At 37.0% G+C, this 62,416-nt stretch overlaps 2 protein-coding genes across 3 annotated transcripts; both read right to left on the bottom strand.

The window, feature by feature from the left end:
* Positions 1-2,645: 2,645 nt before the first annotated feature.
* On the bottom strand, positions 2,646-8,275 carry mle (dosage compensation regulator mle; the record flags this gene model as incomplete). The annotated part of the gene is made up of 4 exons (XM_028316017.1): positions 8,077-8,275; positions 7,496-7,758; positions 5,700-5,947; positions 2,646-2,819 (listed from the first exon to the last, which is right to left on the bottom strand). Coding segments are annotated over exons 1-4 (761 nt in total), but the record flags the coding sequence as incomplete, so codon positions are not given.
* A 3,295-nt stretch (positions 8,276-11,570) lies between these two features.
* LOC114361098 (vesicular integral-membrane protein VIP36) lies at positions 11,571-24,114 on the bottom strand. 2 transcript variants are annotated; one of them, XM_028316038.1, is made up of 6 exons: positions 23,921-24,114; positions 23,714-23,829; positions 21,488-21,685; positions 18,807-18,969; positions 16,522-16,688; positions 11,571-13,829 (listed from the first exon to the last, which is right to left on the bottom strand). In XM_028316038.1, exons 1-6 carry the CDS (start codon positions 24,045-24,047, stop codon positions 13,617-13,619), a joined length of 984 nt encoding a protein of 327 aa, XP_028171839.1. In that variant the 5' UTR covers positions 24,048-24,114; the 3' UTR covers positions 11,571-13,616. The 2 variants fall into 2 exon arrangements, with proteins under 2 accessions (XP_028171839.1, XP_028171830.1); XM_028316029.1 differs by lacking the exon at positions 11,571-13,829 and adding an exon at positions 15,362-15,758.
* Positions 24,115-62,416: the final 38,302 nt, after the last annotated feature.

Below are 62,416 nucleotides of genomic sequence, written 5' to 3'. Positions count from 1 at the left end.
CGATGTAAACTCGCGGAGATGAACAGGCCTGATAGAACTGTTAGTGGATATTGAAACGAGAGAAAAGACATCTGCCGTGCTAGAGATATCAGCAGTAACTCTATTTTGCTGTTATAAAAAGTCCTCTCAGCTCATCTGAAATAGAGCTCATTATAGTTTTGCCAAAAAGGAGTTACTGCTGTCGTTAGCACGGCAGAAATGTAAACGAAGAGTATGTTAAATATTGATAAAACCTTCGCCAAATGCATAATATTTTTATTTATTTCGTTTACGATGGATGTGGCATTAAGAGATGTGGCTCATACAAGCTGACATGAAGGCCACGCAAAAATATCATTGTGGAATTATATCGATTTTAGACATCACATCGTCTAAATTCGGTATAACTTATGTTAAGATTACGTCATGACTGTCAATCATGGAAGTAGAGCATGCTTGCGATCTCCGTTGTTAATGAGACACAATTGAAAAGATAACTAGTAAACTGAATGAAAATCTAAATATATAAAAGGAGAAACTGACTGACTGACTGACAGATCAACGCACAGCCTAAACGGCTAAACGTAGGCACTTGAAATTTGGAAGGGACGTAGCTTAGGTACCGTAGAGGTGCACTAAGAAAGGAATTTCCGAAATTCCCACGGGAACGGGAATTAGCGGGAAAAACGGGATTCACGCGTACGAAGTCGCGGGCGGCCGCTAGTAATACATAGAAATACAGTCTTTTTTTTAATGAATAACAAGGCAGGTATTTGACCACAATCGCACCTGGTGTTAAGTGGGATGCGGTCTAGGATGGTACATATCTGCCCTGTAAGTGCCTATTCACTCTCGACTTGAAAAGGCCCGGATTATAGTTTTCGGGAAAGACAGCAGCAGTTATGCCTCTGATGTCTGATATCTAATGTGTGTGATGTGTGTATGTATACTTACTACCCCCTTATTAATAAAAGTTACACCCTAGTTAAACTCTGGCTTAAATTGACATTCAGTATGGAAATGTCATTTTAATCCAGGGTTCATCCTAAGTGTAACTTTTTATTAATAAGGGGGTTAAGGTCATAGCAAACATATCTACTCGAAAAGGGATCAACACCGTATCGCCTTTTGTGAGGCGAGGCGTTTACGTTACCGTGCAGAATGTACGTTGAAGTATGGAGTTTCATATAAAGAATACTGACTACTTCGATTAATTTGATACGGTTACGATCCCTATTCGGGTTGATAAATGTGCTACGGCCTTTATATTACACATGCACATAGGTTTTGTATGTAACTTACCATTATGTAACACTACGGTACTAAATACCGGAGACATTCTGGAGATGTGGCCAAGTGACACCTCGGCACCTGCGTTCAGAACAAATTCCAAGACTGATCAATATGAACAAGTCATCCATAAAGCCATATTTCTCTGTTCATCATTTTGGATTATTTAAAGCAGTTTCTTTGACAGTACCTTCGAGACTTTAACTCATTTATTTGTATGTTTATTAATTTTTAAAACCACCACCAATTTCTGCAGTTCCTATTTTTCAATGGTTATTTGGGTATTTCCTTGGACCTTGGGTAGTTCCTTTCCCTTTTATAAACATTTTCAAGAAATTAGTATTTCAAAGGTATTGTCAAAGGTGATTAATCCACGGTTTAGCTAGTGAACATGCTCATGTACATAAGAACATTTTCTCTAGCAATAATGAAATGAATGAAACCATTTTAGCAAAGTCTTTACGAGGTAGCATTTTGTAAAGATATCTTTTAGCGCTCCTACACACGACGCGTATGAACAGTGCAAAGGCGCGGCGACGGCGCGGCGGCANGTGCCGCTAAAAGCTTCGATAACCCCAAGATGGTACAGCTGCCTAACCAACGACAAGGCACAAAATCCAGCGCTTATCAGTGAACTCTTTTGTGCTATAGCATTTGCTGCTTTACCAATGTCTTAGATTGTTTCATCCATGAAGACGCGCCCCACGAATTTTTGGTCGAGGGAAGCGCGGGGTGCGGGGAGTTAGATCCGAGCAATCCGAGCGGCATTATTGTAGTGTGCGTGTGCACTCATGGATGATTTAGCGTGTATACTCAAACATTAGAAGAAGAATGGATGGGCGGTCTTCGTGGATGAAACGATCTATATGTTACGGTTAATGTGATAAATTGAAAATTATTAATAATCGCCGGTTATTATGAATAATTACCGACAGTCGCGGTAAAAGTGATAAATTAATCACATTTAACAGTGATTATTTAATAATTCAACCTTAGTACTAACAAATTTCATAAAAGAGAACAACATCTTGTGTACGTGCTCGTGTACAGCCCAACTTTTAAACGTTTTGATATCATATATTAATATAATTTGGCATAATGAGTTTGGAATGTTTCTTGCTTAATATTACTTTTCCATGATGCCTATAACATAATGTTTTGATTTAAAGTGAAAAATAGGTTAAGGTGCGGCGGGGGTGGCCCTTGGGCCACCCCTAAGCCGCCTATTTAGTTTTATACACACATAAATGACCTCATATTAATCACATTAACCAAATCATGCGGTAATTATTCATAATAACCGGCGATTATTCATAATTTTCACATTTATCACTTTGACCGTAATATATACACAAGGTTATTCTTTCAACAATTACCTGTCTTTCTTCAAAGTGCCGCTGAAAGCTTCGATAACCCCAAGATGGTACAGCTGCCTAACCAACGACAATGCACAGGACTTGCTAGCCGTCTGCTTGTTCGAAGCCGTCTCGCGCCCTGTCACGTTGCGCCCGAGTTGGCGGACGTATATGGTCATCTCACAGCAGAAACTTCTGTAGACATAGAACTGTTAGTGGATATTGAAACGAGCAGCGAAGTATGAAAAGAAAGTGTATATTATAGTTGCGACAAACAATGGTGCTACAAACGTAGCGAACGTAACGGAAGAACACATTAGCTCGACGAACGTTAGCGCGACAAACGAAAGCACGACAGGACTTTGGAGCGACTAACCCTAGCGCGACATTACTTAGGCTCGACACACGATCGACAGAACCTCTGATCGACAAACTATACTGTGACACAATTTTTACTGAACGACCTAAAATAAAGCCCGACAAACATAGTAATGTATTCTACTCTGCCGCCTGCCGGATGAGACTTATAGTCCAGCAGTGGACTGTAAAGGGCTGTTGATGATGATGATAAATAAATAAATATCCTTGGACATTAGTAGTACTGTCGCCACTACGTTTGTAGCACCTTTGTTTGTCGCAACTATGATATACACTCGAAAAGAAATGTGTTTGAAGAGTATGTTAAATATTGATAAAACCTTCGCCAAATGCATTTTTTATTTATTTATTTTGTTTACGATGGATGTGGCATGATGTCACATCTTTTAATGCCACATCCATCGTAAACAAAATAAATAAAAAATGCATTTGGCGAAGGTTTTATCAATATTTAACATACTCTTCAAACACATTTGTGGCTCATACAAACTGACATGAAGGCCACGCAAAAATCTCATCGTGGAATTATATCGATTTTAGACATCACATCGTCTAAATTCGGTATAACTTATGTTAAGATTACGTCATGACTGTCAATCATGGAAGTGGAGCATGCTTGCGATCTCCGTTGTTAATGAGACTCAATTGAAAAGATAACTAGTAAACTGAATGAAAATCTAAATATATAAAAGGAGAAACTGACTGACTGACTGACAGATCAACGCACAGCCTAAACGGCTAAACGTAGGCACTTGAAATTTGGACGTGACGGGACGTGGCTTAGGTACCGTAGAGGTGCACTAAGAAAGGAATTTCCGAAATTCCCACGGGAACGGGAATTAACGGGAAAAACGGGATTCACGCGTACGAAGTCGCGGGCGGCCGCTAGTAATACATAGAAATACAGTCTTTTTTTTTAATGCATAACAAGGCAGGTATTTGACCACAATCGCACCTGATGTTAAGTGGGATGCGGTCTAGGATGGTACATATCTGCCCTGTAAGTGCATATTCACTCTCGACTTGAAAAGGCCCGGATTATAGTTTTCGGGAAAGACAGCAGCAGTTATGCCTCTGATGTCTGATATCTAATTTGTGTGATGTGTGTATGTATACTTACTACCCCCTTATTAATAAAAGTTACACCCTAGTTAAACTCTGGCTTAAATTGACATTCAGTATGAAAATGTCATTTTAATCCAGGATTCATCCTAGGTGTAACTTTTAGTATCACTTGGTGTAATAAGGGGGTTAAGGTCATAGCAAACATATCTACTCGGAAAGGAATTAACACCGTATCGCCTTTTGCGAGCAGTCATCGCCTTTCGCACGCTATCAATAACGAGGCGAGGCGTTTACGTTACCGTGCAGAGTGTACGTTGAAGTATGGAGTTTCATATAAAGAATACTGACCGCCTCGATTTGATACGGTTACGATTCCTATCCGGGTTGATAAATGTGCTACGGCCTTTATATGACACATGCACATAGGTTTTGTATGTAACTTACCATTATGTAACACTACGGTACTAAATACCGGAGACATTCTGGAGATGTGGCCAAGTGACACCTCGGCACCTGCGTTCAGAACAAATTCCAAGACTGATCAATATGAACAAGTCATCCATAAAGCCATATTTCTCTGTTCATCATTTTGGATTATTTAAAGCAGTTCCTTTGACAGTACCTTCGAGACTTTAAGTAGCTCATTTATTTGTCTGTTTATTAATTTTTTGATTGAGTTACCAAGAAGTTATTAGTATTGTCACTTTCTGCAATTCCTATTGTTCAAGGTTATTTGGGTATTTCCCTGGACTATATTACCCTATACTCTATTAAGAAATTAGTATTTCAAAGGTATTGTCAAAGGTGATTAATCCACTGTTTGGCTAGTGAACATGCTCATGAACATTAGAACATGTTCTCTAGCAATAATGAAAAGAATGAAATCATTTTAGCAAAGTCTTTACCAGGTAGCATTGTATAGTATCTTTTAGGCATTAGGTGAATGCTATATCTTGGTGTGGACTTCCCTAATATTATTCTCTACTCCAGTTTTAATTTGAGCCTTTTAAATATTTTTCTTTGAGACCTATAGTAGGATGGTCATTTAGTATGATTCCTATTGGTTACTTTACGTACACAAATTAAAAACTGGAGTATTAATTTATGATATTTTTAATGTTGGAATTATGGCAATCGGAGTACTTGACTAAAACAGTATTTTGTCTTGGAATTTGTTCTGCTACCATCATAATTATTATTGGAATTACTGACCTAATAACATTATGTAGTGACTACTTTACTAAGTCAAGCAGCTTCATACATAAGTAATACATAATTTTCTTGGGTCTGATGTAGAATGTGCACTTTTTATACTAATATAAATCTCTACGCCTTCATTATGCGAATCACACATTCTCCGTCAAACACTTTTTTTATACTTGGCCACACCTCCAGAAGAAATTATGATAATGCAGCTACGGATTTTTCAGTTACTATGAATAATCTGTAGCTTGTCTAAAAGCATGGATAAAAACTTAAATTCATCAGTGATGGCAAAAGATATTTCTTATTAATATCTTAGGCCATCCAGTGATTTCTAGTTCAAGAAATATAATAAATAATTTATGACCTAAGAAAATATTTTAAGATAAAAAATAGTAAACAAAAGATTTAGGTCTTTGTTTTACAAACCGTGTGTGATCTGGCCCTACGGCCTTATAGACATATTCAGCGTTGATTTTGTTGACTTGCATGAACTGATGGAGCTTAGACTTAGCATTTTCCATCGTCCAGTTTCCATGCAAGCTTGCATTCACATCCAAGTCTTCTGCTTCCTCAACATTCTTTTGCTGTTGAAGACGATCCATGTACGTAAAGTTTTGATTTTGACCACCATACGCATGGTACGCTTGACCCATGCTGTCTGGACCCATACCCTCCTAAAACGTCAAAGATAATTAAATGAATACCATGCTAAGGTAAAAATGTTACAATGCTTCATGACATAAGGCAGATAATAATGAAAATAATAAATGTAAGAGCTAAGGATCTCAATTTCTAAATAATTTCCAGCTCTAGCTAAGCTTTTGGTAAAACCTTATTGAATAGATCACCTTCAAAAGAGATTTTATTTATTTTTACCTGAAAAACTGGTCTCCTCTGTGGTTCATTATGCATGTCTGGCCCAGGACCAGGGCCCATTTGCGGCCCCTCATTTTCTTGTTTCACTCGGACCTCTTCAGGTAGATCATTGCCGTCAACTTGGCCAGTCCGCTGCAGGTAGTTAACGAAGTCCCTAGCAGCGTTGAATTGAGCCTCTTTCTTGGTTGTAGAGTTACCAGCACCGACATAGGTTATACCGTCCACTCGCACCTCGCAGAGGAAACGTTGACGGTGCTTTGGACCTAAAATCAACAAATTTTCTTGTTGTAGGCTATTACACCCTTCATGATGATCATATACAGTTAAGATTAGTTATGATCTCGAAAAGAATAAAGCATTTAATAGCATCTAAGAATCTATTCCAAATGTGGGCTTTGTTACTGTCGAAGAAAATCGTATATTCATTTGGTTTTTTGAGCTAGTTTGAGGTTATTTTTATGCCTAACCTAAAATAATACAAAATAAACAAAGCTAATTAAGTGGCTTAGCGACATTAATTATTCTATTTACACAGGAATAAGAAGTTTAGATCAATACATTTGAAATTCACATACCAGTAGCACGAACATCAAAAACAGGGTTCAAGCTTTTCTTGGCACACCAAGAATGCAGATACGATTTAACATCCATTCTGGTATTAAATTAGTTAATCATAGGTTTTATTAATTAATTCTGAACCGGAATTACTTCAAAGAACTATGAATAAAATAAAAATCGAAAAATTATCCACAATCGCGAAGACAACAAGACGCCGACACTTTTTACAATAATAGTGATGTGAAAATCAGGTGAAAATTGAGAAATTGTAACACCACATTTGGTAGTAATTCGAGAGAATCGATAATCGAAAATTATATCTGTACGTTAACTTTATATACCCGATGNCGCGCGGCTTTCTTTAAGACGCTGGGGGTCATGACCTTATGACGTCGCTACGCGTGCCGGCGCATCTCTACCCCTCCCGCGTACCCTCTACACTGCCGTTCGGATTGCCATGTAAGCATTTTTATTTTTGGAAATTTTGTATTTATTTTTCATGGGGTATTTTTTTAATAATATTTTATGAAAATTATTACACAAATGGAATCTTAACTCGATACCTATTAACACCTTAATGGATCGGACGGTGTTTCCGTTACATATTGTATATCCTCGAACCCTGGTAAAAATGTTACAATGCTTCATGAAATAAGGCAGATAATAATGAAAATAATAAATGTAAGAGCTAAGGATCTCAATTTCTAAATAATTTCCAGCTCTAGCTAAGCTTTTGGTAAAACCTTATTGAATAGATCACCTTCAAAAGAGATTTTATTTATTTTTACCTGAAAAACTGGTCTCCTCTGTGGTTCATTATGCATGTCTGGCCCAGGACCAGGGCCCATTTGCGGCCCCTCATTTTCTTGTTTCACTCGGACTTCTTCCGGTAGATCATTGCCGTCAACTTGCCCAGTCCGCTGCAGGTAGTTAACGAAGTCCCTAGCAGCGTTGAACTGAGCCTCTTTCTTGGTTGTAGAGTTACCAGCACCGACATAGGTTATACCGTCCACTCGCACCTCGCAGAGGAAACGTTGACGGTGCTTTGGACCTAAAATCAACAAATTTTCTTGTTGTACTCTATTACACCCTTCATGATGATCATATTATACAGTTAAGATTAGTTATGATCTCGAAAAGAATAAAGCATTTAATAGCATCTAAGAATCTATTCCAAATGTGGGCTTTGTTACTGTCGAAGAAAATCGTATATTCATTTGGTTTTTTGAGCTAGTTTGAGGTTATTTTTATGCCTAACCTAAAATAATACAAAATAAACAAAGCTAATTAAGTGGCTTAGCGACATTAATTATTCTATTTACACAGGAATAAGAAGTTGTTTAGATCAATACATTTGAAATTCACATACCAGTAGCACGAACATCAAAAACAGGGTTCAAGCTTTTCTTGGCACACCAAGAATGCAGATACGATTTAACATCCATTCTGGTATAAAATTAGTTAATCATAGGTTTTATTAATTAATTCTGAACCGGAATTACTTCAAAGAACTGAATAAAATAAAAATCGGAAAATTATCCACAATCGCGAAGACAACAAGACGCCGATACTTTTTTCAATAATAGTGATGTGAAAATTGTGAAATAGTAACCTAACCACAAATACAATCCACATTCACTGTCATTCGAGAAAAGCGATAATCGATAATTATATCGATACGTGATTGCAAATAGATTTATTACCTTCCTCTCTACAAAGATAATCAGGGAAAGGAACAGCAGATAAGCTTAAAACGTTATAGTTGTAAGGGCATGTTTTTTAGTATCTTATTGTGTGTTTGTTTTTTAACATAACAATCTAGCGATAGAACTATGGTGGAAGATAGAGACACTAAAAAACGTGTAACTCCTGTATGTAAACACATAAAAATGATTTGATTATAAGCAAAATAGAAAGACACGGGTTTTAACCCGACGTGTTTATTAATGAGTTACATTGTGTAAGTACTCACGCACGGCACGAAACTTCCGTGTTCCACACGGAAGTTTAAAATCTTATATGATTTGATTTTATTGTGAATAAATATTAATTCATCCAAAAATATAGCTTTGAACTATTAAATAGAATCAAAAAGAAAAGCAAATTGAGTAAAAATATCGAGTTACAGTTTATGAATAATCGATTTATGTATTAATGGTACCTCACCATTTCAATTTGGGTAGACGTTTGCATAATTTTTTTATGGCCGTTTTTTTATAAAGCGTTTTACGGCCCTGAGCCCCATAGAGTTATTAACCTTATGCTGGGCCCCGATTACGGTAACTTTTAACGTCTACAATCCAGACACGCTTCTCGATTCTGCGATACGATTGGTCGTTCAATCAACAGCGTACGTCAGCTGTTTTGTTGACCAATCGTATCGCAGAATCGATGAAGCGTGTCTGGATTGTAGACGTTAAAAGTTACCGTAATCGGGGCTCTGGTTTAAGTCCTTTCAGCCATTAACTTTAGCAGGATCATTGCTTTGAGCTTAGGCTTTCGAGTTTGAAGCTTATTTTGAGGCATACATGACATGAGGATTCTGCTTTAGTATTGGACATCTTCATAGAGCCTGTTTTAAACCAATAGATATGTAACAAAACGTGAAAGTTGTAATTTCGAAATACGATACCTTTGCTCTAATGTTTCTTTTAGCAGTATCATTGCATAAGGATGGCTTGAGGTGAGGTATACTTTCACGCCCCTCGACTGTGCACTAATAGGCGGGCTCCAAGTTTTAAAGTAGGCTCATCCTAAATGTTTGCGATTAGTGTTGCTGTTTTAAAGCTAATGATTGATTGGGACAAAATAAAAACCCATTGAAAAGTTTATAAATTTTATTAAATTAAAAACACACATTAAACAACACTCGTACATAAATCAATAAACGCAAGGCATGGATATAACCTACTTATCACTTCAAAGTTTGTTGGTAGAGTATGATACAAAGTTTCTATCATTTGTATACAAACTTAAACAAAAAGGTAAAAGTACCTCAGTAGGTCTATAAACAGAGCAACTNATTAATGTGTACCTACAATATCGATACGTGATTGCAAATAGATTTATTACCTTCCTCTCTACATAGAGAATCAGGAAAAGGAACAGCATATAAGCTTAAAATGTTATAGTTGTAAGGGCATGTATTTTTAGTATCTTTAAATAAAAATAACAAAGTTTATGAATTCCAGTTTAACCCCCTTACTAATAAAACTTACACACTCGTTGAACAGTGTTTTAAAGTGACGTTTAGTATGGAAATGTCATTTAAAACAGTGTTCAACAACTGTGTTACTTTTTATTAGTAAGGGGGTTAGAGTGCACTTAATGATTTGATTTTAACTAAAATAGAAAGACACGGGTCTTAACGCGACGTGTTTATTATTGACAGTGGCGGATTAACGTATAAGCACTACAAGCACGTGCTTGGGGCCCCTGTTCTCCAGGGGCCTCCATCGTCCAAACGCCTCCAATTCCATCGTCTGCTGGCGCGCCAGCAGACTATGGAATTGGAGGCGTTTCATTTCATACTTACATTTTATCGAGATTTAGCCTATGTTACTCGTGAGTAATGTACCTAGCTTTCAAATGGTGAAAGAATTTTTAAAAACGGTCCATTAGTTTTTGAGCCTATTCATTACAACCAAACAAAGTTTTCCTCTTTATAATATTAGTACCTATAGATAAAGTAAAGTGCGTTTTCCCAAATATAAGTGGCGTTTAAAGAAAGAAAGAAAAATTTATTACGATGAACATCACTTATGTCATGACAGAGAATGTACACAGAAAAAAAGACAGAAATGGCACATAAATATTACAAGGAAATAAAAAGTGAACTGAGCAGTGAGCGAGCAGTGCTATCCTGTATATAACAATAATAATAATGTGCAAACATTTGTTGAATAAACATAATTATTGTAAATTAAAGATGCTACATAATAAAATAATACCCGTATTAAAATAATAATAATTGTGTATATGTGTAATATTTGTAAATGTATATAGGGTGTCCCGTAATGCAACGTCAAGCCGGAACTGGGTGTTGAGGCAAGTTATGCTGGTTATCAAAAAAATAAAAAATAAATCTATGTGTCATATTGTCAAAATAATAGGCATTTAAAAAAAACAAAAAAATCTACTCCCGGTGACGGTCTTTTTACTCGTGTTGCCACAAATCTTAACTTTTTCCATTTTTTTTTATTATGTAACCCTGAATAATGCTTCTCTTAATTGTTATCAAAATTACAAAACCAGCTGCTCCAGCTTGGATGAAAAAAAAAACATTATTCCCAAAAAAACTTTCAAAATAAAAATTTTGCCTAGTTTAAACTAACTGTACTGAAAATTGTACTACGCGAGTATGGCAAGTGACGTCATAATTTGGCGCATTTAGTAAGGATTCCNTAACAAATACCTCACTTAATTTTACTTCTATGCATTAAGTTCAAAAAGACAAAAGAAGACTATAGCCATGCCCTACCAGTGTTTATTGCAACAATAAATAATTATGCAATGTCATTACTACACTTAAAATAAAAAGAAAAGAATGCCGATTCGCAGCAGGAACATAAAAATATTTCACATACATATTAACAATGTCTAACTGTTGTAAATTGATTTAATAAATTCACTCTTTTCAACTGTGAAAAAATACCTCTTATTGTATTGCATAATATGAATTATATNTGATGGGTCGTAAAGGCACTTTTTTTGGGAATTTCGACAAACTAAATATACAGATCGATAGAGAATTAAATTCTGAGTAAAACTGTATAAATAACTCATTTTCGGTATTTTGTCCTTTACGACCTTTGAGCCCAGAGGTATCGATATTAGTTTGCATTGTTTGGCTAAATATTTGACCTAAAAACGGCGACAAAAAGCGTAGCTGCAGTAGACATAAGAGGTGTATTATATCTATGTGATTAAAACTCGTTGGTTTTGCTTCGATTTATGCATGTGCGAGTTTTTTCTTTCTACTTTAAGTGAAATTTTCTATCGATAAATTAGATTATCGATAGACACACAACACTAATCTCTAGTGTTACACTGATGTCGCATAAACCGAAGTTACACCTTTAGAGTAAATAAAGAGAGGCATTATGGGCAAATCAAATAACAAACCTAATGACTAATGGTTTTACAAACTAAAACTCATACAGAAATACATTCCACCGTAAAAAATAAGATCTTTGATTTAACATCTAACTACAGTTTATAGAAATATATTTTTCGGATAATCTAGCGTTTTTATAATAAAAGAAGCATACTTTGGGAAGGAAACAGAAAGGAATAATTAATTATTGGCATTTTCTAGTCAATATAGCATCATCTTACAAGCATCAACGTACAGTTAACGTCAAATAGTACGTGACACCCAAAGTGGCCAAAAAGCTGACAATACATTATTCCAATTTGAAAAAAAAAAAAAAAAAAAAAAAGTTGCGAACTTATTAGCTATTTTGGGTGTCACGAATTATTTGACTCTGATTGTACTAAAAACTCTGATTAAATATTTTTTATCGATAAAAATAATGATATGAAGATTATTGTCTATATTTTTATCTGATGATAAGAAAATTAGTGAAGATCGAAATCAAAATCTAGAATTCTAAGTTTTTTTTTATGTAATCGTGCACAGTAGTAAGCTATCTAAAAGTGTAGTTTTTAAAAGTTCATAGTATAGTAGAAATACAGGGAGTGCATGTGCATAAATATTGATTTTATAAGCTAGCTGATTTGTGGAGAAATTGTATGGCAATTTATTACGTAATAATATTATACAGTAAAGGGATTTTTATTTTTAATAAAATGGATGACTTAAATTCAAGATTAACAAAACTTCACGTCAGATTGACAACTTGTGACGTAATATGATGACGTTTCTCGAGTCTCTTATTTATAGTGCATTTTTTACTGCTCGCAAAAATCTAACACTAATTTAGAGTAAGGCCGGGTTTCCACCAAAGCTGAGCGGAGAGAAGTGTTTGTATAAGGAATCAGGATGCTAAACCAAAATGGAGCGGAGAGGTGACGTGAAAATAACGAAATTTGATTGATTATTCAAAGACATCTCCTCTCCTTTGATGGAAAACGGGCCTAAGGCGTGTAAATTGCTGTATATCTACTATCTAAGTATTATTTAGAATTAATTGTTTATATTGTTTTATCAAAATTTGGGCAGTATTATTTTTAACTATGTCTAATTTGTTGACACCAAAGGACCATCTACATTTTTATCTAATAAATAAATTATTTAAAACCTCCCATATTGTTGTAATTAAATGCAATCAATGACTATTTCAAACTTTTCAAAGAGATTTCTATTGTTTAATATTTAATTAAATTTTAGTAACATTCTGACACCAGCCAGCTAAATTGTTTGTAGCGTGAAAAATATATTCAACATTGCTTTTATACTTTTTTCAATATTGCCATTGTTAGATTTGTAATTAATTTTGTTTTACGTTAATTAGGAATGTTTTGACTTTGATGTCGTTCATGACGTAATTTTAAAATTAAATTACAATTTCATAAAATAAATACGCATACTTATTACGTTGATTTTATCACACTCGTTAATTTAGTTCGTAACATAATCTTTAGTGGTCAATTAGGTAGGGTGACCAGATTGTTTGAAAGCCTCCAGAAAAAATAAAAGTAACAACTATCTAGCCCACCACAAAAAAGGGATTCCTACCAAACCTATATTACGACTGTATTGGTGCATGTACACTATGCGACAAATTATCCAAGACGAAGGGAAGTATGGGCGACGCACGGCGAAACTAACCGAAATGCGTGTTTACACTACATCTCAATCAATTTCCCGCATAGTGTATTTGCGCCATATAGTTTGGTCACCCTACCACTGCCAATACGTACCATATTGTTTATGTACCATAGCCATCAGTACAATCTTTTCCTGGACTGTTCCTGTCTCTTCTGATACCACATAATGCCCAGTACAACTATGACGCACACTACTATTGCTATCGCCATCATGTATAGGAAGGTTTTGACTCCAGACATAGCGGGTTTGGCGTCTTCCACTCTCTCCCTTGGCGCTTCGAAGGACGCTGCTGATGGGATTATCTGCGATCTGTCTTCATCTTTGTTTTGCTGGAAGAGACAGAATAGGTTTAAGTAAGTAGATATTGAGTCGTGTCTGTTTGTGTATCAAATATTCACGGAAACGGACGTCATTTGGGACGAGCGATTTTGAATTGAGTAAGAAAAATCCCAAGAATCCCAATTGGCAAGACGAACCGTATGGCTCGTAGCTACTGTGAAAAAGTTATCAGATCTCTTGATCATGTAGACTTGTAGAGCCAAGCTTCTAATTCTAGACCTTACTGTATGTATAGCCAAAGTATAATGTAGCATGGCATTGAAATGACTTAAGATCACAGTTCAACAAACTAATAACGTAACGAAAAATTGTTAATCGCTGCCTGCATCCAGGTGCTTTTCGCAAACTTCACTAGATCATCGGTCCATCTAGTCGGGGGCCTGCAACAGCCTTCCAGCCCGTGGTCGCCACTCGAGAACTTTCTTCGACGAGCTGTGTGCCCCGCCCACTGCCACTTAAGTTTGGTTGGTGGTAGGGCTTGTTCTAAGTCCACCTGGCTAGCTACCACCATCTTACCTAAGTCTGTCGCCATAACAACAATGTTAACAGCATTGTTGTGTTCCGGCAGTTAGAGGTAAGATAGCCAGTTCCTCCGTGGTTGAGGATTCCGGGTGAAGTTCGCTTCCACCTTCGGCCTGATCGTCACTTACCATCAGGTGAGATACAGGCCAAGAGCTTCCTCGTTGTGGATAAAAAAAAATAAAAAACAAAATTCTATTTATAAACAAGGGACAATTCTTACCGTTTCCAACAGATCCAGTTCATACATCTTGACGGAGATGATGTCATGGTTGTCGCTCAGGTCCCCAGTGGTAGCTGACGCCCCGAAGAAGTAGCCCGTGGGCAGTAACACGTTCTCAACCCTGAGGCATTCCTTCCACGCGTTCTTGCCTTCGAGGTCCGTTGATACTGGGGATGGAAAAATTTGAGTTATATTTTATCTTGATAAGACTACAGACATTTACGTCCGTATTCACAAACATTACTATGAGGTCTCACAGTGCGGGTGGACGCACAGGATCACACACGAACCAATCAGACAGACCTCTATTAAACGCTGCTTCATTTAAGCAAGCTTCGTTTGTAACATAATTACGCGCGAGCGATAATGATGGGTAGCTTGGGGTCATTGGACGAAATTCTTCGTGATAGGCGACCGGACTTTAAGAGAGCCCTTGGTCATCGCTGAGATGTACAGGTGATGGTGCTACGGGAAACTAGGATAAGTTACTCACCAACAGAACTGAGGTCCGGTTTCCACCAAGACGGAGCAGAGCGGAGCGGAGAAGTATTTAGAATAACTAATCAGATTTCATTATTTCTAAATCTCCATTCCGCTCCGCTTAGGTGAACATGGATCGAGCGGAGATGAGAGAAGTGTCGGGCGGACTAATTTTTCTATAGAATTTGACAGCGGCGGCGGCTTCATAGACAGCATAGACTGACAGCTACGCACAGCTCAACATCTTNAGCCCACCACAAAAAAGGGATTCCTACCAAACCTATATTACGACTGTATTGGTGCATGTACACTATGCGACAAATTATTATCCAAGACGAAGGGAAGTATGGGCGACGCACGGCGAAACTAACCGAAGTGCGTGTTTACACTACATCTCAATCAATTTCCCGCATAGTGTACTTGCGCCATATAGTTTGGTCACCCTACCACCAATACGTACCATATTTTTTATGTACCATAGCCATCAGTACAATCGTTTTCTGGACTGTTCCTGTCTCTTCTGATACCACATAATGCCCAGTACAACTATAACGCATACTACTATTGCTATCGCCATCATGTATAGGAAGGTTTTGACTCCAGACATAGCGGGTTTGGCGTCTTCCACTCTCTCCCGTGGCGCTTCGAAGGACGCTGCTGATGGGATTATCTGAGATCTGTCTTCATCTTTGTTTTGCTGGAAGAGAGAGAATAGGTTTAAGTCAGTAGATAGTTCGTATGTTTGGTATGTATCAAATAATACACGGAAACGGACGTCATTTGGGACGAGATTTTGAATTGAGTAAGAAAAATCCCACAAAAAAATTTACATGTAAAATGTTGGCAAGACGAACCGTATGGCTCGTACCTACTGTGAAAAAGTTATCAGAACTCATGTTCACGTAGACTTGTAGAGCGAAGCTTCTAATTCTACACCTTACTGTATGTATAGCCAAAGTATAATGTAGCATGCCATTGAAATGACTTAAGATCAAAGTTCAACAAGCTAAAAACGTAACGAAAAATTGTTAATCGCTGCCTGCATCCAGGTGCTTTCCGCAAACTTCACTAGATCATCGGTGCACCTAGTCGGAGGCCCGCATCCGCTGCCTTCCAGCCCGTGGTCGCCACTCGATAACTTTCTTCGACGAGTGTGTGCCCCGCCCACTGCCACTTAAGTTTGGTTGGTGGTAGGGCTTGTTCTAAGTCCGCCTGGCTTGCTACCACCATCTTACCTAAGTCTGTCGCCATAACAACAATGTTAACAGCATTGTTGTGTTCCGGCAGTTAGAGGTAAGATAGCCAGTTCCTCCGTGGTTGAGGATTCCGGGTGAAGTTCGCTTCCACCTTCGGCCTGATCGTCACTTACCATCAGGTGAGATACAGGCCAAGAGCTTCCTCGTTGTGGATAAAAAAAATAAAAAACAAAATTCTATTTATAAACAAGTGACAATTCTTACCGTTTCCAACAGATCCAGTTCGTACATCTTAACCGAGATGATGTCATGGTTGTCGCTCAGGTCCCCAGTGGTGGCTGACGCCCCGAAGAAGTAGCCGGTGGGCAGTAACACGTTCTCAACCCTGAGGCATTCCTTCCACGCGTTCTTGCCTTCGAGGTCCGTTGATACTGGGGATAGAAAGAATTGGTGTTATATTTTTATTTAGACAGCTGTGGGAGAATTGTTCTCCGAAGATGCAGGGAATAATGAGGGCCATAGTTTTTATACTAAGGCACCATCTTACTAACTTTAACAAACTTCAAAAGTCGGTCAAACTCCATACAAGAACTGATAAAGTAAGATGGTGCAACTGAGCCTTACAGTTACAGCCTATTCTACAGTGGCGCCATTCTGGTGAGTGCAAATGCGGTAGTCCTACCGCTTCAGCGTTCACCAGTTAGCGCCACTGTCACTCGCCATTAGCAAGTGACATTGACATTACACTAGGAAGTGGCACCAACACCAACTGGTGAGAGAGTCAGTTTTTTTTTGGTCAGATCGTTTGATTTCGCTCCTCCAACAAAGCAACTCTGTGGGCATCTGCTCACCCTGGGTACGCCCATGACGGGAGGGGTCACATTGACATAATTATGACGTGACAGAGCATATATAGTTCCAAAATACTGGACTGTCCTGTCGATGACATTGACAGTGGGGCGCCACCGTCAATACCGGATCGCTGGTTCAGATTTTTGCCATGTTGGAAACCATATAGTTGAACGATGGTAGCGCCCCCCTGTCATTGAGTTTGGTGGGACAGTTCAGCGTGGGTCATCTATAAACTTGAAGCACATCTCAAGTCTCGCTGACGTTGACGTCACAAAAACCCCCTCCTTTACCTCAGATACTGACTCAGTCAAGCGCTAGAGCTATGTGAATCTCCCGGCACTCACCGACGAGCGTGTCGTCCTTGTAGACGATGGACAGATGCGTGTCGTGGTTGAAGTTGCGGAACTTGGCCTCGCAGCCGGCGAGCTGCGTGTGCGTGCCGTCGCGGTCGTGGTCGTAGTGCAAGGAGCCGTTGTTGATCGTCAAGTTTCCACCAAGGCGGAGCAGAGCGGAGCGGAGAAGTGTTTTGAATAACCAATCAGATTTCATTATTTCCACATCTCCATTCCGCTCTGCTTAGGTAGAAATGGATCGAGCGGAGAAGAGAGGAGAAGTGTCAGGCAGACTAATTTTTCTATAAGTCAGATCGTCGATCGACTTAGCTCCTTTAAAGCGATTCTGTGTGATTTCCAGAGGGAGACAGCTGCCCCCGTTTTGCCCGCCCCTGGGTACGCTCATGAAGGGCGGGGTGACATTGACATATTATGACGTAACAGAGCATACAAATCTGAAGTCTCGCTGACGTTTGACTTCTCAAAAACACCTCGCTCCCCTATCTCAGATACTTACGCGCTAAATCTACATATAGAGCGAATCTCCCGTCACTCACCAAAAACCGCATGTTTTCATGCTATGTCTCCTCTCGTCTCCGCTCCGCAATGATGGAAGCCGGGCCTACAATGGATCTCCGCCACTCACCGACGAGCGTGTCGTCCTTGTAGACGATGGACAGATGCGTGTCGTGGTTGAAGTTGCGGAACTTGGCCTCGCAGCCGGCGAGCTGCGTGTGCGTGCCGTCGCGGTCGTGGTCGTAGTGCAAGGAGCCGTTGTTGATCGTCAAGTATCCACCAAGGCGGAGCAGAGCGGAGCGGAGAAGTGTTTTGAATAACCAATCAGATTTCATTATTTCCACATCTCCATTCCGCTCTGCTTAGGTAGAAATGGATCGAGCGGAGAAGAGAGGAGAAGTGTCAGGCAGACAAATTTTTCTATAAGTCAGATCGTCGATCGCCTTAGCTCCTTTAAAGCGATTCTGTGTGATTTCCAGAGGGAGACAGCTGCCCCCGTTTTGCCCGCCCCTGGGTACGCCCATGAAGGGCAGGGTGACATTGACATATTATGACGTAACAGAGCATACAAATCTGAAGTCTCGCTGACGTTTGACTTTTCAAAAACGCTCTCCCCTATCTCAGACACTAAAACGCGCTAGAGCTATAGAGCGAATCTCCCGCCACTCACCAAAAACAGCATTCTATGTTTGCCGCATGTTTTCATGCTACGTCTCCTCTCGTCTCCGCTCCGCAATGATGGAAGCCGGGCCTACAATGGATCTCCGCCACTCACCGACGAGCGTGTCGTCCTTGTAGACGATGGACAGATGCGTGTCGTGGTTGAAGTTGCGGAACTTGGCCACTCACCGACGAGCGTGTCGTCCTTGTAGACGATGGACAGATGCGTGTCGTGGTTGAAGTTGCGGAACTTGGCCTCGCAGCCGGCGAGTTGTGTGTGCGTGCCGTCGCGGTCGTGGTCGTAGTGCATGGACCCGTTGTTGATCATCGCTGAGATATATGGGTGTTGATGCTGGAAGGTATAATGGCGGTCATCATCATCATCATGATGCAATAAACATTTATGACTATCAGTATCATCATTAGGAGCATGGTCTTTAATAAGGTATTTGCCACCACCAATTAATGATATACTTTTTAGGGTTCCGTAGCCAAAATGGCAAAAACGGAACCCTTATAGTTTCGTCATGTCCGTCTGTCCGTCTGTCCGTCTGTCCGTCTGTCCGTCTGTCACAGCCGATTTACTCGGAAACTATAAGTACTACAGTGATGAAATTTGATGGGAATATGTGTTGTATGAACCGCTACAAAATTATGACACTAAATAGTAAAAAAAAGAATTGGGGGTGGGGCCCCCCATACATGTAACTGAGGGATGAAAATTTTTTTTCGATGTACATACCCGTGTGGGGTATCAATGGAAAGGTCTTTTAAAATGATATAAAGTTTTCTAAAAAACATTTTTCTTAAAGTGAACGGTTTTTGAGATATCAGCTCTCAAAGTCGTAAAAAGTATGTCCCCCCCCCTCTATTTTTATAACTACGGGGTATAAAATTCTAAAAAAAATAGAGGTGATGCATGCTAATTAACTCTTTCAACGATTTTTGGTTTGATCAAAGTATCTCTTATAGTTTTTGAGATAGGTTGATTTAACTGTAATTTTGGTTATATTTGCTGCTACGGAACCCTTTGTGCGCGAGCCCGACTCGCACTTGGCCGGTTTTTTAAAATTGACAAAACGACACTCTCCCATAGATTTTGTATGGCAATACTAGCTAGTGACGTCATTATTCTGGAACGCGGGTTTGTCGAATGAACCTCGATGCCCGCGCCGCTCGACTATTGTGGTGAGCCCACTTATAACAAAAACATATTTAGCTTAGAATGAGGGGTTAACTGGGGGAGGCTTTTACCCAAGTGGGGCAACAAACTAAGGAAATAAGAATTAATGAAATAAAACTGTGATGTGGAATGTAAAGCTATAATAATAATGAGGGGTTAACGGGACTTATTAATTTGTGCAATACAAATTGTATGTAATTTTTTCAATTAGTTTTTAGGACGAGACAAGCGACAGATTTGTGATTAACGGAATTGATCGTATCTGCTGGAAGAAGAAACTTGCAAAACAGTTTGTAAAGTTCTTAATCAATCTGTATATCTAGTAAAATCTACTTACATTGTGAGCACCGTTATGGTTGCTGTAAGTGTCCAGTATGATAGCCAGTCCATAGAAGTAATCCTTGCTACCAAACACAGGCCCTTGCTGCATTCGGTCCCGCACGTACCACAGCGCGAACCCATCTCCGTAAAGATCCTTGCCGCGACCGTGGACTTTGAACTGCACTTGAAGCTCCCAGTTGCGAGTGAAGCAAGGCTGGAAGGTAATGGGATGATGGTGAATATCCTGACATTTTACTCAGTGATGTCTAGTGAACTAATTTATTGTATGTGTGGTACACCACCTTGGCGGGCGATGGAGCGGGCTATGCTCGGAGTTTCCCTGCGTGATCGAATCAGAAATGAGGAGATCCGCAGAGAACCAAAGTGACTGACGTAGCCCACAGAATCGCCAAAATCAAGTGGCAGTGAGCGGGGGACATAGCTCGTAGAGCTGATGGCTGCTGAGACAGAAAAGTTCTCGAGTGGCAACTACAAGCCGGAAGGCCTGCCCATTCGGTGGACCGACGATCTGGTGAAGGTCGCGGGAGGTGCCTGGATGCGGGCGGCGCAGGACCGGTCTTTGTGGAAAACCTTGGGGGAGGCCTTTGTCCAGCAGTGGATATCTTTCAGCTGAATCGAACGAACGAAATATTTTGACATTATACATTGATGTCTAGTGAACTTTGTATAAGCATTGGGTCTTGCTTGACTCATTAGGGCACTATGGAGGCGCCACATCCGTATATACCGGGGGGCCGGATTCAACGGTCTGGTGAAATGGGGACATAGGTTTAAGCTTCAAATATTGTATTGTATTTGAGGAAATTATTTATGAGATTTGAGGACATATAAATCTATTTGAAGGTAAAAACATTTCTTTTTATTTTATTAACAAAATTTTACCTTTTTGGAACATTCAAAGGATCATAAAGCCAGAATTACTTTGCTATTAACATCAACCACGTATTTTGAATTTCATGGTAAAGATTTAATAGACCATGAATTCATAGTGATAACAAAAACATGGCTGCGTGCAATAGTAGACCTTAGTCGCATGTTTTTAAGTACTACTTTGACATTGCTCTCATTTTTACAANAAAAAAAACTAATATTCCCATTAATTCCTCATGCTAAACTTAGTAATTTGTGCAATAAAAATCACCATGAATGTAATTCTTTCATTTAGTTTGGGTATATGATAAGACAAGTGATAGATTATTATTTGTGACTAACTGAATTGCTCGAATCTGCTAGAAGAAACTTGTAAAACAAGCAATTTGTAAAGTTCTTAACAGGTCTGTATATCGGTCTATTCCACTTTGATCACCTGGGTGATCAAATCCTTAAGTAAATAAAATCTGCTTACATTGTGAGCACCGTTATGGTTGCTGTAAGTGTCCAATATAATAGCCAGTCCGTAGAAGTAATCCTTGCTACCGAACACAGGCCCTTGCTGCATTCGGTCCCGCACGTACCACAGCGCGAACCCATCGCCGTAAAGATCCTTGCCGCGACCGTGGACTTTGAACTGAACTTGAAGCTCCCAGTTGCGAGTGAAGCAAGGCTGGAAAGTAATGGGATGATGGTGAATATCCTGACATTTTACTCAGTGATGTCTAGTGAACTAATTTATTGTATAAGTGTGGTACACCACCTTGGCGGGCGATGGAGCGGGCTATGCTCGGAGTTTCCCTGCGTGATGGAATCAGAAATGAAGAACGCAGAGAACCAAAGTGACTGACATAGCTCGCAGAATCGCTAAAATCAAGTGGCAGTGGGCGGGGCACATAGCTCGTAGAGCTGATGGCCGCTGAGACAGAAAAGTTCTCGAGTGGCAACTACAAGCCGGAAGGCCTGCCCATTCGGTGGACCGACGATCTGGTGAAGGTCGCGGGAGATGCCTGAATGCGGGCGGCGCAGGACCGGTCTTTGTGGAAAACCTTGGGGGAGGCCTTTGTCCAGCAGTGGACATCTTTCGGCTGAATCGAACGAACGAAACATTTTGACATTATACAGTGATGTCTAGTGAATTTTGTAAAAGCATTGAGTAAGAGCCCTGACTCATTAGGGCACTATGGCGGCGCCACATCCGTATGTACCGGGGGGCCTGGTGGGAACGGTCTGGTGAAATAGGGGCATAGGTTAAGCTTAAACATTGTATTGTATTTGAGGAAATTATTTGTGAGATTTGAGAAATATAAATCTATTTGAAGGAAAAAACATATTAACAAAATTTTACCTTTTTGGAACATTTTTAAAGATCGTAAAGCCCTATTTACTTTGCTATTAACATCAACCACGTAATTTGAATTTCATGGTGAAGATTTAATGGACCATGAATTCATAGTGATAACAAAAACATGGCTGCGTGCAATAGTAGACCTTAGTTACATGTTTTTAAGTACTGTTTTGACATTGCTCTCATTTTTACAACCTTGAGCTGTTCTGGTTAGTTACACATACCAAGTTTAATTGCTAAACTGTAAGTAGGTACTATCACAAGCTACATAACAATTTTTGCATGTAATTACAAATAAATATGTTAAATGATCAGTAACATGCATACATATGTCATGCTATACATATGTATAGGATATAATAATAGGAAACATTTGCCAGAAAACATTTGATCAAATAAAATGTAATATGCCATTTTGAAAAATCATACAAATGTGTTTTTTCATGATTACAGTGATGCAGATGTGGTAAGTAAAGGTGAATACAGACTAGAGCATTTACTTGTAACAGAACAACGAGCCGCTCTATGAAATGTCTAGTGTTTCACCCTGTCACTAACTAAACGTCATACATTTTACCTGCATTGTACTATTCGCAAGAACGTTACATTACATAGAAATTTTCTAGTCTATCTATGCTCACCTTATTAGATAGCTTTTATAAATTCACAGCTTTTTAAAATTATGTTAAAACTACAAATATTGGAATAAGTTTTTATGAAGAAAATAATGATTCAGTCACGATACAGTCATAATAATGAAACTTCATGGTTTAGTAATAAAATCTATGTTCAAAAACTTTTCAAAAAGTTGACATGCATGAGTTATTTAAAATGCAGATACCACTGAACTGATTAATTATTTAGTTTTGTAAAAAAAATGCACTAACACGGATGAATAAATTCAGTATCTTACAATCTATGATTCATCATTCAAATCTAACTGGGTAACAATATTAGTTAATTTATTGATACTGCTGTTTAATTGATTATGACCAGAATAATGAGCACATAATCACCCATTAACACAAATTACAAAGCAAACTAGGTTATGTACGTACAACAAAGTTGGTATATGAGATTGTCAATTCAATACTCAAGACGAGCATTTGCATACAATTAATTGAGCATATTGTAAGATGTCATTTAGGTATGACGCCAAAACTATTATTGTACATTAGTATCTATTTGTGGAACAATTTATCAATAAAGCAAGCAATTTGTAGGACATTCTTGAAGATTGATAAGAAATATTGGTCAAAAATGACTTGTGTGATTAGTCAAGTTCGCCGATTTATTGCTTGATAACGCATGCTCTAGGTAAATATTTAATTATTGACTCTCTTGAGTACTCACGGCGGTGTTCCAAAGAGCGCCCGACTTCGATTGCAGGTCGGGAGTCAACCGAACGTAATTAGAAGTAACTATTGTGCTACCTAAAAAGTCCCAGTAAGGAACCGACATTCCACTCCCTGCAAATAAACCACAATTGTTTTAATCAAATAGGTAATTTCTGCACAATTGCTACGAAGATCAAAGTCAACCATGTCACAGGTCACTCACCCTGGTACGGCTTTGTAAGGGAATGCTCCCGTCGCACATAGTCCCGTGTATTCCATTCCGCGAAAATGGGACTACAGAACGAGAATAAAATTAGGATTCGTGTCAGCAAATTGCCTTTTCGGTACATTTTTGCAATTTTCACCGATTCTAGCTGCAAAACTGACAAGCACACCGATTGACAGCGTAAACGCCAAATCATGGCAGATTTTTGACATTACTTTTTTCTTTTTATTGGCCTTGGATAGAAAGTATTTTGGTTGGTAGTTTTCGTGAATCTTTGAAACTTTTGAAAAGTAATCAAGATATTTTTGATTAATCTTTAATTCATTGTTTTAAAACCAATCACATTTCATATTTGTTTTAGTTGATTAAGGATCAATAACAATCAAAGAAACAAAAGTTTAGAAACCACTAGTAGAATTAATTATTGTTATGTGGCAACATCAAAAGTCGATAAAGCAGCACAAAAGTGTTAAGCGCCATCTATTGAGGAATTATGATGTATATGTATTATGAGTAAGCTTCATGAAGCAATTTAGTTTTTAAGAGAACTAATAGATGGCGCTATTTTCAAATTACAAATAATTGAATATGATGAATACTGATTTTAGAAGACTATATTATTATTCTTAATTTTAACTTATTTGTGTAAAAGAATATAAAATAATGTAAAAATTATAAATTACATATTTTTTTCCCCATGGTCACATAATATTTTTTCGTTTAAGTTTGTTTTTGCAATGTACGTATAGCCTGACCAGGAACATAAAAACCCTGGCATAGAGGCGCGTCAATCGCATTTGATAGTGCAACACTGAGTACAGTCGTACCTGTGTTAAATTAATAGGCTAACTTTATGTATCAGGATTCAGGATTACGGGCTAATTTGATATTTTCATAAATTAACGAAAAAATATTATTAAAGGTAACCTGATTTAAATAAATTAAATGAAACCATCAATCGAGCTAGTAGAATTTATTTTATTATTCATCAATAATCAAATTCAGAACTTGAATATTCAACTGCAATGTCTGCTCATGAACGCTTCAAACTCGGTTCTTCTTTCCCAATCCCATAAAATTCAACACTTAGAAAGTGACAAAATTTTAAAATAGGTAGTTGAAACAAACCACAGCTAATTTTCATAGTGGACTGTACTATACGATAAACATGTCAGTCAATTTGACAACCTTTGTCGGAAACATTATTCAATGAAAATATTGTCCGAACCCTTAGTATTTCTCTTCGACAAATACTTTAACACATTGTGAACCACTTTTCTTTCACGACTATAAAAATATTTTAGCAATTTAATTCATAAAACCAATTGCGCACATTTAAAATAAAGTTTGTTTACACTTTGACAGCAATAGACTGACATGCAAGGTGACATGTCAATGAAGTTTTCAGTTACTGTTGCCATTAAAAGAAATTAGTACCATTAGTTTTCCGCAACATGGCGAGGGTTTTTATGTTCCTGGTCAGGCTATACCTACCTACTTACGTATCATCCTATAGGCACTGGCTGGCTGAAACTTACTATTTTTATTAATTAAATACGTACATAATATTATGACTGTACTTTTCTTGAGGATTTAAATATTATTTGCGTAGAAAAACTTGTTATTGTCTTGGGCAATTGGGCATTCCTTAGGTATTGAACTAATCTATCTACTATCTATGTATATAAATAAAAATGAATTGATGTTCGTTAGTCTGATTAAAACTCGAGAACGGCTGGGCCGATTGAGTTGATTTTGGTTTTAAAATGTTTGTCGTAGTCCAGTCCAGGGTATTAGGTCTAAACGGTGAGCAAATACGCGCGCGATATTGTTTTTCTGTGACAGACAAAATCCCACGCGGGCGAAGCCGCGGGCGGAAAGCTAGTAATAAATAAGACGATAAAGTACCTACCTTAGAATACCTTTATGAAGTTTTTATTCAGCACAAGGATTTAAAAATAACTAATCAAAAACGCCAGCAAAAATAAACCTAGCAATAAAGTTACAGAAAAACATGAAGTTTCATTAAATGTATCTTAAGTAGGTAGGTATGATAAGGTTTTAAAATTGTACCTATACCTACCTGCTTACATAAAGTTACCTAGGCATACTTAAAGATCAGAGAAAGAACTTAAAACATCAGAAATCGCAATTAACTTTTCCCTAGCCTATTTTGATAAGAATTTCAGTATTTTATACGATACCAAATTTGGATAACTAGGTTTATTTGAACTACGCTTAAAACATATTAAGCTATCACCATTAAAAGTCTACAGACATGTTAAACGAACCCATGCTTCTAAGTAAACTTTTCTACCCATAAAACTTTCGACTTGCATTTCGTTAACGAATTTCGTGAGCAGGCGCAGACTGGTAAAAGTTGCGATTCGAAATGTCATTGACCTTCCGGACAAGTGGCTATGACCTTACAGAGGTCTATATATGTATATATGTAGCAAACAGTGGCGATGGCGAAAGTAGTGTGGTGCATCCATCACGGGAGAAAGTGAGGCACACCCTTCTTGGCTCAGACGGTCAAGCGCTCATTTTGAATTTCCACGTGGTCAAGTGCTGTATTGTCTAGTACAGCTATTTTGTAGGGTTCCGTACAGCACTCGCTTCATGAAGGAAGCGTTATATCCAAAAGTGTGTACGAAATTCGTATAATTATGAGAACTAGCCAAGTTAGACCTTAGGCTACAATTTATTATCCTAAGTTAATTTATTTTATGTTGTTATAAATAGTACATTTAAACTTGGCAGTTGGCACCTAGATTTCGATCTCACTTTTTGTCGTCTCCTTAAGAGCAAAATATTTGACGATTTGTAAGCATTATTTTTTAGTCTACTTATACAAATAAAGAAATTTTGACTTTGACTTTGAAAAAGAGGTTGTTGACCAAAAACGTCAGAATCAAGAACATAAACTGGGTTTATATTTTGAAGCCTTTCGTTCAGTGTCCAACTGTCCAATCAGGAGGTTCGAAGGACTCTTACTGGAGGTATTTACAGAGGGAACAAAAGCTAATGACCAATAATTTTAATGAGAAAGCCTTGGAAGAGCCTAAACCAACATCTAACCTGTGGTTAATGGGTGTCTATGTATGGTAATTCGCGCGTAAATCTAGCTAACAGGCGATGGGGTCGTAAGTTTGTAACGAAAGCTGTAACTACAATCGCTTCCTACAACGTCGTAGGAACGTTTACTTTCTGGACAGTGTTTGAGTAATGAATAATTCTCTTAGCATTGGTTATCATTATAAAATGTTTAAATGTTTCAAAATTGTGCCTATTTGTCTTTGTACTGTTTAAACTTACTGAAACTGGTAATCTCGGGACGTTACAGTGTAATTTTAAAGTTATGACCTCGATTTATCTGCTAGTTATGGGTTAAGTATTTAAACCTTATTTGTTGTACTGTTTTTGTATTTTTAATGGGTCGCATTCAAGAAAATGAGGTTGGTAGAGTTAAGCAATAGCAGCTGCTTGAGTGTTTTGGACCATTTTATCATCATCATCATCATTTCAGCCACAGGACGTCCACTGCAGAACACAGACCTCCCCCAATGATTTCCACATAGCCCCGTTGGTAGCGGCCTGCATCCAGCGTCTTCCTGCAACCTTATAAGGTCGTCGGTCCATTTATTATACCTATAATACCTAAGTTGTAAAACTGAGTTTACATTAATAGGTAGACACCTGCGTCGATAGTCTGCTATAGAAGAGCACTGCTTTCCACGATTTTCTAAATATGTCTCTACTACCCTCATCTCAAAATTCCTGATTTGACCACTAATCATTCACAGAAGTCATTTACCATCATCATGTTAAGTACACTAGGGACGAAATAGCTTCCCAAATCGATAAATTGAGCTCTCGATTTCGTCGATGCTCATGACCATGAGCCTCGACCCAATTCCTTAGCCCATTTCCTCTGGCCTCTGACGTCACGACTTTCTTCAACGAAAGTGATAGATAAAACCAAAAGTGATCTACCCCGAAGGCCGTCAGCCTGACCTACCACAACACTATTTAGGCCAGAGAAATCAGTGAAAGTCAGTTTTTGACCGTGATCTACTCACAACACTTTTCCTATGCCTTAAGAAGTTACATCGGGCAAAGAACATTAGACCTTATCTCTGGAGAACATGGATGGTTTTACAACTGTTTGTTCTGGTCAATGTTAAATACCTAGAGCACTTTTGATTGCACGAAGATTTCTATTTGAGTATTCTTTTTGGTTGACATACTTTCATGATTGAGATACAATTGCTTATGTTTGTTTCTGAGAACGAATGCCCTCGAATATTCTGGGGCAGGAAGATGGTTCGAAGCTCTCTCTAGCTTAAGTGAATCGATGTTTTCCTCAATGCAGCACGGAGAACAATGTTTTGGCGATACTAAAATGGATAATACGGATGTGATTGGGTCACGACCGAAAATACCAACGTAAAGTAAGACGTTACGCCGGATTTTGGGGGAATTCAGGAACGAAAACATTGCTTCTTTTAAATAGGCGCTTCAAGAAAATAACATCAAAGTTTCGATTCGTTAAAGTCGTCACAAATAGTAGGTACGTTGAGTTTTTTAAGAGCGAAGTGACCACCAATCTGTCTAAATTAAATTCATTGTCTAGACTGTAGCAGTATATTATCTGAGAACAGAGAATACCTATCCAGAATATCCATATTTTCTGATAAATTCAGTCATGCAACACTCTATTTGAAAAATAAATCGTGGAATTCACACATGCATTATNTGCATTACATTTTGAAAATGAAAATCTACGAGTACCTAAAAGTTGCAAAAAAGTCAAAATAACCTAGTTTTATTATGAGTAACAATGTTGGTAAAGACCCAAGTTATCGTTTTTGGTACTCCTAACTCAAAACAACATCAAAAACATTGGGTCACTTCGCACGTAGGTTTATTACCTCCAAATTGAGCCTGCCTCACTGCCTACTAGGTTTCGGCTTACCTCACATGACGCACGAGGATTTTCCTTTTAGTCGGTAAACACTGATTCACCAGTTCCGATAATAGTCGGAGTTATAGTCGTTTTGTCCGTCTCGGAAGTGAAAGTGTAGAAAGTCGGGAAACGCCGGCGAGCTAGATTGCAACGTCTATGCACTCGTGGGCTGGTGCACACCGCGTCGGACGTGGGTGGAGACAAAAGATAACATGTGAGATAGAATAAGATAAATAAGGATATGTGAGATAAAATGCAGTATTTAAGATCAACTTTGTTTGATACGAATTGGGTCATTCTAGTGCGCAGTTACAGTAACTTTTGGAGGTGATTATTAACTTCGAATAGTCAAACATGTATTTCTCTATTATCAAATTCATCATCATCATCATTTTAGCTAGCCTACAGGACAGGACGTTAACTGCTGAACATAGGCCCCCCCAATGATTTCCATATTGATTGGTAGCGGCCTCTGTCCAGCGCCTTCCTGCTATCTCTACGAGGTCGTCGGTCCACCTTGTCGGTGGACCTGATCAAATTAAATCTATTGCAATTTGTAACTGAAAAGGGCTTTTTAGCAAGGTGTAGAGTTAGATGGGAACTCAGCAAGATCGGTCACCTTGATATCAATGGGTACCCTGTAGAGTTGACGAATCAACTGACTTGCATTTTGTGAGCTGAAAATGAGTTTTCCCCATAGCTATTCGTAACTTTGTTCGCTAACTAAATCTAAAACCTAATACAACTACCTACTTAATATTTATGAACTATGGGTTTTCCGGGGTTAAAATGCTGATATTTTTAGAGGACTTGTGTTTATGTTCAAATCCAATAATATTATGTAAATTACTTGCTACTTTATGGGCAGGTCAACGACTTGTTCGTTTGTAAACACTTTTGTTTTTCTCTTTTTCTTTTATTACGTCGTTTATCTGACCTTGAGTAAGATTTTGTGCAAAAAGAAACATTTGAAAATGTTTTCTCGAATGAAAATCAAGTTACATTAGAAAATGAAAGTAAAGGAAGTATGAAAAACTATACTTATTATGTACTTAGTTAGGTTTTGATCACAGAAATAGCAAACAAATACATTTCTTACATTGTATTGTGCTAAACTGTTTCTCTACAAACTTTTTTACAGACGCATGGCAAAAATAAGTGCAATCCAATTGTCAATTTGTATGATTATATTATAGTTGAGCTGTAGTACGTAAATCGATATTAAAATCTACCTCTTACCTTTCTTTAATAGTCTTTAGATCCAGACTTATTTTAAATCTTGAGTATTAGGTATAAATGTTTTGATAAATACATAATAGCAAAATTGTAGAGTCAAGAATTACAAGTAACCTCAGAGATGGCGCTAGCAGTCTTCTCTCACGCTTTTCTTGTTACATTTGTTAACTCAATAAGCAAGTTATTTAGTCGGCTAAGTACCTGTTTATGTCTTTTTTGTGATCTACCAATTTCTTATGGGTGAATTTCAACAAGTGCATATTTTTGCCTAATTTTGGTGGAAATTGTTATTTGTGTATTTTTATTCTTTAATTATAGATCAAATTTATTGGAAACTTATACTGTTTCTAAAATGATTAACACATTAAATTTTGTCCAGTAGTTTTTTAGATTTTCCTTACACCAAAATTAAGAGAACACCAAAATTTATATTAAAACACCAAAATTAGAAAATATGCTGTCAGTCGGTCATATCTTAGTGCCAAGCTCAAGAAATGGTTTTAAATTTACCAGCACCGACTCCAAAAATATTAATCATGGTATATTGTCCTAATAAATAAATAACGACGTACTTATTTTCTACTTTTAAGTGATTGTTGGCGTCAGTTTTAATTTTTTTGTTAAAATTATTTTTTTTCATGCTTTTTAGTTGATTAGTCCTTGTTATTGTCACTGAAGAGGGACAGTACCTATGTTTAATGTGATTAAGACTATAATTTTCCATTTTGTAATGGAAAATTATAGTCTTAATCGTCTTAATCACAATCCAAGTGTAAATAATCTTCCTAGCAAAATACAGGNTTGACCCACATGACACTTCGTCGATCAGTTAAGATGGATGCCTCTTTTTACTGGAGTTATAAGGGATACGTTTTGGGAAAATGTAATAAATAAGTAGGTAAATATTATATATTTACTGTATTTACTACATAGGTAGTTTGCTCTATGCNGCTGTCTTCTCTCACACTTTTCTTGTTACATTTGTTAACTCAATAAGCAGTTTTTTAGTCGGCTAAGTACCTGTTTATGTCTTTTTTGTGATCTACCAATTTCTTACATGACACTTCGCCGATCAGTTAAGATGGATGCTTCTTTTTACTGGAGTTATAAGGGATACGTTTTGGGAAAATGTAATATATAAGTAGGTAAATTATATTTACTGTATTTACCACATAGGTAGTTTGTTCTATGCTCCTAAATCCATCTGACCAGGGTGAAGACTAAACCCTCTCTTTGCCTCTGGTATATTTGAAATTACCCCTTTTTAGGTGAAACCCAAGAAGGTTTCAACAAATGATAATGATAATAATGAGAGAGGTTTTAGTAAAATTGTATTTTGAATTAAGTGAAATAAATAAAAAGAGAAACATTATTTTAGTTCCTCCTTGAGAAAAGTAATTGAATTGAAATATTGTGATAATACTGTGTGCACACAATCTCGTATTCTTTACCTTCTACATTTTATAAAAACACGACTCTACACGCGAAAATTTGCAGACAACAACTAAACATTAAATAATATCGCGAATCTACCGCAATATTTGGAGTAGTGTACCAAACTGGCTAAATTATTAACTAGTTCAATAAAACATTTATTGTACAAATAAAAACAATTTATTTATCAATGAACTCGATTTCTTCGCTACAGACATAACGAAGGTCAACGCCCGACGCTTCCGATCGCTCCAAAATCGACCGAGAAAGAATCGCGAGAAAGTATTCGAGTCATAATTTCATTAAAAGCAATCGGAATTATCATTATCATTATGAAATGTCATTAAAAACCCAAAAGGACGCGGCTTGTCGGTTTCGGTAATCGCTGTGTAAGATATGTGCCCATCCAGCAAAAGTATAAGTGCACCTTTTTTCTCCAGTTGCCAGGAGTGGAATGTATTTATTTAACTTTGCAAAAAGGTTCAATGTTTTAATACAAAGTCATTTGGGTAGAGCGAGAATCTGTAACGATTTTAACCCTGAAAAGGTTGCAGATTCAGATTTCAGAGATGTTCTTATTTTTCAGAGTAACATATATGTAAAATTGTGTTTGTTAAGTTAAGAGCTTAGGAGCTTTCCAAGCTTTATTTTGGTTACAAAATGAAGACAAAGAAATACTTCTAAGTATTTTTAACCGACTGCGTCAGAAGGTTAAAATGCGAATTGAAATTCCGTAAATTCCACAAAGTCCTATCGGAAAAAATCGGCTTGAAGTGCTCTTGATATATTGGAATTTTTCCTTCTTCATTGACATAATTTATCTCCTTTATTAACTCTATCTAAGCCGCGTGGTGACGGCAGAGTAGAATACATTTGTCACCAACCCCTACTCTTCCCGCGGGTGTGTCGTAAGAGGCGACTAGGGACTACACATCAAACAAAGAACGGGCAGCAGCGCTCTCTGAAAAACATCAATCTTTTAAACTGCGATCTCCAACCCGCCTGTCAAGCGTTGAGATGGCAAAACCCTCCACTATAGTGGAGGAGGCTCATAGTCCAGCAGTGGATTGTAAAGGGCTGTTGATGATGATGAAGATAACTCTATCTACTCAGATAATTGACTGCGTTGGGGAGAAAAGTTCTCGAGTGGCGACCACGGGCTGGAAGACCGACGATCTGGTGAAAATCGCGGTAAAAACCTGGATGCGGGCAGCGCAGGACCGCAGTAGATGTAATTTGGCTGAAACGAACTAGCCGGGAACGAATAAGTAAAGATTTAACACTATGACTCTTAGAATAAAGTGTTTTCTATCCATCTCTCTAAACACTAGACCACGAGACGTGTGCGGTGTTACTTTACAAATAGCTGACAAGCAACGACAAGCAATTTATTTATAATAGCAACCACAACATTGTTAGAAAGAGCCAGTTCGTGGTCATCGGGTCCATTGATCGGTTTATAGAACTGCATCGATCTATTCGAGCATTTACATCGAGTGTAAATTTTGCTCGTAAGGCTGTGTTCAGATGGATTTTAAGCCGACACAAAATACTGGAAACTTTCGCTTCAATACAACTGTTTGTCTCCCTTAAACTAAACTCTCTTAGGCCTTGCCCAGGAGGGCGAATTCGCCGCGAATCCGACGTGCCAAGACATTCACGGCGATTTCGCCCTCCTGGTCAAGGCCTTATCCATAAGATTTAATAAATTAGTAAAATGGTTATCTTTTACTTCACATTATGTCTTAAGTATAAGAGAATGCTTTGGATGTATGAAGCAGATGTAGAGTCACACACAGAAATATAATGTAATTAATGTATTTTATTTTAGAAGCTAACAAACCATCCATCTAACTAAGGGATCATTTTAATTTATAGAGCGAGCAGCAAAAACTATGATGCTACTTTTAGGGCACAGTCAGCGTCAAATAGTTTGTGACACCTTAAGTAGCCAAAAAGTTCGCAACACGTCTTTGTTACAATTGGAATAAGATTGTGTTATCGAGTTTTTGATCACTTGGGTGACAGGAACTATTTGACGCAGACTGTACCATGGATAATTAAATACTAGTCCATACTGTAAAGTCCGCCCCTAAATATTGTCTTTGTTCATTGCATCACCATTACTGCAAAGACCGGTGAAAAAACCTCACTACAACTGCTACTTCAAAGTCATCGACTCTTACTTCCACACCAATGTGCACCTAGCCTTACAAGAATCAATGGCCGAATAAAACATCAACAAAAGTTGTTGTAAATCAGTAAAGAGTTTCTTTTTATAGCGATTCTACTACGGAAACGATATTTGATTGATCCGCCATTAACAGTTGGTGAATTGGCTTGTTTGATTTCTTGATTGGTCGGGGTCAATGCACTTCTGTTGTCATGTGAACTGCAGGGGTGGTAATACGGACGCGAATGGCAAGTGGACTGACGGCGGGCGACTGCAAACTTTTTTTAAATTGAAAGAAAATAATTATGGGTTTTCTTCTTTGCCAGGTTGACTTTTCCGGCCATCTTAATTGTGTTTTGATTATTTTGGGAGTAAAGTAGTTAGTTATTTTATTTCCGCGATTTGGTTTGCTTATATTTAGGTATAGGGCCACGTGCTCTTATGTAAATGGAGCTACATCATTGTAGTTTCGCCAAAATATGTTCGATACTTTTTGCGTAAAAGAAGAAAAACATTCACCCATTCGGAAACGGACGGTCCGCTGACTTTATTATGGTTAATTGAACGAGTAGGTTATAGACCTGGAATTTTACTAGAACATAATTCGACCTACAATGTTTTTGGTATTTCCCATCATACCCCGTAAGGTTTCTTCCGAATGGGGGAAGATCGAAAAAGCCCAATATTTTCGCCTAGTGAAATCCAGATACTAAACAATTTAGTATTTTAGTAATTGATTCACTCTGAAAATAGAGTTGGTTACCATCATAATTTGCAGTCCTAATCGCTTTTTCAGTTGCTATTACTTCACCCAAACTTGCAAATAATGATTTTATAGTGTACTACGATTCATTAACAGTCTGGCCGAATTAATTCGTTCACCATCAGGTTCTACTCGAATTGAATAGCGATACACAGGAGTCTATGACCTGTGGTCGAAACGTCGTTGAAACGTCGTTGAAACGCGGTTGAAATGTTTAAAGAAATTTTAAGATGCACTGTACTTCGGCTGCGATAAATCACTTTGGTCCGAGGCGAAGTGAAAAATCGGTAAAAGATCAATCGATGTAAACTGCAATCGAGTTAAACTTGTATCGATATCCATGCTGCGGAAGCGTACATAGTAGAAAACCGGTCAAGTGTGAAACTGGATTATGCACTGAGGGTTCTCTTCCTTTCCTGTATCTATATCTTTATTGTCTGAGAATATGGACATTGCTCTAAAAATAAGACAAAAGAAAATAGAGAGTTGGAACTGAAAATATCTGATATTTGCAATGCATAGGCAATCAAGTAGAGCCTACCTAAGCAGTCTCATATATAAGACTCATATTAGTGTACCTACTGAAATTTTGAAGCTCTTGCTGCCCTGAAATAACACGTCTTTCAGTGGAGACCATAAACTAGGAGTGTAACATGCTGAAGTGACATACAAGAGCATGCCTGTAGTAGAGCCTAACTGGATAATGAAATAATGCAAAGTTATAATAGGAGTTCTTTCCCCAATGTGATGATTGTTGTCTTTTGTGTGCTGAAAAACATTACCTAGCCTTAAAGTTACGATTAATTGTTATTTCTGAAATCTTTTATCAACCGTGACTATGTGCAAGTTACGTTTGTTGTTGTACCCTCATCGACTCTACGTCTCATTAGAAAACGCCTATTTCCTTTGTTTTGACTGTAAACAGAAACACTACTGACTGTAACACTCAACAGAAAGTAATTCATAATAAGTCATCGCCTTACTGACACCATTGAGTAAATTTACGATTTGCAACTGCGAAATTAGCGAGAAAATAAAGAGCCCATAAAGCAAACCCCACATTATGCCATAACTCGTAAAACTAAGCGTTTTTTCATTGAATGAAAGCTAACTATCGCTCTCTAGATGTCAATTATGTCGGATGGCTATTATCGCATATTTCTTACGCTTATATACAATATGTTACATAGTCCGCGCATAGATATAAATAACCAGGCGAGCAACAGAGACAGGTGGTGCTACGTGTATGAACCCGCCGGCTCAGTGTGACCGCGAAATTATTTTCAAGACTACACCAACCTCCAGCGAACGCAAACACGCAAAACGCCTATCCGCACGCGCGTCTCACTACCGACATGCTTATGTAGTAGTAGTCGTGAGAAACTTGCCGTTCCATTCTTACATGACGTAACGAATCTATACCAACAAGTCAAAGACGACTTTATCAATGAAGCGGCAAGGTTCACTAACGGCTATCGCACAAAAGGTGTTTGCAACGTTGCTCTCTTTCGCGCAGTGTGGTAAAGTTGCTATCTTGTTCGTAATGTCCGCGAACGGAGGTACATTCAACTTTTAGCCCAGTAAACTCTCGAAGTTCGTTCACCCACTGCTTGTCAACTGACGTAAACTAAGCGAGAGAGCCAATGAAACAGATAGCCGTGTCTCTCTCCCGCGTTATGTTCAAGTTTAGAAGTTTTTATTGAGCGCTCGTTGTCGAAATAGTTTACTCTTGTCCGGCTTATGCTCGCCTGGTAGTTTTGACGGTTTACGTTCGCTATATCGATACATAACGTGACTTGGCCGGTATGCGTGACGTTTCGGTTTGTTATTTTGTCGATAACTTTACGTTTTTCAATATGTTTTAATGGGTTCTCGTTTATTGACTGGGTTTTAATAGCTCTAAGAAAAGTGTTTGGAGTCATTGTTTTGCATTATGAGTTTTCTTTGTAGTCATCTTTTTCACAGTTAGAGTCAAAGGAGTTTATCGTGTTCAAATCATTCCAGCTAACAATTATCACATAGAATTAGATTAATTAACTTAATCATTTACATGCTCAATTTTAAATTATACCAAGAAAAATTTGGTACAAAAGACACGATCGTTGTATGTAATGAGAGCCCACGTCATGTTACGAAATCCAAACGCGTTAGCCATATGAATACCGAATTTATATTCACTAGAAAAAATCGTGTGAACCACGAGCGCCCACATGGAGTCATGTCTTGGTCATGTTTCATGTCAAATATAAATAAAACCCCCTCGCCGCCCTGTGTCAAAGAAAACCCAAGAAAATTGGGGTCTCCGGAAGAAATTCAGGGGTCTTAGTATTCTGGAGTTGTAAATACGGCATTGTCTATGACCACTGAGTGGGTAGTACCGGTTTTTTCATTATGGTATTTCCATTGGACTCTACTTGTTGAATTTATAGCCTTTTAAGTACTACGTCATTGTTGTCTTTAGTTGTGGGTTCGACAACCAGAGGTAGTGAATATGCGAGTACATCGTAAGGTGGCGCCAAACCTGTAAGAAAATTATGCCACTCGAAGCGCAAACTTTGAAATCAATGATGTACCTATGTCGTGTCAAGTATTTTCTAAACAATATGGTAGGAACTCTAACAACTAGCGCTTGTAATTCTAGCCAAATGAGACCAGTATTTTTCTAAGAGTTAGTCAGGATTTTAAGAGTATTTGTTCTATTGGCCAAAATGTCTCTGTAATTTTTCGATTTGTGTATACATTTATAGAATGTCTGACTAAATCGTTTCGTTGTGGATAATCAAGTATGCTCGCATTACTTCATTTGACATTATTGCATTTTACTGTTTGTTTTGTGTTTGGAGTCATAAAATATTATCCATAAAAATCTTATGAGACTTCCGATCCGATGATTATCTTCCTTATTATGAAGTACTAGGAGGATGTAGTTTGATATTAAAATACGTAATTATATTTTTGTCAGGTGGAGTCACGACAGACCCAGTTATATCTAGTGTAAAGTCTAATTTATTATTGGCACTTTAAGAATCACTGTCCACTTAAATCGAGAAAACTGTCTTTAGGAAGCTTAGCCGCAGACCACCGACTTTTAGTTGGCCGATAGTTGGGTCGGGCTGTTAATCAGTATGGACATTGGATATGTAGGTACTATGAAAGTGCGCACATTACACCGATTTGACATCGGCCGATTCTTCCGAATAGGAATCGGGCCTATCAGCCAACTAAAAATCGGTGGTCTAGGCGAGGTGTTTCCATGAAAATAATTACCTATTTCAAAATCCCATAATCGGCACATATTGTTCTTTGCACCTCGTATGCAGTAATAACAGTTGCTGTACATGTTACCAATATCGAATTATTGCGGATCTTGTTATCCAAAAGAATTTTATATCATACATCAACGATCGCCATGTTCTCGTATAAAATTATAAATAACTAGCTAATACTAGTGGAGTGGAAGAAATAATATGAAAAGTGAAAAAGTTACGCTATCGAAATAAATAGAGCGCATTAGATGGAAGTATATTATGTGGCCGTCGTAAGAAATAATGCACATAATATGTGTACAGATTACAGCAGCTTCTGCCAATAATTTTTAACGGTTAACCTGTATTTTTTTACAAAAAAAATCGGTAATTTTTTGACAACGCACACCTTTATTTTTAAGTGATTCTAATTGTGTATTTTTGAAACAATATGGTAACGTATTCATAAACTGAAATGATCATTATACAGGGTGGAATTTTGTAATACCACCTCCAGGGAAAGTACTCTTAATCCTGTAGATAGAAAATTTTACTGAAAAAAAACATTCCTTTATTTTTGAAAAGAAACAGAACTGCATTCATAGATTTTCGAAAATTTTTCGAAAATTCACTACCATACCATACAATTTTCTGCACATAATTAAAGTAATGTAAGATTTCATGGTTTTCCTTTCATTTGATTTATCAAGTTTGTTAGAGATATTTCATCCTTATACTTAACCCTAACGATCGGTGCAATAAAAATACAGGGTGTAATTTTTAACAGATTTTAGTTGGTTCGATTCCCGGGTGTGGCAAGCAAATTTTTGGAAATCTTTGAATGCGGTTCTATTTCTTTTCAAAAATAAAGGAATGTTTTCTTTGAGAATTTTTTTCTATCTACAATATTAAGAGTACTTTCCCTCCAGGTGGCATTACAAAATTCCACCCTGTATAATCATCAATCCACGCCATTTCTCTCTCAAAGGTACTTTTCGTTCTCCCAAAGCATGCTAACGCTGCTAAAGTTTCTTCGTGAAAATTTATAGACAACGTATTTAGTTGGTATTGGTATGTTGTATCTCTGATGATGAAGACCTCTTTTCCATACAATTTGGTAGAGTCAAATTGTTTAATTTATATAAACGTAACATTCTTACTTATCCTTTTACGAACAAAATAAATCGTAAAAATCCAATTTAACTGCGCGCTCCAAAAAGATATGAAGCGGAAAAAGCTGTAATTTTTACCATTTATTACGTCTTTTATGTTACATCTCAATTGTTATTATTAACAATCCGGGCAATTATATACATTTGTAATAAACACTAAAATAAAAAAAAATATTAGTCTAGCGCTAAAATATTAAAATTATAAGTAAGTGCCTGAGGTATGGAAGCGGCACGGGGAGGGTGTTTTTGAAACGTCAAACGTCAGCGAGATTTCATGAGCTTCAGATTTATACAGGGTGTCTCAGAATGGGTGAATCAAACTGATAGCGGTCTACTAATGTAGGTACTATCCCTAAAAAATATAAAAAAAAAATTGAGATCAAAGAATGTGCGAATGTGTGAGATTAAATAATGTGCTCTAAACTCGAAATCATTTATTTTCAAAAGTTTGTTTACAGATAAACGAAGCGATTATGTACAATTAATATTAGTAAGAAAAAAGTACAAATAAACTCCAAACGTAGCAATTATAGCCAGATACTTAGGCAAAGCTGATTTATTTTCACTTTAAAAAAAAATTGTGTCCTTTTATGCGCTTTGTTTTGTTTTCATATTTTTTTGGGATAGTACATTAGTAGAGCTACCTCCCCTATCAGTTTGATTCACCCATTCTGGGACACCCTGTATGCTCTGTCACGTCTTACTATGTCAATGTTACCCCTCCCGTGCTGCTCTCCTACCCCAGGCACTGACTCAGAAGTGCTTAGACCTATACGTTTGCGAAAGTACGCATCCTATATTAATATCACAGAATAGTTAGCCGTATGAAACTTACATCACTACGAAGTGGCCTCTTCAATTGTATAGGTTCCTAGTAACTTGCTGGCGAGTGTTGGTCTCTTCTGGCTGCTTTCCTTTACTACAACTATCCAAGTACCCTCTTTTATCAAAAATCTATTCAAAAACAACATCTACTGCTTTTCAATAAGGTTTAACCAGTACAAGTTGGATGGTAAACGTAAGTTGGTATTTGTATACTTCCTCATACAGCGGCAAAGTGAGTTCAAAGTCGCAGCGCTAGAAAGGTGCGTCTGCGCACGGCAAGTGTAGGGTTACCAGATGAAAAAATAAAAATACAACCTATAATTAAGGCAACACTTAGATTAAGTTTAAATACGTTGTAAATATTGATTGTCTTCTAGTGTATGTCTTGTTGGTTGGATAAATAAATAAATAAAATGCCTGATTTTCAATGAAAAATCCTGAGATTTCGTTGCAGTTTATAATAACAATAGAGCTCTGTGATTGGTTCGTGTATGACTTGACTGGATGCACACCACGCGCCCTTTGGTTCGTGTATGACTGGACTGGATGCACACCACGCGCCCTTTGGTTCGTGTGTGACTCTGTGCATCCACGCGCCCTGTGAGACCTCATAGTAATGTTTGTTAATACGGGCGTGAGATATGGTAACCCTAGGCGAGTGAAACGTTGGTGTCAGACGTTTATGACAAGTTTACACATAAGGGTTTGCGGATGCTGCGGTGGGTATCGCGTAGTGTCGGTTTTTGCGATAAGTGTTAAAGGGATAGATGGAAATGCGTTTTACGTATCTACGTTAGTTAGAGAATGCTTTGTTCATCGATTAATAAGTGTGAGCATACTTGATGAAAATTTTATGGTTTCTGAAACATTGCGAATACATTAAGTACAGTATGTTTCAAAATATGTAATGTATACGAATAAATTCCGCAAGATTTTATCTTGTCTTTTAACAAAGCATTTTTTCAACATACACTCTAATCATAGTGTGTTTTATGTTCAAAAGTATTAAAAGGAGTACCTGTAACTCCAATTCTTCCCTATCATATCACCGATGTATGATGCTCATTAAGGAGTTGGATGTTAGAATGAATCATAATTCGTACAATAAAAACACTTGGAAAATCTATAACAAAAGACATTCTTAAAAAATTAAAAGGTACAATGACTTGCAATTTTTTTACTTAGTTGATGGCCTTGATGGTAAGAAATGGCCAGCTTAGCTAGTTTGGACATACTTGTATTGTACATTTAGCAGTGCGGTTGCTTACGTCATAGCTAGGTCCCACTGGATTCACTTTAGACTGTCTCCACTTATGTGCTCCTGGTAGTATGCTACGAGTTCTAAACTTTTGGAAATCCCTAATATTGAAATAATTCCTGAACTTTTGGGTCGTTGAGTCGACTTTTTAAAATTATTGTACAAAGAAGAAACATAACTAGATACTTGTAACAACTTTTTTATGTTACTGTAGATGATTTGGGTGCATTTAATTTTGTACCTAAAAACGAGAAGCAGTTAAGCTATTTCTTTCTTCCAATACATGAGATGAACGATCTTACTTAGCTCTACAAACTGGAAAGCGATAGGTTTTTGTTAACAATAATCCACTTATCCACTCCTGTAATAATGTTAGCATTACATAAAACACTCAAGCTCTATGATTTTACAATCTAAATTCGATACGCTAATTACACCCTTATTACTGTGACTAGATGCATGCACTTTAACGCATCTATGCGGTCCTAGTATGCGCTACATAGTCAGAAAATTTGGATGAATGCACCCTTGTGGGTTCTGTAGCCTTGGTAGCTTGGCCGATGAACTTTTAGCCCACTCCAGGGAACCAGCCAGACCAGACTTAGTAGGAAGCGCGACCTGCTCGAAGATATGTTCTCCTGGTACCTAGGGGCGACACATGCAATATACAAAACACATAAATTGAACAAATAATACACAGGCTCAAGAACACAACCCTATGAAGATCATAGATAATTTAGAAGAAATAAATCTTGAACAAAGTTTGGGACGAAAGAAATAAATATCAGGAAAGTACCTACCATGAGGAGTTTGTGTTTATACAGTGTTTGGTGGATTCCCTACCGTTGATTTTTTGGGTTTCTGGACTGACCCTTTAGCCACTTTTTCAACTACATAATATATCAGTGGGTAGGCTCCAATCGGTGCCTAATAGTATTTTACCTAGAGGAAATGTAATATGAAATGTAGGCACCGATTTTCAAATGAACAATTCCAGAGGCAAATGGAGGATTTGGCCTGCAATTGCCTCTGGTAAATTAGAGAGGATCATACTCCTGCAGTGGAGACTAAATGACCTGATGATGATGATGAATAATCTGCTCTTTATCCTTAATATTTTTAACACAAAAAGTTTTATGCCAATTTATTTAACTTACTATTTAATTTACTAACTTTTATTGGGAAAACTCTGAAGAATACTCAAGTATAATGGGGATGTTGCCTGGGTCAAAAAGCAAGAGTTTTAATTAGTCCGTCAGTTAACTTATCAAAAAATACTCTACACGTATTTTTCACTTTTTCAATCTAATGAAAATTTAAAGAGATATAGCGCCCCAAAGTTCATAAGAAGAGGCCCGTGACGTCAACGCTTGCTTAAAAATGCCGCACGTTGTGACGTCGTGCGCAACTTCAACGCACCATAACTATGTAATTATTTGTTAGATTGACAAATAAAAATATATGTGTCCAATATTTTTTGATATTAAACATTACGGACTAAAAAAATTTTTTTAGGCAACTAGCCTATTAAGAGAAGATAAGACTGTCTGAACATTTGAAGACTATTTAGTCTAAAAAGAGACTTTCCATGTATCTTAGCGCCAAACCTTAACATAGTAAGTATCGATTGTATCTCCAGTATCAACCTGTTCAATAATACAGATATCTAATAACTTAGCTTGCCACTTATCATCGCAACTTACTGCCGCTTAGCTGACTCACACTCATGCATTATACATAGTATATTTTAGCTTATTTAAGCACATGCATTATAGTTTGCTAATATAAAAGCTTCGCTATATCTCGGATCATCATCGAAGTATAAATAGAGTGAGTGCTTGGGCGACTTGAAATATANTACAAAGTAATAAAAACCACCGGTTATAGGGGCATTTTTTGGAGAAATTTATAAAATAACCAAAAAAACACGAATTTTTAAGCAGATTTTTTTCAAAAATTATCATTTTTTATTATTTGTTGGCATTTTTTGTGTATTTTATGTATTTTTTTTAGTATTGCCTGTTATTTAGCATTATTACTGTTTTTATTTTATCAGGATATACCGCTTAGTTTAAAAGTTATTACGTTTTCTTTACAATAAGTAATTTGAAGAAAAAAAAATCTATAAAAAATTTAAAAAAAATCTCAAAAATTTTTTTACCTCTTTTTTGTCGATAAATATAGGTCTAGTTTCATCTATTTTCATATGTACACTTTAACGTGACTCACACTGTATATAAGTATAAGCCATACTTGTTTAATAAAAGAGTTGCGGGCAATGATATTATATAAAAACAATAATATCATTGGTTGCGGGACTGTGGTCATGCTAGAAGACCACCATGTTCTTCTATCATATCATTTATATGTTGAAGACTACTGCTTGTCCTTGGAATTATGGGTCTCTTTTTGTTATACAATAAATGGTAGTTCAGTAGAAGAGCAATAGTTTGCATCTCATCGCCATACGTGATTATTGAAATTGAATATACTAATTAGTTAAGCGAAAAATAGCTGAAAAGATAATAACAAGGGAACCTATGGAGAGCAGGAAACACTTATCATCGGTCTTTTCATGACCGATAACGAAAAGAACTTTCGGATTTAATGGGTTTACTCGGTGACTGACGTTAGATAGTACCAAGTCGTAGTAGCGTCACCCTCCAAGGGACTCCCACATAACCTGAATAACGACATATTTAATTTCCGCAAAAGAAGGATTGCTAACTCGAATATGATGATGTAAAGTTACAAGGAGTCACTGTTTATTGTTTGTAGATTTCAATTATCTATACTTCTATACTAATATTATAAATGCGAAAGTAACTCTGTCTGTCTGTCTGTTTCGCTTTCACGCCTAAACCACTGAACCGATTTTAATGAAAATAATAGTGTGATAGTTTGAGTTTCGGGAAAGTTTTTATCCCAGTTTTTGAAACAGGGCCGCGCGCGATAAAGATTTTCTGTGACAGACAAAATTCCAGGCGGGCGAAGCCGCGGGCGGAAAGCTAGTTGGTCCATATTTTTTCGATCGTCTGATGACTTTTATCTACAGGTGTCTAGGTAATTCCTTTACCTATAGCTAATATAGTGTGTACAAGTAATTTGTTCATTTATCGTCATCATTTCAGCCATAGAACGTCCACTGCTGAACATAGGTCTCCTCCAATGTTTTCCATGTTGATCGATTGGTCGCGGCCTGCTTCCAGCGCCTTCCTGCTTTTAAGATGTCGTCGGTCCAGCTTGTTTGTTCATTCACTCTTGATTTAAAGATGAGCATATCCTAACCAAAATTTCTTTGAAACCCTAAGTGCATTCTCTCCAGCGAATAAAGCACTGTGACGCATCGCTTTGTATGAAATTGAAGCAGGTACCAATTATTTTTGGAGATTTAGTGCTCGTAATTGGCGCTTAACGAAATCCTTACGAAGAATCTGCTCATAACGACGAATGTTCGTAAGAATTGTATGACGAAAGGATTTAATACGGAAAATGTAGTCTTTATTGTCAATTTGGTCAATCCATTGACCACCCTGAAAGTTTTAATTACTAAAGTAATCCGCTTCTGTTATAGGAGTCTGGGCGGTTTCTTAGACTTAAAATAACATAAGAGTTCTAAGTTAATCTCTACAATTCTAGCTAGAGTTGCTACTCTTGCTTTGAACCTCAAGTCTACTACTAAGAATTTACTGAAACATTGGGTAGCTTGTGTCAAAATTATAATATGTTCTAAGTATACGTACCTAAGTGCAAAAAATATACTTTGCGCACTAAAAATGTTTAGTTAAGTACCTAGTAAAAATTTTAAGACTGCAAAACACACCTTTCTATTTATCAGTCATTTGTATTCAATTTAAGCTGTACCTAATGTTTCAAAAATACCAAAAAACAAAAAGGTCCCAATCTTTTACCAGCGTAATTCTCCACAATGAGTTAAAACATTCAATGCATCCTCCAGGAATGCAATAAACAATTTTCAGTTATGTCCAACCATTTCCCCATTCTATTATTTATCATCGCTTCCAGGATATCTCAGCTGGGTCCTAATTGACGAGCCGGGGCCCATATTTGCATTGGACGTTGCCCCCAGAGCCGTTTGATATCACAAGTGTCAAATAAACACAAATTAAAACTTGTTTATGAGCACGGGACTGATAAGAATGACGCTATATAAAATGTGGAGCTGAAAGCAGTTTTTTTGGGGTTTTTGGAAGTATTATTTTATTATTTAAAAATATTTCCTTTTAAATAAATGAAATAAAAAAGAACTTCCTACCGTTAATTGACTGGTTTCCTATTATTTCAGTAATAAAAAATAATGTTTTAATTTAAAGTAGAGATGTTCATAGATAAGGTAAGGGTACCGTCGCATTCCATACTTCCCGACATGGGCAAGCAGGATGGTATGCTGGACTCGATTGACCAAAACTCCATCCCGTTGGACTGCCTGCCTCCTTTTAAAATCATATTGCATTAATTATGCAAATTAATAAAACTCCCTGTATAATTAATAAGCAAATAATAATACATATTAGTAAGCAGAAAAACTAAAAAAAAAAAATGATTTTAAAATCTAGAGTCAGTGTTAGGAGCNTTAGGAGTTTTTCATAGCGACTTTATTTGTTTTGGACTTTTTCATTCGCTTCTAGGGTAAATGCAAGGAAAGTGCTGAAAAAATATTGACTAGATATCAGTTAAGAAAAAGCTAGCAACTAAACTAAACTGACTCTACATAAAAAATGAAGGCGAGGAGAGCGCGTGCGCACTTTTCGCTACTAAACTTTTTATGCGTAGAAACCTACTACGAAAGACGACTACGAAATTAAAGAGCACTTACTACATTTTGGTGTGAACTAAAATGTTTAATTGTGCGCTTGTAATTCACTTCTTTCCCTTACATTGATTTGATTACGGTCTAAAATTACAATCTTTCGGCGCATAATTATTTTAATGACCATTATCACTCTTAATTAAACAGCGCAGAATGTTAACACCGTTTATCAAACACTATTCAGAATTCATTAATTTTGTTTCTTACATTAATACTTGACCAGCGAATAATGAATAAATAATTCAAGTACTTGCACATTGCTTGTGCGTAGCACGTGAAAAACTTAAATTTTACGACTTAATCATTGTAAATGTATTCTGGATTCCGACGATTTGTATTCCCGAATGAAGCTTAAACAAATTCTTAGGCGCGAATGACCTTTTTTTACTTTTCTCAACGCGGAAATGCAAAGACAGTTTTAAGAAATGGTCCTGTCAAGCCGGTTGGGTATTTTAAAACTGCTTTGTAAAAAAACTTGTATTAAAATGTATGCGCAAACGAGATTCGAGGTACCAGGCGCACAGAGTCCGAGAGAGGTTGCGTATCCAGTCGCGCTAGTGGCGCACACAGCCACGCGCCTACGCGCACCCACACTAACGCACGCATTAATTACGGCCCTATCTCTTTCTAATAATAACATTAATTAATCGCTAAATTACAATTTCATCATGACCGTGTGAGGATTTCGGATCATTATTTAAAGACACGACTTCCGAATGTTTGCGTTTTTCTTCGCTTTTTTGCACTTTGTTCAGGCGTTTTCAAAGGGAAGATCGCATCGCATGGTGAAGTTAGGTAGCTCTTTTCCTTTATAAGGAAAACGCTTCAGAAGTCCTTACTTCGCATTACGGAAAATAAATATCTACATACGTACTCGTAAGTAACAACAGTATGACCATTGTACACACATCGTCAAAATCCTTTCCACCCAAAAACAAACAACCCACTCGCCTGTCAAATTCGAAGGGCAAATAGAATTTTCGAAAAAGGAATTCGTCGTGTTGATTCTATATTCAAACTCGGAAGTGACGATTGCGCTCACTAACGCAAGTGAGTTATCAACATTTCTCACGCTCGTCCGCCGTGGTGTGTGTCTGCCATCTTTGTTCCTTGCATCCGTTACATGTGTGGGTTATCTCTTGCGGCTGTGTGCGAGTGCTGAGAGCAGCGAGACTTGAGCTCTTCCTAGGTTCATTCAACTTTTAGCCCAGTAAACTCAGAGGATGATGCCTATACTTGCCTGTGCCTATGTGGCTACGACAGGCTCTATAGATCGCTATGTTTACACTATCTCCTTTGTTGCCGCTTTTATTGCAATCGTTCTTCATCCCTTATTACCTCACGGTTTTCTCGGTGGTTTTACGACCGACTGTACTTTGGACGTTGATTTTTTTCATTGAGTTCTGGGATGCTTTATTGTTGATTTATGTTTTAAATTCATGTTCGTCATTTAGTTTATTAACGAATAAAGTTTTGCTGTTCCCTTCTCGTTTAAATGTTGATTTATAAGGTGGGTGTAAGCGTATCATCCGTTTCAAAACTTAGTTATTTTGTACCTTGAGTTGATTTTTAATAAATACATATTTTAAAGAATGCGGAACTCTACCAGTAGAATGATCGCTTAGATTTTTTAAATTTTGCTGGTTTTAATTACAACAATTACTTATTTACTTTATTTTTGTCTATAATCCACTCTCGCGTGGTTTTCAGTCCACCCCGACTACCTATTATGATAATAATTTGTAAAACATCAATTTATTAGTGACGTATAGGAAAAAGTTTATTAATTTTTTTTTTCCTCATTTTAATTTTAGTTTTGTGCTCGATTCTGTCTGTTGTATCATTATGAATTGCGTATTATTATTTTTTATGTAAAATAGAAGTGTAAATGTCTAGAGTATCTTTAAAATCTTACCGCATCATTGTAAATTGCGTATTTTTTTAAATGTAAAATAGAAGAAAATAGAAGTCAAAATGTTAGAGTATTTTTATTTAATAGCAAACGGGTAATACTTACGTAAGATATAAGACAAATTCACTCTATTAAATAGCGTTTTATTATATTTTCGCTGTCTGAAAACTCCCGTCCGTTTAAAAAATATTTAGTCCAAGATAAGGATAACGTCCTGTCGCGGGATTCCGCGAACCGACGCGTGCGCAGTCACGTAAGCAATTTGGGCGCATTTTGACAGATTTAATTAGGTTCAACGACCCCGAATAGGTCTACTCGGCTTGTGTAGATGCAAAACTCGTAACATAAGTTTAAAATGTGCATTATAAGCTAAATAATAAAGAAAAATAAAATTGTGTATGTAAAAATTGGTAAAGATATGATTGAATGAGTTTTGAGTTAACTAAATTGGGCATTTCCCATTTTCGTTTAACAGGCTTTTTTCGAATAAAGGAAAATGAGGATGGAAAAGCCCAATTCAATATTTTGACTATCATACAAAAACACGACTTGTAAGGTTAAGCATAGACTCTACAATTCCAAAAAATTTAATTACTTCTTCAATTAAGTCGCACTGTAACAAATTACAAAAGAAAATCAAGACCTACTACAGCCTTAAAATGTTTAAACTGTCAAACTTTGGTGATCAATCCAAATGTCCGATCAATGACACTAATGACAGTAATGACGGATCCGTCAGCTGCCCTAAGTAAACACCAAGTAATAAAGCTATTAAGTTGCCCGAGTTAAGAGGAAAGCAATAATTTATACGTTTTATTAGTTTCGCGGGAGAGCATAAAGTGCATTACAAGTCGCGGCCGTATTCTGAACGGCGGATGTCAGCGACCGCGGCTTGTCATTTTGACATATCAGTTAGCAATGTAGTTGGACAACACTGAAGTGTCCCAGATATGACATTGACAGGAGGGTGCTACCTACATCAGTTCCGATTTTTGCCACATTGAACAACACTGAAGTATCCCATATAATTAAGACATTTACAGGAGGGCGCTACTATCAAAGCTGGGTTATTAGTTTAGATTTTTGCCACCTGACGTTTAAGAATCGTTTCTATAGCGGAGAATGACTTTGACATTTCAACGTGTTATTAATCCAGCAATAGGGGCCCAGTGGACACCTTAGTGCGACCTGGCCATAAACAAAATATTAATAATAAGAAGAAGGACACCTTAGTCAACTAACATTCTTTTTTGAGCTGACAAAATGCGACTCTACCATAGATTTTGTATGACAAAAGACAAGCCAGATGATACTTTTACGGCAACATAATAGACTAACTTATCGATTGCTTTCAAAGCTACCAAAGTATTAAAATACAGTTTTTAAAATCAAATTATCTGGGCTGGAACCTTAAAACACCCTTTATTTAAGGCAAGTTTTGTCTTTCTTGTTAATTAACTACTCAATAGGTCACCATTTACAAATAATTCTAAATTGTGGTGGTAAGTACGCGTATTAACTGCATCTACAGAATGTCCCAAAAAGAGCGTGCCAATCTTAAGGAGATATTAGATTAGACTAATGGATGACCAATAGATAGATGGCTAGATGCTGTGATTAGAGAGAAATACGTTAGTTAAAACTAAACCAATAGATGTCCATTAGTCTATCATCTCCTTAAGTAAAGCACGCTCTTCTTTGGACACCCTGTATATGAATATTTCTACAAATCTAGCTTCAATTAGCCTGCGCAGATATGTTTAGTTTAACTAATGTATTTCTCTTTAATCACAGCATTGCATTCAGTCATGCATGAAGCTTAGTAATAAAAAAGAACAGTGTTCCTACCATGAGTTTACGTTAGGTGAGCTCGCTAGCGAATACGTCAAAAAATTCTATGAAGATTTTATTTCTTGAAAGTAGCCGCTAGGGGCGCTGCACAATATGTCATACATTTAAATGTCATTTTCTTACGCAGTCGCTAGCGAGCACACCTAACGTAAACTCATGGTAGGCACACTGTACTTAGTAGGTTTTCGATTCGATCTTTACATGGATATTCAAAAAGTTTTTATTTCGTTAAACGTTTCGTAATACGCACTTGTGGTTTATGGAACGAGGTTATTTGGCAGAAGACCACTGTGATGGTCAATGGTCATAGTTTAAGAAGATAACCCTCGTTCTGTCACAGTCGGGTAAAAAAGCTGTAAGCTCAAGTGGCAGTGGGGTTTCCATTTATCGGAGAATCGAAGAAAAGTTTAGAAGTCTCCAGACCATAATATCTCGACAAACGAAGCGTAGTACTTTCTCGATGGACTGACGACCGCATGAAGAAGGCTGACTACAGCTGTATGAATATGAAAAAGGCGGAAAATTGTGTGGAGAACACCAATCTTCTCTCTTTTTTAACGGATTTCCATTCGGATTTTCCTGAAAATTTTCACAGAAGTTAAAACTTAAATAGCAGTTACCTACAATTATAAAAAATACCTAATATATTTATTAGAATGTAAACAAACCATACGAGGCTGAGTCTTTTCATATACAGCACCTATCGCCTCGCAAAATAATGTCCAGAATAGGGCTGTCCAGTTCATCGAACTTTAGTTTTTGGTAGTCGTACGACTATAGAATCGGTAAGCGAACACGTCTAGACTCCTATAGACGATTTGCCAATCGATTTATTACTGTGATTATCGATTTGTAGGTGTAGTTGCGGTAATCGATTTTACATTTTGCAGATGGTGTGATAAGGCAAGCAACAAGCGTAAAAACTATTTGAAGAGATTAGCTGCATGTAACTGAGATGAGAGCTTTTGTTGTTATATTTTGTTGTGGGGACACGAGAGATTACACAATGCATACAAATTACCTGCTTATTATAACATTATTAATGTTATTAAAGGTGTTTTTTTTAAGTTTACTTAAGGGAAATAATTAGGTACATAGTTTCTGATTTATCTAAAGATTTTTGAAGGCAGTAAATCCTCCTCCTAAATCATCCTCCTCTAAATAAGTTAATTAGAGGAGCTAAATTTTTTTTATACACAACGAGGAAGCTCTTGGCCTGTATCTCAATGTGTAATTATTTATTTATTTATTTATTGAAAAAGATACACCAACGACATATAAGTATAACTTTACATATAACAATAATACAGTGTTGAGTATTATTGAAAAATAAACTACAAAATAAATGATGCATTTATAAAGCTAATTATTTCCTACATTTTAGGCTAACATTTTAGGCAGATTCACAAATAATATTTGGCATACTTAATGGTGTGTTTTAATATTAATTAAAAAACATTCTTAGCGCCAGTATGCAAACTAATGAATGGAACGTCATCTCCTTAAAGACTAGACTGTGGCACCAAGAATTTTCCACGCCAACTCTTTATAAGGCGTCTAAAGAAATCGCTAGAGCCTTAATCATTTCCTCAAACTGATCTCCTTCATAATTAGTGTTTTTTTAATTGTTAATTACCAAAAGAGACGACGGCAGGTGCAGGAGGGGGCTAGGACGGGCGTTCAACTTTGCAACCGAGACTCTACGCAGAACTAAAAACAGCCCTAACAAACGACATCTCAGCATTTGCAAAATCAACTTTATTAGAACATAGCAAAGTCCCATCTCCAGGGAACACGGAAGCGAGATCATTGAGCTTTGGAGCAATTTATCTGGCTAAAATATAAACGGCGTAAATACCCATTTCGCTAACAATCAACTTTGAGACTTAATTTTTGGAGGTTTAGACTTACTTTTGTTTGATTGTTAGATGGATGTGGTAAGGTCGATCGTAGATCTAGCTTCCTGGTACGTCGCATATCAATTAAATGGATTGGCTTGCTAATTTGGTAGGAAATGGGGCAACTTGTTCACGCGTAACCCTAATAACTAAATTAATTAGAGGGAAATGTCATTTCGTGCTTTTGGACCTATTCTAATGGTCTTTTATAGTGTATTTATAGAGAAATGGCAGAATCATCTGTTCAGAGGTCGTAGACCTGCATGGTTCATTACAATGGGTTTTTTCTCACTTTCGTTTGCAAAACTAACCAGCATAGTAACAGGGAGTAACGAAGGATTTATCAAACTTCATTGTAGAAGGAGAATAGGCGTTTAGAAATGTTTAGAAAAACTATGTATCGTAAGTTATGCTGCCTTAATTTTTGTTAAAAAACTTTCCCACATGTTTTGCTTGTTTTATACGGAATACTTCGTCTAATGAGCGAGTAATTAACAACAACTGTCATATAATGTGTAAAAGTTTTGATAGATATAAAACGACAACATTATCGGGGAATCTTTCCTAATCAAATAATGTTAGGTACATTTTTTGGAGACGTGTTCTTCTGTAATAACAAAATTATTAAGTCGTTATTGAATACTCTTTACTAGCACATTCTTTAAATTATTTACGTTTTACAAATTTATTAAAAAAATAGGATAATGATTATTAAGTTATCACTAAATATGTTGTAATTTTGTTCAAAAAGAAGCATGAAAAAGAAAGATTTTAACACTAGTTACATTTCTTCAATATAAAAATTAACTTTTTATTATTTACGACGAATCTTTAACAAATGTAGTAATAATTGCTTAAGAAGTTTGAATTAAGTCTATTTCATAACACAGTCGCTTTTCATACATTTAATAACCAAATGCGCTTCTAATGATAAATGTGTGGAACATGACATCAATGTTTATTTGCGCATGCCTTTATTTTAAATTCAAATCAATTCAAGTGCATTATCCTATTTCAGCAAGCATAACCTGTCAAATCCTGTTGTCCCTTACATTATACATATTGTTATAGAATTGGGGTGCTACAAAATTTGGCATTATTATATTGTTTTCAGGAGTTGAGTAACCTGCACCTCTCACGTTGTAAAGCATGAGGTATATTTGAATGTATATGAAGCCATTTAAATTGATTTCGCAAATAGAAATGGGTTTGTTGGGACTTGGAGGACATGCATTGAGGAATAATGTTTACAAAACTCATAAAAACTCATTTATTTTTGCAAATAGGCTTTTAAAAAGCACTTTTACACGTCCCAATATTAACCCTACCACTGCTTCGGGACAATAAATGGGCCAGTGCTGAGAAGAAGCAGCGCAAGAAACTCAGTCACTATTGTCAGCCTCCAACTTTCTGAACGTGCGTCGGAAAAATCATTTCTAATCGGCAAGCGGAATGTCGTGGGTTCGAGTCCCGCCTTAGGCAGTTCGATTTTTTTGAGTTGTTTATTTAAAATTAATTTTTACTTAATGGAATTGTAGAGTTTTCAATTCATTTACATTTGCGGAAAGTTACAATAATAAACCCCTCGATTATTTTACATAGCGCCATCAAGTGCCAAACTCTTGCTCTGTGGCTTAAAGAGAACTTACACATGCTAATTTTCTTTATTGCAAATACATTCTTAATTAGTATTTCATTACATAGAAAATACAGGTAAATACCGACGTGTTCATGCTCAGAAATCCTGTAGCTTACCGGTCCTATCAGGCTTTACCAGTCTATTCCAACTGCAGTTTATTTAATTAAGTGTGCGGTAAAATTTATAACGCCCGTATTCAAAAAGGTCTCACAGTGCGCGTGGACGCACAGGGGGACATACGAACCAATCACAGAGCTTTATTTAAAGCTGTGCGTTCGATTTGCTGTTTCACTTAAGCAAGCATCGTTTGAGTGACAATGGTGACTGAGTTTCTTCCGCCACTTCTTCTCAGCACCAACCCATAATATGTTGTCCCGAAGTGGTGGTAGGGCAAGCTATATTTGGGACGTGTATAAGTGCCCTAGAAAGGGCCTATGTACTGAATAAACTATTTGAATTTGAATTTGTTTGGCGTTAGTTTAAAAATATATTGGTCTGCGTGATATGGCATGGCTTTTTAATTTTGTATATTACCAAGAGGGACGCGAATTAGGTCGATGCAAATCCAGGATTTTTCCATCCAGACCGAACTCGCAAATACAAGATGGCGCCAGTAACGGACCTCATTGTCTGCCCAGCTGATGTGCTGTATTTATGCATGCTGATGCACTGAAAACTGAACACTTCACACTTACGTCTAGGAATCCATTTCTAGGTTATTGACTGTTGTATTTCAATTGGATGATTTTTTTCCAAACGTTGAGGATTTTCAATCCTAAACATTTTCGTGTCAATTTATTCGTTTTTTAAAGTAAAATTCATCTTTTAAACTGTTACCTCACACTTTTTTACACCTGTCTACGCATCGGTTTAGAAAATATGTATTTTACTTTCCGAGCCCATTGTTAAATTTAAAAATATCCAGGTGTTTTGTGTTACTAATTAGTAAGAAACATCCATGCTACGTATCCTTTCGCCCGTGTTCACAAACATTACTATGAGGTCTTACAGTGCGCGTGGATGCACAGGGTGGCACACGAACCAATCACAGAGCTCTATTATCTACGGGCGTTTATATTGGTGGGTGATCTGAAACATTCGAGTATTCAATAAACTTCATTGTTTATATGTAAAAATAGAATGGCACCCCTACTCTTTTATGTAAAGCATATTAAAACACTTACCACAATCGTCACCGAATATATTCGGTTTACATTCGGCCTTCCAGAAACGTATGAGAACAAAGGTCATAGCAGACTTATCAACTCGGAAAGGGATCGATAGGATCGATCACCGTATCGCCTTTCGTGAGCTGTCATCGCCTTATGCGCGGTGTCAACCGCGAGGAGAGGCGTTTACGTTACGGTGCGGATAAGTGTGAGTTTCATCAGGCCTGTTCATCTCCGCGAGTTTACATCGAAAACAAAACAAGTACGATGGCACCCTACAGGATTACTATTCGACAAGGCCTCACATATTCTTGTGTGTGATGGAAAAAAGTAAAGAAAATGGTGTACTAAATACTGTGCAGTATTTAAAAAATTGCCTAAATAACAATAAAAACACAGAATGTACTTTTTTAAGTTGCCTGAAGACACTGAGAGGTAAATAAGTGGTTAATATTATTCATGATATTTCAATCATGTATTTCCTCCGCCATTTTCTGCAGTTTGGCACCTCACGTCATACATCATTTTACCGAAGTCAGCCCTATCGCTTCGGCGCAGTACCGATCACTGACGTTTGTCAACAAAATGGTGCTTAACTCTTGAGGCAAGCTAAATTACACCATATCGTTAATGACATTGAGCATACATTTTTTTAAACACCTTCGCGAAGTAAACCTTCTGTACGTAGTACTTATTATTATTCTGTGGTTTCATGCAAAGAATACTGACCGCTACAAGTTTATACGGTCAGGCCCGCCGCTAGCTGTTTCGTCGCCCGCGTGCAAAACCGATTATGCCGCCCTACGACTACCTACTTAATGAGTTTTGTCAAAAAAAGGCTAATTTAATTGATGTTTTCTCATTTTTCATGCTATGACATATTTTCTTAAACTTAATAGTCCAATCAATTGGTATTTTTTTCCTGCAAAAGGTGGAAAGTAAAATGTTTTAATTTGTATTAAGTATATTTTTATGTATGGGCTAGGGTGCAGTCCTGTTGTCCCCCCTGCTTGGCCCCCCTGGGGAGCCAACAGGATTTCGAAATCCTGTTGTCCCCCCTGGCTAGGGGAGACAACAGGACTAGATTTTTAATCAATGATTTGNGCCTCGAATTTCTCCTTTTTGCGGAGTCAGGAAAGAACAAAAGAAAGAGTTTTAACAGTGGCTCAATTTCTTTTAATATAAAAAATAACTTTTTATTATTTACAACGAATCTCTAACATGTATCAATTGTTTAAGAAGTTTAGTCTATCTCATAACACAGTAGGTTTTCATAAATAACAAATTCGCTTCTAATGAGATGTGTGGAACATGACATCAATGTTTATTTGCCCATGCCTTTATTTTAAATTCAAATCAATTCAAGTGCATTATCCTATTTCAGCAAGCATAACCTGTGGCTGTCAAATCCTGTTGTCCCTTACATTATACATATTGTTATAGAATTGGGGTGCTACAAAATTTGGCATTATTATATTGTTTTCAGGAGTTAAGTAACATGCACCTCTCACGTTGTAAAGCATGAGGTATATTTGAATGTATGAAGCCATTTAAATTGATTTCGCAAATAGAAATGTTTTGTTGGGACTTGGGAGGACATGCATTGAGGAATAATGTTTCTGTATGTGCGTCGGGAAATTCATTTCTAATCGGCAAGCGGAAGGTCGTGTGTTCGAATCCCGCCTTAGGCAGTTCGATTTTTTTGAGTTGTTTATTTAAAACTAGCTTTCCGCCCGCGGCTTCGCCCGCGTGGAATTTTGTCTGTCACAGAAAAACTTTATCGCGCGCGTCCCTGTTTCAAAAACCGGGATAAAAACTATCCTATGTTCTTTCCCGGGACTCAAACTATCTCTATGCCAAATTTCATCAAAATCGGTTGCGAGGTTTAAGCGGGAAAGCGTAACAGACAGACAGACAGAGTTACTTTCGCATTTATAATATTAGTTGGGATTAATTTTTACTTAATGGAATTGTAGAGTTTTCAATTCATTTACATTTGCGGAAAGTTACAATAATAAACCCCTCGATTATTTTACATAGCGCCATCAAGTGCCAAACTCTTGCTCTGTGGCTTAAAGAGAACTTACACATGCTAATTTTCTTTATTGCAAATACATTCTTAATTAGTATTTCATTACATAGAAAATACAGCTAAATACCGACGTGTTCATGCTCAGAAATCCTTTAGCTTACCGGTCCTATCATCAAGCTCTACCAGTCCATTCCAACTGCAGTTTATTTAATTAAGTGTGCGGTAAAATGTATAACGCCCGTATTCAAAAAGGTCTCACAGTGCGCGTGGACGCACAGGGGGACATACAAACCAATCACAGAGCTCTATTCAACGCTGTGCGTTCGATTTGCTGTTTCACATAAGCATTGTTTGAGTGACAATGGTGACTGAGTTTCTTCCGCCACTTCTTCTCAGCACCAGCCCATAATATGTATGTTGTCCCGAAGTGGTGGTAGGGCAAGCTATATTTGGGACGTGTATAAGTGCCCTAGAAAGGGCCTATGTACTGAATAAACTATTTGAATTTGAATTTGTTTGGCGTTAGTTTAAAAATATGGTGGTCTGTGTGATATGGTATGGCTTTTTAATTTTGTATATTACCAAGAAGGACACGAATTAGGTCGATGCAAATCCAGGATTTTTCCATCCAGACCGAACTCGCAAATACAAGATACAAGGCGCCAGTAACGGACCTCATTGTCTGCCCAGCTGATGTGCTGTATTTATGCATGCTGATGCACTGAAAACTGAACACTTCACACTTGCGTCTAGGAATCCATTACTAGGTTATTGACTGTTGTATTTCAATGAGGATTTTCGCGATTTAAAAATCCGCCAGATGGCAATACGTAGACGCGAGGTCCAAATGCTGCATGATTGGTTATTTCTGACATTTTTCAATCGCGAAAACCCTCATTGGATGATGTTTTTGCAAACGTTGAGGATTTTCAGTCCTAAAAATTTTCGTGTCAATTTAATCACTGCACTCCAGTTTTTTAAAGTAAAATTCACCTATTAAACTGTTACCTCACACTTTTTTACACCTATCTACATCGCTTAGAAAAGATTGTTTTTACTTTCCAAGCCCATTGTTACATTGTTTAATTTTAAAAAATCCAGTTTGTTTTGTGTAAATTACTAATTAGTAGGAAACATCCATGCTACGTATCCTTTCGCCCGTGTTCACAAACATTACTATGAGGTCTTACAGTGCGCGTGGATGCACAGGGTGGCACACGAACCAATCACAGAGCTCTATTACGGGCGTTTATATTAGTGGGTGATCTGAAACATTTGAGTATTCAATAAACTTCATTGTTTATATCTAAAAATAGAATGGCACCCCTACTCTTTTATGTAAAGCATATTAAAACACTTACCACAATCGTCACCGAATATATTCGGTTTACATTCGGCCTTCCAGAAACGTATGAGAATAAAGGTCATAGCAGACTTATCAACTCGGAAAGGGATCAACACCGTATCGCCTTTCGCGAGCTGTCATCGCCTTTTGCGCGGTGTCAACCGCGAGGAGAGGCGTTTACGTTACGGTGCGGATAAGTGTGCGTTGTAGTATGGAGTTTCATCAGGCCTGTTCATCTCCGCGAGTTTACATCGAAAACAAAACAAGCACGATGGCACCCTACAGGATTACTATTCGACAAGGCCTCACATATTCTTGTGTTTGATGGAAAAAAATAAAAAAAATGGTGAACTAAATACTGTGCAGTATTTAACTGCCTAATAATAATAAAAACACAGAATGTACTTTTTTAAGTTGCCTGAAGACACTGAGAGGTAAATAAGTGGTTAATATTATTCATGATAATTCATGCTTAATCACGTATTTCCTCCGCCATTTTCTGCAGTTTGGCACCTCACGTCACACATCATTTTACCGAAGTCAGCCCTATGGCTTCGGCGCAGTACCGATCACTGACGTTTGTCAACAAAATGGTGCTTGACTCTTGAGACAAGCTAAATTACACCATATCGTTAATAACATTGAGCATATTTTTTTTAAATACCTTCGCGAACTAAACCTTCTGTACGTAGTACTTATTATTATTCTGTGGTTTCATGCAAAGAATACTAACCGCTACAAGTTTATACGGTTACGATCGCTTTCCGGGTTGATAAGTGTGCTATGTCCTTTACTCAACGTATTCATGTCATGCGCTAACGCATAATCGAATTAGTATTGCATTATTACAATATACAAATATATGGGGCATTGGCTAGTCATAATTGAATAATTTGTTTGTGGAAACCTTGGATTGAAATTTGTAGTCAGTTTTGTTGTGGTGTCATCGAACTTTTGTTTGAAAAACTGTATAACTACCTACGCATAACATTTCCTACTAATATTATAAATGCGAAAGTTTGTGTGGATGTCTGGATGTTTGTTACTCTTTCACGCAAAAACTACTGAACGGATTTTGATGAAACTTTACAGTATTATTGTTTGTAACCCAGAATAACATATTATAGGTTATAATTTATGACGATATGTGACAAACTATATTTCACGCGGGTGAAGCCGCGGGCAAAATCTAGTCGTAGGTATAATAATATCATTTTACAGAATTCCAATAAGCTCCTTCAAATATGTCATGACTGTAGTCTTCGCAAAATTCAAAGTACATACTTAAACTATGTATTTAGGCAAATCACGTCAGTTGACTTGAAAAAGTAAAAATTCGAAAATCTTCCATTGGGAAATGCCTAATATTTCCATACATAATTTAAAAAAATATCATTACTAATGGGGTCACCTTTCCAACTCATTAATAGAGTTAAAACGTATTGCATCATTGGAAAGTTTTGATACTTTTGCATAAAAACTTTCTTGGGTTTCAGCATCAGAAATGAAAATTAGTGCTTCTATGAAGAATTTAAAGCTCAAAAGTTAGACATTTTCTTTTTCACAACTGAAATATCTGTACTTCTATACCAATGTTACCTGGGCCATAATAAAGAATTAATTGACATATTATTTACCAAAATGGGACAGCAAGATTCTGGAATGGAGACAACAAGGAGGACCGACGACCTCATAAAGGTAGCGGGAAGGCGCTGGATGCAGGCCGCCACCAACCGGCTCTTGTGGAAATCATTGGGGGAGGCCTATGTTCAGCAGTGGACGTCCTATGGCTGAAATGATGATGATATTCATCAAAATGTTGAATACACTACGGAGGTATACATACTTACATGAACTGTTAAATCCTAACCCTTGCTTTCTGTAGTCGGGTAAATATGCAGAACTCTAGGCATATAAATATACAACGTAGGTATATTTCCGTTTGTTTTGTTCGGACTTGCATATATTCATACGATCGACTTGGTAATCGCAAGGGAGGCGTTCTCTATATGTGCATTATAACGTACACTGCCTCGTTAGATAGTCATAGCGACGTAATTAGAATTTTTCACTTTTTTCTCGTGGAAATGAGAAAATCTTAGAGAAGAAAATAGATCTTATAAAAGTTCAATTGCTTATAAATAAAATCTTAGAAAAGGAAATAAACTTTTGTTTTTGTCATAGAAAAACTTCATTGGATCCTGAAGCTTCTGAATTGGAAACTTTGAAAGTTTCCACTTTATACTTACTTATTACAACAAACTTTGTTATTATATCTATACTTATAATAAATCCGTAGAGAGGTCAATTCTGTACATGAATATTTTCAAAATAACTATCAGGGGGTGATTAGTGATCGATACTGATGCCAAAAATGCAATCAGTAAAATTTTTGTCTAAATATTCCTTCAATGTTTTAAAATACCTTTAAAATGTTTGTCTATACAGGGTGTTAGGTAAATGGGTATATGAGCCGACACTAGCCCATGTTAACATGGGCATATAAATGGTATGGTGAAGTCAGAAAATTGATATCTTCATTTTAATTATTTTAATTTTCATACAAATCGGATTTTATAAAATTTATTTTGTATGAAAATTTAAAAAAAAAAATGCTATCAAATTTCTGACTTNATTTAACGAAAATCTTAGAGAAGAAAATACTATCTTATAAAAGTTCTTATAAGTCTTATAAAAGTTCAATCGCTTATAAATAAAATCTTAGAAAAGGAAACAACTTTTGTTTTTGTCACATGAAAACTTCATTGGCTAGAGATCCTGAAACTTCTGAATTGGAAACTTTGAAAGTTTCCACTTTATATTCATTACAACAAACTTTGTTATTATATCTTCAACATATTTCTACCTAGCTACCTTCTTCTTTCACCTTTTCAAGGCGAGAGTGAATAGGCACTTACAAGGCAGATATGTACCATCCTAGACTGCAATCCAATTAACACCAAGTTCGATTGTGGTCAAATAACACCATATTAAATACTTGTTTCATGATTATTATTTTATTTCTAATGACATCATAACTATACATTTGACACTAATTGAAATTGAATTATATGTTTGGACGACCAATACTGCTGGAATTTATTTACTTTTTATTTTATTTTTTGTTTGTAGGTGCGCGTGTAACGCTCTGAACAATATGGGATGAACTAAATGGTCGAATCGCACGCAATCAATCATTCGATTGCACAAACCGGTTTTGCGGGCGTCGAGACACTCAACAACGCGTAAAAATGTCACTCTTTACGAATATTACACATTAACACAATATTACTTCACCATTACTACACACACACACACCTATACAAACAGTTTTATCTTTTTATTAGTATTCTTTTCATTAGTATTTTTAATAGACGTAGTCTTTGTGCCTACCATGAGTTTACGTTAGGTGAGCTCGCTAGCGAATACGTCAAAAAATTCTATGAAGATTTTATTTCTTGAAAGTAGCCGCTAGGAGCGCTGCACAATATGTCATACATTTAAATGTCATTTTTTTACGCAGTCGCTAGCGAGCACACCTAAGGGTTCGGACAAACCAACGCGATCACACCGCGATCAGCCGGCGTGCAGCGATGGCGACCAGACCTAAATGCATTGATCGCCATCGCTGCACGCCGGTTGATCGCGTTGGTTTGGCCGAACCTTAACGTAAACTCATGGTAGGCACACTTATCATCCTTACCGATTTCCCGCCTTTTGTATTTATCTGTGCACTAATATTACTATTTATGTATGTTTATCTAGACAATTTTATGCAGCTCACTATTTTATTTATTTTATCAATGGTCCGTGACCCTCACTCGGCATGGGGCACACTGAAAACCAGCGCCGTGGCCTTCGTCACCGTGGGCCACGGCATATGCTGAGTGGGGTCCCGTTGCAGTGGGCATCTTGTTGGTGGATGGGTGGCACTGCTCAGTTTGCTCTTGTTTTTATTTTTTCTTCTTTTATTATTATGTGCCACTGTCATGTCTATGTAATTGCCTGTATTTTGTGTGATGTCCGTTGTAATGTATCTTTCTTTCTTTCAAATACCTGCCTTGTTATGCATAAAAAAATCAATCAATAATAATTTGAAAATTACCTTTTAATTTTTATCGTATTTTATTTTCATTATTGGTTATTTTAATGATATTTCAGTATTCCTTCAATGCTTCAAAATATTTTCGTAGCAGGGTGCTACGGATCTACGACGCATAAGTTTAACATTAAGAAAAACTAAGCTTGAGACATTTACGTTACAAGTTTAAATATTAATTGTAATTTAATTTAACGTTATTTTAGATTAATATAAACATAGGTATGCTTAATATAAAAGTCACGTTTGTATGTTTCACTTTAATTATATTTCTGTAAATAACATGTTGGCATACTTGAATATTTAAAAAGTAAATTATCATGTTTTTTTATAATATACGTGTCTTTCTCAAAATATACAAAGCGTGTTCTTATATGAATAATTGTTACACTATAAAAGGAAAAATATTTGTAACATTCCATCTTCGTAAGTCAGTGTGTTTACTACTCTTACCAACTGCTTTATCGATTTAGATCAAACTTTGTATTTATGTTTATTAAGTACAACCGATTGTATGTCAAGTGGATTCTTGTGTCTTATGGACCCTGAAAAAAGAAATCCTTCTGTGAAAGATGGCTGATGAGAGACAACAAATTACTACCTACCTATATGGGCCAATAAGAATAATGTTTTTCCAATTGG

The sequence above is a fragment of the Ostrinia furnacalis genome, unplaced genomic scaffold, assembly GCF_004193835.3.
Source record: "Ostrinia furnacalis isolate ACB-3 unplaced genomic scaffold, ASM419383v2 OfSCF0353, whole genome shotgun sequence".
NCBI classification, from domain to species: Eukaryota; Metazoa; Arthropoda; class Insecta; order Lepidoptera; family Crambidae; genus Ostrinia; species Ostrinia furnacalis.
This window is presented reverse-complemented; position numbering and strand designations above follow the sequence as displayed.

Excerpts from the sequence above, each read along its gene's own strand:
- LOC114361098 (XM_028316038.1), bottom strand. The coding sequence starts at position 24,047 with ATGTACCGAAAAGGCAATTTGCTGACACGAATCCTAATTTTATTCTCG. Across the intron at positions 21,686-23,713 it reads GCGCTCTTTGGAACACCGCC|CCTTGCTTCACTCGCAACTG; the intron begins GTGAGTACTCAA and ends ATTACTTTCCAG. Across the intron at positions 18,970-21,487 it reads ACCATAACGGTGCTCACAAT|CATCAACACCCATATATCTC; the intron begins GTAAGCAGATTT and ends TATACCTTCCAG.